We start from the raw sequence: 72,089 nt of genomic DNA, 5'->3' as shown, positions 1-72,089 counted from the left end.
ATGAGAGAGTATGTAATTCCATGAGGAATTCAACGTTTTTTGATGAAAATTGGTTTTGAAATGGCTGAGATATCCAAAACAGAGCGATTCTAATAAAGAGTGGGACCCACCTTTTATTACGATCGCTTTGTTTTACTCTGTTTTTTAATGTTTCAGTCATTCCAAACCCGATTTTCATCAAATAAACTTGAATTCCTCTTAAAATAGTATGCTCTGTACTATCTCATAACTGTTTTCTTGGTATCTCGCAAAAAGTTAAAAGCCCAATTCTCAACCATCCCTTTAATCATTATTGTTATTATCACCGTGACAATACTGATACAATAGCAATAATACTGCTTTTACTTCTACTACTACTACTACTACTACTACTACTACTACTACTAATGATAATGATGATGATGATAATAATAATGATAATCTTCTTTTTCTTCTTCTTCTTCTTCTTCTTCTTCTTCTTCTTATTATTATTATTATTATTATTATTATTATTATTATTATTATTATTATCATTATCATTATTATTATCATCATCATCATTAACAATAATAAGAATAACAATAACAACATAAGGCTGATGGGGAATGCAACAGACTTTTCAAATTCATTTCCTGACCCTGAAAGCTTACAAAGCTGAAGTTCCCATGCGCGTGACTATGTAGGCATATACTTGACAACTCCGAAAGTTCGCCATGAAGGAATAGAGGCGGTCTAGTAAAATATCGATATATTTAAACAAAATGATACAATAAGTAGCTCAAATCGCTGAAGAGACTCGTCTGATCAGAATTTTAACTGTGGAAAAAAATGAAGCTTGCAGATCCTTAGCAGGTGAAGCCTCATCAAAAGGGATTTTGATGAATTTTCACACACATGTAAACAGCTTATTCCGAGAAGTTGGAGAAGAGAAGGTGGACTTCACATTACCACGTTCATTTCGTAACACTCCTACTAGGTCATGTAGTAGAAACAGTTATTTCCCCCCAGTTTGCCTGATTTCGAGGCAAAGTAGGTCCTGCTACGAAATGAGAACCGGCAGAAGCAAGTGAAATGAAAGATGCAACTGTTGGTGATTAGTCCAAAGAGATCACCTACTTTTAGATGAAATTTTGATAATAAGGTCCTCAAGAAAAGTTGCATGAAAACAAAAAAACGATTTGCTGAAGACCTCCAACTTTTCCAGTCATGCTGTGATTTACGTTTTTACGCTTTTCTTCTTCTTTTTAAAGGGGGGGGGGGGGGGGGGAGGGATGTAAAATTTGCCGTCTGATCCCGATCGAATCAAAAGTGTATCAGCTATTTACCAGGACTGCGGCTGGATTCACCCAGGAGCGGTAAACACTCCCTAGTACGGAGGTCAGAATTATTCGCATTAAATTTCCCGGCAGAAGGAAAGCTAATTGCCTTCATTTTCTTGCCTTTTCTGGCTCACTTTATTTCTCTCTGCGGGGGTAATGTTTACAATAACGTGCGGAAAATGGCGTGTAGCAATGGTTGCATCTATAGGGATGATATCTACATGTGGATAGTACGGCTTTGTCGCAAGTACCGTCATCTGTTCTTGTAATATTATTCCCCTAAATTGTTCTCTTCGTCTTATGTCAGTGGATAATCACACGGTGGGTAGTCGAAACTGCTTGGATCTGTACACAATTTGAATTTCGAGTTTTTTCATATTTCCATTTTTGGCATTACAATACAAAGCAAGAATTTGAAATGCGAGCCTTTCCAAATTCTGAAATGTTTGGCTGACGCTAAACGTACGTATCGACGGAAAGCGATTAACCATTATTATTGTGAAGACATCTTACTTGTGCGAATGTAATACATCAACAAAAATCGTCGTTTGTAATTGCCATCGTCATTACCACACTTGTGATTGTGCGAGTATTTCATTCGCAGCAGCAGCAGCTGAAGATTACGTGATTCTTGTCTCTGTCCTTAACAACCTGTTCACATCACGAGCAATAGTCACAACCCAAGCCATCCCAGCGACCATGGAGATCGTCGCCGTTGTGATCAAGTTCCAAATCATCGTCGTCGTCAAGATCATCATAGCCATCGCCTAAAAAATAATAGTAATAATAAAATTGCTCTTGCTACTTCCTTCACCGCGGTTGCTATGACCACCATTATCACCGTCTTCTGACCGTCGTGATGGTCGTCGTAACCATAGTAACTATCATAAACAATCACCTGATCGTCAGTGGTATCATCACAAAACCTACTGGTTGCTCCACAACACTTAATAGACTTACCTGTAAATCTATCCGAAGTCATTTAAAGGCTAATTTCAAGCATATTGCGCGAAATAATCTGCATGCGAAATGTTTCAAAAGCTAAGAGTGCCGTTTGTTGATGCTTCCTACTAGCTTGAAAATGTATTGTAGTAATTCTCAACCTTCCGTCAGCGCCCTTGCACAATAAACAGCAAACTATTGTGATACTGTGTTGTCTTGGTTATTTTTATCATCATCGCCATCATTACAGTAATTATAATTATGATGATAGCAATAACAATCACTACCATCATCATCAATGTAATCTTTATCATCATCATCAACATCATTGCAATCATCATTATTTTCTTATATTTGTAGTAGTAGTAGTAGTAGTAGTAGTAGTAGGTAGTAGTGGCAGTAGTAGTAGTAGTAGTAGTATAGTAGTATAGTAGTATAGTAGTAGTAGTAGTAGTAGCAGTAGTAGTAGTAGTAGTAGTAGTAGTAGTATAGTAGTATAGTAGTAGTAGTAGAAGTAGTAGTAGTAGTAGTAGTAGTAGTAGTAGTATAGTAGTATAGTAGTAGTAGTAGTAGTAGTAGCAGTAGTTGTAGTAGTAGTAGTAGTATAGTAGTATAGTAGTAGTAGTAGAAGTAGTAGTAGTAGTAGTATAGTAGTAGTAGTAGTAGTAGTAGTATAGTAGTATAGTAGTAGTAGTAGTAGCAGTAGTAGTAGTAGTAGTAGTAGTATAGTAGTATAGTAGTAGTAGTAGAAGTAGTAGTAGTAGTAGTAGGTAGTAGTGGCAGTAGTAGTAGTAGTAGTATAGTAGTATAGTAGTAGTAGTAGTAGTAGTAGTAGTAGTAGTGTAGTAGTATAGTAGTAGTAGTAGTAGTAGTAGCAGTAGTAGTAGTAGTAGTAGTATAGTAGTAGTAGTAGAAGTAGTAGTAGTAGTAGTATAGTAGTATAGTAGTAGTAGTAGTAGTAGTAGTATAGTAGTATAGTAGTAGTAGTAGTAGTAGTAGTATAGTAGTATAGTAGTAGTAGTAGTAGTAGCAGTAGTAGTAGTAGTAGTAGTATAGTAGTATAGTAGTAGTAGTAGTAGCAGTAGTAGTATAGTAGTATAGTAGTAGTAGTAGTAGTAGTAGTATAGTAGTATAGTAGTAGTAGTAGTAGTAGTAGTAGTAGTATAGTAGTATAGTAGTAGTAGTAGTAGTAGCAGTAGTAGTAGTAGTAGTAGTAGTAGTATAGTAGTATAGTAGTAGTAGTAGAAGTAGTAGTAGTAGTAGTAGGTAGTAGTGGCAGTAGTAGTAGTAGTAGTATAGTAGTATAGTAGTAGTAGTAGTAGTAGTAGTAGTAGTAGTAGTATAGTAGTATAGTAGTAGTAGTAGTAGTAGTAGTAGTAGTGTAAAACAGTAGTAGTGGTAGTATAACCATCATCGCTTGCTTTCTACCTTGCAGTCATAATGATGGAGAGATAAATTAATTTGAATTGAAATGAATTGAGTAATTAGGAAAATTTAAACTTTGACTTTTACAATATCATGTGAACACATGCAGCTCAAAATTATTATCCCTCTGTTCATCTTCACTATCAGAGACAACCCACCAAAATAAAAACAAAAACAAAACACACACACACATACATGTAATGCTGGATATGGATTGGATTTGAAGGGTTGCATCATTAGCTGTTTATGTGTATGTGTATGTGTTACATCTTGCAGGCTCTCATACGCTGAGAGTGTCGGTAATGATAAATACAGCACATTACAAATATACTTTATCATTATCACTATTTAACAAAAAACTTTCAATGGATGTATAATATCCAACTCAGATATTACCCTGTCATAATTCATCATTAATGACCAAATCTTGTGAATGATATCGTGATAATACAGGCATTGATATTTCAGGTCAAGCATTAATATTAATGGAAAAAAGAACAAAACAAAACATACAAACAAGGAAACAAGGAAAAACAAAAAGAAAACTAAAAGATTATATCCATGTTTAAAAGTACACTGGCTGCAGAAAAGATAGAGGATATACTGTATACACCCTTAAAAAATACAATGGATCCTCTGCAATGATAACTTAAGAACAGTATATCAATCCAAATACAATTTCAGGGTATGAAACTATAACTTGTATTCTTGTATGGGGAAATACATATCAAACACTTTTGGATAAATTACTTCTGCTACAAAAGAAGTCACTGTGTATTGTATGTCACACTGCATTTTTGTCTCATAATGATCTGTTGTCTTTTGAAAATAAAATATTAAAAATTAAAGATTTGTATTTGTTTAATTTAGGACAATTTATGTTTAATCATAATGAAAATAATCTTCCATATGTATTTGAAACAATGTTTGCAAAAAATCAATCCGTTCATAATTATCCTACAAGGCAATCCAATAAATTCCATTTGCCATTTTTTAGGATTTTGCTGGCTCAGCACACCTTCATCTACGAGGAGCCAAAGTATTGGAACTCACTTCCCAATGACACAGTATCAGCACAAACTTTGAATTCTTTGAAGAACAAATTAAAATTATTTCTATTGAAATCTTATGATATACAACCAAATTAGGTTCAGTTTTATTGTCTTAATCAAGTAATCTATTTTACAAGCATTAAGATATCATACAGAAATGGTCTTTTTAAGGAAATAATCTGTCAAACATAAGTTTTCCTCAGATATTACTTTTATTGTACCAGACAACAGTGTGTCTATTCTATTTCTCTTTTTTATATCCGTTCCTATGCATTCATACCAGTATATGCACCCAATCCTTCGTAATATTAACCCAGGGAGCGTTTTATCATTGCACTTATATCATGAAGTCCAGTGTGCTTGTGTCCACGATGGCGTGTGTTGTACCATGGTCTCATTTTCCCCTTTTTTCTTCTTTTTCCTTTTTTTTTTCTTTTTTCCCTTCCTAAGTTAATTTTTTGTCAGTTGACATTGGTTTTTTTGATTTTGCGTATGTATTTTCAGAGGGTCCCATACCCTACAAGCTTTGCTTTTTAGTGGGACCCTCCATTTCCATTCTTATCTTTGTATTATGTATATGTATATACCTTAGAAAGGAATTTCTGTTGTTACTCGTGACCACATGTACGTTTTCTTTGAAATTGTTACAAATATGTTCTGTATATGTATTGTGTATAATTTTCCCTGTTTATTCAATGGAAATGGAAATAAAGTTGGAAGTTGAAAAAAAGTTGAACTTATTACTCAAATCTTACAGAAAACCCCATCCGATTTGCTTCAGTGGTCAAAGAGAAATGAGGATCTTTGCAGAGCATGTCAGGAATCCCTTCCCTCTAAGTTCTGTCCATTGTGTTCACATATTAATGCAGTTCCAAGAGCATCCAAGTGCTAAACTTGGAAAAAACAGACCCATGAAATGCTTTTCAACATTCCACATTTCTCTGTGACCACTTCACCGAATTGAATGGGGTTTTCTGCCAAATATAGGTAAGATGTTACTGTATACGCTATATATTTCGCGGGGGTTTTATTTTCGCGAATTTCGCGAGTCGGGAGCTATTCGCGAAATTAACAACACGCGAAATTATTACCTTCCAAAATGAATCCCTTGCCTTGATGATACGAACATTTCAGTACTAGTATACAAATGTTCACGGCTTACCGAACAGACCATACTGGCTAAGCTTGTTTACGCACGTCCACGTCTACTTACGAATACTGTAGAGAGCCAATCCATTATCGCAAGGGGACCACTCGTCAGAAATCTAGCGCGATGGACTTAACCACTTCAACAAGAGACCCGCGGGTCTAGCGCTCACCTGAGTATCGCAAGTTCACCTTTCACGCAGTCACTAATCTAAATTATTCACAGCTCTACCAAAATTTGACCAGGCATTCTGAAGTAGAAGATGAAAATGTACAATAAGGGCCCAAATTTTTAAAGATTCCTTAATTTGGGGAATTGGAGGCCCCCTGGGGCCCTCTGGGTGGGGCATGGTGCCCATTTTGATAAATTGAGATCCTGACCCCCTAAGGATGCTACCTGCCAAGTTTGACGAAAATCTATCATGAGGTTTTCAGGAAGAAGATGACAATGTACGATTCAGGCCCCCATTTGGACCTTCCTAACCACCCCCCCCCCCCCCCCACCCCTGCCCCCAAGAGGGGCACCCCTGGATCTCCTATGAACAAACTCGAAACTACAGTCATTAATGTACTCACTCATAGTATTATCTTAGCTGTATAACTTCTGATTCTAGAGAAAATTTTTAACGATTCCTTCATTTGGGGGGTTTGGGCCCCCCTGGGGGCCCCCTGGGTGGGGCATGGTGCCCATTTTAACAAATTGAGATCCTAACCCCTTAGGGATGCTACCTGCCAAGTTTGGTGAAAATGGGTCATGGGGTTCTAAAAAAGAAGATAAAAATGTACAATTTAGGCCCCATTAGGACCCCTCCTCACCTCCCTCCCCTGGGTCCCAAGGGGGGCACCCCTGATTCTGCCATGAACAAACTTGAAACTGCAGTCATCAATGTACTAACTCATAGTATTAACTTAGCTCCATCACTTCTGGTTCTAGAGAAGAAGATTTTTAAAGATTCCTTAATTTTGGGGGATTTGGGCCCCCTGGGGGTCCCCTGGGGGCCCCCTGGGTGGGGCATGGTGCCCATTTTAACAAATTGAGTTCCTAACCCCCTAGGGATGCTACCTGCCAAGTTTGGTGAAAATGGGTCATGGGGTTCTCAAGAAGAAGATGAAAATGTACAATTTAGGCCCCATTAGAACCCCTCCCCACCCCCCTCCCCTGGGTCCCAAGGGGGGCATCCCTGATTCTGCCATGAACAAACTTGAAACTACAGTCATCAATGAACTAACTCATAGTATTAACTTAGCTCTATCACTTCTGGTTCTAGAGAAGAAGATTTTTAAAGATTCCTTAATTTTGGGGGGTTTGGGCCCCCCTGGGGGCCCCCTGGGTGGGTCATGGTGCCCATTTTAACAAATTGAGTTCCTAACCCCCTAGGGATGCTACCTGCCAAGTTTGATGAAAATCGGTCTTGGGGTTTTCAAGAAGAAGATGAAAATGTAAAAAGTTTACGCACGACGCACGACGGACGACGGACGACGGACGACGGACGACGGACGACGGATGACAGACGACAGACGACGCACGACGCACGACGCACGACGGACGCCGGACGAAGGGCGATCGCAATAGCTCACTTGAGCCTTTGGCTCAGGTGAGCTAAAAATGTTGAATTCTAACTTACTAGTTCGCAGGGTTTGGTAAGTTTTTTTCATGCAGTGTATAACTAGTATCATTCTTATTTGCTAGTAAGTTGAAAATTCACACTTTCTTTGCCACTTCATATTTTCTCTGGTCCCCCAATCGCGAATTTAACCACTCGCGAAAATGTGTGACAGCGGCAATTCGCGAAAATTTATGTACGCGAAAATTATAGCATATACAGTATATTTTTACACCCTGAAATAGCATTCAGACAGTTTAATCATATTGAAAGTCATCAATGCAGAAATCAGATTGTACATTTTTTGGGGGACATACTGTACAACACAAGAAATCTCAGTCACAAACAATGCAGACATAGTAACACATCAACAAATGGTGATTCTCTGTCTTGGTTTTATTATTATATTCTCCATCTATGTATATTTCAATTCGCCATTGGTCAATTATTCTGCTGCTAAATGTACGTATTACTACATTCCTGTATGTACACGGAGGAAAGTCTGATATTAAGATACACATGTATTTACAAAAGAAAAAATTACAGTCACATTAAACTGTACAGATTCACATGGTACATATTACATTAAGAGACATACTGACATTTCACTATAAGTTCTTGAAATGTTATAAGCAGGAAGCCACTACTTTAAGCAGCTTTGTAATCTTATACATGCATTAATATGTTCTGTGTTGTTGCTGTTCTGATCCCCCCTCCCCTTTCCACAAACACAGACAGCCCCACACAATTTCTCCCTTTCGGTATTACCTGGCTGTGATACCGATATTTCTCAGGAGTCTTTCCATTCATTGCCTTTTTCTTCTTTCCAACCCCGGCATTTGCTCCGTGAAAGGATGAAAATGCATTAAGACTCACGAGGCAGCCGCCGCTCGGCCGCCTGTCTGGCACACAAGGCTGTGCATAAAAGTCTCGCTGTTCAATGAACTTCGGGAGTGAATACAGAAATGATATTGAACCCGCTCCGTGGAAAAGTGCAGCCGGAATATTTGGAAACGTGTAATTGTGAATCAATTCTGCATGGATGCTCTGATAAACCCCTAACCACTGGTGTTCTTTTCCAAGCGGCGGTAGTCAGACAGAGGCTCTTACAAAGGCAAGCAGAAGAAGCCTTACAACTTAAAAATATTTGATATGGTAAATTAATTTTTTAATGATATAGTGGAGTAATTACATAAGAAAATAATGGTATGACGACGCCCAGTAATAAAAGGCAAGAAGGCATCCATAGTCTGCTGTGGAATTTCTACAAAACTGATGACAAAGATAGTATTGGACAGCATGTTTGTGATTATGTAATCATGTGGACGTAATTGTCATCGCGCATCTTTGCATAAGCGGGACAGAAATGTTCAAAGAAAGTGCTTGTTTTAACCTCACGGGTGTGAGAGCTAAGGAGGAAAAACACTCACAGCGTAAAAACTGAGCAGGGGAGCTAAAACTTGGCAAAAATCATGCAGAACAAAAACTTAGGTCTACCGCTTGTAAAGACATACAAAATAATTTTTCAGCAAGGAGATGAGCCTCGAAGAGAGGGAGATTCACAAGAGAAGTTGGAAAGAACTAAGGTTGCATTCTTCTCACAGCAAGCACAGTGTTTAATGGTATCACTTTATTGAACCTTTAGCAACTGAAGATTACATACATAATGGCCCATTGTTCTCTGGAAGGTACATCAATATTATAATGTGCTCTCATTTCGATGACTTTCTACATTATGCAAAATAGATCACTGCACGTTTATTTTTGTCCATTATAAGTTATTCTTATTTGAAAGCCTATTAAGACTTTACCAAGAGACTGGTGTGTCACAGAAGTAATTCTGACATACTTTTGTTAACCTGTTACCTCTTTCAAATTACGTAATTATATAAATGCATTTTATATGAAAACAATAAAAATAGTAAAGCATAAAACTGAAAAAAGCAGAAGGGCGGTTTTAGGGAGTAATCTGGCGCTTTTGGGCTGTTCAGTTTCTAATGGGTTACAGCTTACATAAGCGATACAAACAGGGGAAAGTAGAACTTAGCAGGAATCTTGCTCTTTTTCTGACAATCGGTTGCCATGAGTAGCGGTAGTCTTGTAGCGCAGCACTCGTGTGATCCGCTTTACACAGCTTGCATCCAGTGTAACTCTGGTCTTTTGATACAATTTTTACAGAGATGACACGAGTTGCCACCAGACGTCAAATAATGCCAGCCTTTGAAAATATGCCAGACATTGATATCAAGGCTCAATCCCACTTGTTTCAACTTACACAACAGATCAGGGTGACAGTCACACACAGTGACAATGAACTTGCTGGTTTTATACAAAATGGTGAAATGATTTGTAACTGCTTGTCAAACTTAGCACACAAAATAACCAAAGTACACATTATTCAAAAAGATGACCACAGTACATCATTGCTTTACTGATATGATATCGCGTGGCAATAAGTCTACAGTACGAAACGACTTTCGTTGACCAGATCGTTACCACTCGGAGTTTGAAGAGCCTCTAGAGAAAATGAGATACCAGAGTAATTGCCACCTTTATCACTTTCTCCACATCTTCAAACCTGATGATGGAGTCTGATATCATGACCCTTACCATGTAAATCATTAAATTTCTGTGTTCAATCTTGCAGTCCAAGAAATGAAAAGACATACAAGCACTTCTTGATCTCACACAATCAAATATAAAACTGACCAACCACCCCCATCCCTACCCCCCCCCCCAAAAAAAAAAAAAAATCACAAACCAAACACCCAGGAAGAAAACAATGCTATTTTCTTGTGTTTTCCTTTTTGAACAAGTCATTAGCACTCAAATTATCAATATTCTGGGTAATAACTGCAGGAAGTTGTTTGCGGCTTATTTCATGGAAGGCGTGTCCATTGTCACAGAATAGGGTATCATGATTGAATTCACTTCAGAGTGTAATCACATCGCATCTTGAAGGCAAACATTTTAATAGGACATGCACTATCAAAAAGATGAACCAAAGATATCAATCAGTGGATGGCATTGTAAACATGGTGGGAATTTCGAGGTATGTAACACTTGTCAAGTTTTGAAAGTTTCATACATAGCTGCAAAAAATGATTCATCAGTGCGCTCAGTCCTTAATCTTTTTACCATCTCCACTGAAGTACTTCTAGCTCCTCATTTCATGAATTATTCCCAACTGCTGTAACAAATAAAAGTGGCTGAATGTATATAGCAGACAGAACTTCATATTTTTATGTACTGGTGCAACAATGGCCTTTACAGTGTGCAGTACTAACAAGGCATACCTGTCAGAAGTTCTCTGCAATGTGTAATCATTCTAGGTACATTTCTCAAGGGGGGGGGGTGGGGGGAGAAAGACGTTATGGATGTAAGGAGTTAGTTCTCTACTTTTCTTCCTGGAAACTTTCATCAAGTGCACACAAAGCACCATGACTCAACAAGTCATTCTTAGATCAGTGCCTTGATTATGTTTTATTGATGTAGTAATGTATTGTTTGTTCATGAAAACCCAACATAGATAAAAAATACAATTTAAAACAACAATAACAATTATGATAAAATTATAACAACAACACCACTCCAAAAAAATGATAACAATAAATTTGTTGTTGTTGTGAAGACTGCTGTGACACCCATTGCTTACATTCATTCAACATGTTGCAGAGAAATACAAAATACTATTAATTAGAGCGGTGCACTGCTTTGTAAACTAGAGTGCTTGCTTTACACAGGTTATCCATGCCACTGCCTAACTGTCAGACAGACTTCCAAATATATCATTATCACATCAAGCGAGTTGCTTATCTGCTGATATTCTTGATATGTCTTGGTCTTTGTACACCATACATGATAGAAACAAAGCAAGATATTTAATGGGTCATTTGATATACTCTGACGGTCTAATTTCCAGGAGGAGCACGGTAGGAAGAGTGATTAATGATATTTGTGACAGCATCTAGCATATCATATGCATGCGCAACAACATAAAGACCACTAACTATGTCATATACCATATGTAATATTCTTAAGTTGCTATAATTATTACAGAGCTGCATGTTGCTAGTTACTCCAAACAGTTGTTCTCATCATAACGCATGTAGACAAGGAAATAAGAGGAGTCTTAAGTAACAAAGATTTGACCCACATAGCTTACATAAGGAAAGAGATCAAAACTAAACCCCACTTGCCTTCATGAATTATTGCATGCCCGGGTCTTTTGTGTCTCCTCTAATGACTTGGTATGGATGACGGCTAATGACTTGGTATGGATTACGACTAATGGTATGAGTGTGTTCGCACCATTTTGCATAGCAAATCACACAACAATGTTGCAACCACACTCAATTTCTCTCGACAATGGGGCAATACTAGTATTCTCTCCAAAATCAGCTTCATTGGGGGAAATACAAACATACATTTTGCACTACACAAGTTTTATAATGCATTCCAATGGATACACATTTCACCCTGACCTCAGTCGAAATCTATTTTGTAACCATTACATGCAGCTGAGGTTCTATAGTCTACATCTATTGGAATGCATTTTGGTCTTTTTTTCCTCTCCCTTTCTTGCTATGTTGGGCAAGCCTCCAGCTGGATTTTGGGTTGTCACCTATGACCTCTCTCGCAGAAACATGCATGCAATTTGAATGCATTTTGAAAATTACAAACTGGATACATGGTTAAACTAGTATTGATTACATGTTTTTCATTACAGCATGCAATTTTACCTGAATCCATTGATTTGTCTTCGAGATATTTCAGAAGCCTCACTTGATTAGAAGCCTCTTGTTAGACCATGCTTACACAGCTCTCATTTTTAATAGGGATCAGAAGAAAGCAAAATTCCACATCAAGCTCACATTTGCTTAAAAGATGAGGAGTACTGAAAATCAGATACACAGAATGGGAAGATCTCATCATTACTGGACTTAAAATAAGGCAATTGTGGAATTTTTAGACTTTCGCATGTTTTAGAAAAACAGTGATTTAGGCAACGACAAATTCATCAAATCAAATTAATCAAATCAACATCAAATTAGTGAAGTCTCATAATAAATTTCTTCTCATGACTTGTTTCAAGGAACAGGGTTTGGTTGATCACTTTATGACCAAAAAAGGTAAAAAAACTTTTTTTTTTTTCTGAAATGTTACTTTTGCATACAAACAAATGGGAGTGTAGTAAGGTGATGACTGACATCACTGTGTCATCTAGGTAGCATATGAGGTTGTGACTATATTTAGCAGTGTCTTATAGAAATATGTGAAACTCTAAAATTCCATAACTTTTTTTTTTATCATTTTAGGTCAGATTTTGATGAAATCTGTAGCATTATTTCAACTTTACTTTAAATTCAATTCATTCATTACAGCTGAGTTGAACACAGTGCGGATCCAACTGCACTACAATTCTTACAACACCACTACTCTTAGAATACTATCAAGTATCCTATAGACGCATCATGGCTATTACTAGTGGCGACAGGGGGTAAGCACTGATCTCGTAAACCACAGACAGCAAGAGCCAACCCAATCCTGGCCAATGATATCAGAATGCTTCACCAAGACTGATTGTAGGAAATCTACAAGCCAAAATGACAGCACACAGCCAATCTCTCATCTCATGGCTGTGTAAACACTTAATGAACGAGACACTAGAAATCCCACATCATGTATGGAAGGTCATGCCTTACGATCATGCATCAAACACTTTCTGAGGAGTATTTCTTTATCATAATCTCTTTGTGTATCTATCTACATATCAACAAATGCATACACTCATTTATCTACATATTTACTTATGCATACACTTATTTATCTACATATTTACCTATACATAAACTTATTTATCAATACATGCTTTTTATTTTCAACTTTCTATCAATCTATTGGTTTGGCTTCCCTGCTAGCTTTCGTGGCTCTCGCAGTAAATTGTATGGAATCAAAGATGTCACCCCCCATTGAGAAAGTACGAAGTAGAAGTCAAAGAGAGCCCTTGACCCCTGCAAAGACCGCATAAATGCCAGTAAAGGCTTATTGATTCTATACAACCTTTGGGAGGAGGGAGACTTTCATTCAAAATGCACTTTTGGTCTCCATTTGAAAAAAAAGAGAGAAGATTTTAAAAGGACCTTGAACAACTGCAGGAGTCAAAAGATTCTGACAATTACACTCTGAATACCGCTTGATATTTAGACGCACATTTCTCCGAGAAAATTCGTCGGAGACATCTTGGATTCTTGCATCAAGGAGCAAGCCTGGAGTGAACACAGCACTGTACCCACAACAATGTCACAGCGATAGTGATATACAACATATCTGCTGGTACAGTGATACTTGTAACTGCAGCTATATGCAAGCACCAACATTTTGTCACACAAACCGCTTTAAACTTGACCTAACTCTCTTGAAAGATAGTTCTGAAAGTATGAGTCTACTGTTATAAATATAGAGAGGAAAGTGGGTAGTGGTCTCTTGAATTTCTCCCACATTGCAAATGTTCATGATATTCAATCTACTCTCATGGAAATAAATTCAACCAACTAGCAGATGACATTCTCTCTAATTGATCATTGGAACACACACACTCACACACAAACACACACCCATGCTAAGGGAGCATCTTCCTTTAAAACTGTCCTTGACTCAAGAGGCAGCGATTGGTCACATGTAGGAGGACTTTCAGTAACAAAGAGGCAAGCAAGCTGTAGCTACATTGTATCTTCCACTTTACAAGGATACATAGGCATGTGGTATGGTCATGCCGACAACAAGGGGGGGGGGGGGGGAAGGAGGTACAGTTTACATGGAAACTAATGGAATAGGTTGTACCATAGCACATTTCAATCCATGTGATTTCAATCCACAGTGCCCGACTTCTGTCCTGTTATCTGTTGAGGTGCAGATCGAGTGCCCCTGCCTGGCCCGGCCCCTGGCCCCAACTTCGGTCCTCAGGACTTCTCCACAGACTTGGTCTTTGTGGACTTCTTGAGGTGGTGGTAGTTGGGCAGAATCTTGGTGAGAAAATCCAGCTGCAGAGTCTGCGCCTTGACCAAACAAAAAGTACAGCAACGAAAAATAAACAAAAATACAAAGATAAGGAAGAGAAAAAACAAACAGGGAAGAACTTTAATAAGCTAGTGGTGAAGGCAAATTACATCTTCCAGTTTCATACATGTAGTTACGATATAAATTTGCTTCTTATAAACAGAACAAAACAATTGGACTTGGTTGGCCATATTTGAAGAGTCTTAGACATGACACAGCTTATGGTCCCATCTTTTGGTGTGTGTTTGTGTGGGTGCAGGTGTGGTGTTGTTGGCTACCAACAGACATGAAACAATGTTAGGGTGTACAGATTGTTTTATAATGCACATATATATGCAGATGCACAGTAATACACCACAGCAATTCACTTTGATAATCCTACATTTGAAGTATTTTCACTTCTTCAAGGAAACTTCAAGTACATACATCATGTACTTTCTGGAACTTAGTAGCATGAACACCAACAGTTAGAAGAATTAACTAAGATACAGTTTGGGTGTTTTGTGTGTGTGTGTGCGTGTGTGTGTGTGTGTGTGTGTGTGTGTGTGTGTGTGTGTGTGTGTTCGCTAATGTCTCGAGCATGCATCTCATGTACAGTTTAATGATATATAAAGTGATACTTAATGTACTCCACTTCACAACATGTTGAATGTGATGATATTCCTCCGTTCATTTCCCCTTCAATTCTGTTGTAATCTAGAAGCACTCAGGAGAGGACAAATGTCCACTAAGGCCACGGGGCCACCAACATCAATCAACAGCGCCCACTTCCCTTAAAACAAAAACAAACAAACAAACACACATACACTAAAAAAAAACAAACATCCAGGATCTAGCTCACGAGCAGTATCAGCTCAAAGACTAATCACCTGTACCCTTTTTAATACCACAATGGACGTATGCTTAAAATTTCATCAAAGTTTGTACAATATAAATACCTTTTTGAAAAATATTGCTATCAGACCAACAAACAAGCAAAAAATCAAACCCAGGAAAACATAATCTCCTTGGCACAGGTAATTACACATGCAATGTACCAGTGTATTTCTATAATAATATGGACCATGACTACTTATCTCCCCCCCCCCCCCCCCCCATGCTTTTAAGAACGTTGATTGTGAGTTTCTGGGTTGTGATAAGAGTGTTTCCATCCATGACGGCAATCTGTAAAAGCTGTTATTTTTGCATATTGAAATTTTAGGAAATGTGGTCACAGACATTTTCGCGAATTGTTATCGCGATTTGACACCAAGGCCATCATAATTGTACACCACTGTATTGTACATGGCAACATTTTTGCATGTTCTTCAATTCATGGCCCCATAGTGATTTGTGAAATTTGCGAAGATTAAAACCTCACAAAAAGAACAGCTTCTACAGTAGTATAAAGATTATGCTTCGTTGTTTTAAACAAAATCAAACCTGAACAATCATTATTTCAGTCAGCATTGTCGTACAAAGAAATATGGGCAAAAAGCATTCCCTACAGTCAATTATGCAGCCTTGATCGCATCATGTTCACAAGGTATCAGCTCCTCAAAAATATTGATATGCCGACTGAAGCAAATACCCTAAAATGCCACCACATCGCATTGCTACTGTGGGACGCAGTATCATGGCGGACTAACCACACACACACACATCACACTCTATAGCACAAAATGTATGTGTCTCCTACCGCCCATTAAAGCTCATTCCCTGATCTGCAAATTGATGTGCTAAGTTGCCGCTCACTCAAACACAATGACCATTTCCTTCTCCTAACGTTCATTCCACTGTCACAATGAAATGCACAAGGAATCAACCAGCATTAAGACGCGTACACAAAGGCACGAGCAGGAAAAAAAAAAAGACAAAAAAGGTAGATGCCATTGACAAGAAACCAACAACCAAAAAATAATTGAAGAATCAAGAAAACAAAGAACAGCAGCAAAGCGCAATTAGAGCAGTTAGGACAATAATTGCCCTGTGTGGTGAAATTATCATTATCATCTATTTTTCTTTTCTTATAATGCCACAATTTTATGCAGAGGCTCTACAAGAGACAAGAGCAAAACAAAAACAAGATGGAGATTGAAACCTTTCACTTGGCAGGAGCGTTCCGCTGATGGCTATCTCCTGTTTTCTCTCCATCCCAACTTATGTAACGCCGGACACAAACACTCCAACATGGACGACACGAAGGAAGGAAGCAAGGACAATGCTCATTACAGAGCCGAAGGAATGGCATGGCTTCTTACCGAGCATCGCCGACCTAACGATGTAAACTCTCCCCCTTTTTGTTTTTGTTTTTTTCTTCAAAATATGGCAGACTGGTATGGCTACTTTCTATCCGCTCTCTATTAATACACACAACCAGCTCACCAAGAAAAAAGACAGCACCAAGCAAGAAAACAAGTTTTATGCGACTCATTCCCCCCCCCCCCCCCCCGCATTGGGCTGTGATTTAAAACAGTAAGTTATTATGACAAACATAATAATATCTACATATATAGTGTACATATTTAAAGAACATCAGCCTGAGGTCTTTTAAATCACAGAGCAGCTACCGACATATTAATTCATGAGCATGGCATTTCTCCAGACTTGGACAGTGGTGATGTCTGTTAATGAATGGGAATTTTTGTTTTATTTACTATTTTTTCAACATCTTTTTTTGGCAGCGTATCATCGCTCAGCTGGCACTACTGCATTGATGGCATCTAAATGATGGCCATCTCATGCTTAGTTTGTCTCGTTTGGTGTCTGGAGATCAGAGCAGTATCACTCTTGCAAAACACAGATAATCCACACCACTATTTTTTTTTTTTAACCCCTTGATTACGAGTCCTGAGTATACTCGAGCAAGTGTCTAGGGGAAATGTGTGTTGTAGCAAAATCAGCCTGTCCTCAACAGGTTAAGTTTATGTTTACCAAGAATAGATAATAGATATGCATAGAACTTAGTGTGTTTGAGGGGGGGGGGGAGGGAGAAAGGTATAGCATATTGTTCAGTTGGTTACTAGAGGGAAAAAATGTTGGGGTTTAAGGTCAGGGCGAATATCATAATTGATGAAATGATGCACAATGATGCACAAAAGCAAACGATGCCCTAAAGATGAACATGTAGACAGTAGGGGCATGAAAAACATTTATGGAGATAGGATGTCAGAGGTCAAAGAAAAAATGTGTTAATGTTAGATGATATCATATGTAAAAAGGTTCCAAGTTTTAAAAAATAAATGTCAGAATTAAAATGTCAAATGTGAGGAGGGACAGTAATGACTCTCATTTCACCGATTTGTAACCTATCACTTCACCATGGCTGCCATTTTTACCTCTCACACAAGTACCTTCTGACATTTTCAACTCAGTCGATATAACATTGCTAGCTGTTATTCACAGCTAACAATTTTACATCGACATAACAAGTCCATCTCTATGGTAATTGCCCCACTCCACTCTCTTAAACGCGACCTGAGCTAAGAGGCCCCTGAGTAAACGCTTCTCGGGCAGACGAGCAGGGCAAGAGTAAGACTGCACGGCAAACGACTTGCTGTCCTGAATTTTGAGGCCAATATACACCTGCTTTTTAGGAATATGACATCTTTCGACTTGTTTCAGCCCTACAGTAAAGACCACTTCATTGTCTGCAAACTTTCTCCAGCACTTGTGAACTGTGGTATTGCTCTCAAGTTTCAGATCAACATAAACATGCTATTTACATTCCCGAAATTGCCTTTCACTTCCATTGAAAATTAGAGACACTTTTCTATCATGAGCAAGAGCAGAATTTTTCCTTGTTCCTGGTGAATATCACAGTCATCAATATTCAATCCTATATGTAGTATTGTACAATTATTGTGTCATTCAATTACATCATTTTACAATCTCTTCTCCTTTGGGTAATCAAATATTTAGTCATTATCATTATCATTGATGTTGATCTCTTGATTACTACTATGCCATCAACACTACTACATCTTTAGACTAGATCCCCCCCCCAAAAAAAAAAAAAAAAAAAATGGACAAGCTCAATCTGCAGACTATCAATTGCCTAAATCAACACTAATTTTGGTTGAGAATAGAATATTACAAGTTAAAATATGACACAAACACATACATACACACACACACACACACACACACACATGAACTAAATCCAATCATACACATTTGTCAGAACCACGCTGATGACACATACCACTTCATTCCAAAGTTTAAAATGGTGATATGTTCTGTGTTATGGAATGAAACTAACTTACTTTTATGCAAAAGCTTGATTAATTATGCAAAATTAGAACACACATGCGCAAACCAAAAAAGCATGCTGAAGACGATGTAAGCGGCAACAAACAAAAATAGAATGAAAAGGTTCAGTTGACTTTCATGATAATTTTGCAAAATCCTACCAATACAAAGGGCAAAGTACTGAACAATATCAACTCTGTATCATTTTGACTATGAATGTAAAGCAAAGTTTGGCATTTATGCAGCTGAAGATATTGTGATTTTAAGGTAAAAAAACCAATTAACTTTATGGCTACTGCTAGGTTTACCGGTATATGGGAATCTGGGTTATATTCTGAGTAGACAACTCATGGCTGATGACATGTATAGCCTACTCGATACCTTTCTCAGCTCTGCAGTTACTATACATACATATATGCATCTTAGCCGGTTTATTGAACAGGAAATGGTTTGACAAACCTGTGTATCTTGTACACAAGTTGTGATTTGTTGTGTTAAGACATGTAAGAGTGCAATCAGGGTCTATGGAGGAATGGTAAAAAAATGGGTCTAGGGCAATTACCCCCTGGGCAATTACCCCGGACCCTTCCCCTGGCCCTAATCCTAATCCTAATTATGAACCTAATCTTAACCCTAACCCAAACTCCTAACCCTAAACCTAACCCTAACCCTATTCTTTACTCTAACCTTACCACTTACCAGTATTTAGCTGGGGGGGGGGGGGGGGGGGGGGGAGGGGGGGTTAATTGCCCTCTGGGGGTAATTGCCCGGATATGGTAAAAAATGTATCTCAGTACCAACTCAGGACACAACAAATATACTTTCCTGATTGGCCTGGGGAACAAACACCAAAAGAAGAGAATAAATCTCAGTTACTGATGTCAGGGACGCGATATGTAAGAATAAGAATGATCATGTGGTATACTTGTGCAGAGGTTTTGATTAGGTAAATGATATTACATATGAATCAAATGATTGATTATCACAACGAAGGAATGTAATGATGCTGATAAAAAATGTAGGATGCATAGAAACTATAGGTGCAGACGTATAACACAGGCGAGTTGGAGGAGCATATGACAATGACATTGACGAGTTTTGCAGAAGCAGAGTGAGGAGAAAAAAAAAGTTTGGTAAAATTCTCTTTTCCCTCATTTCACTTTTTCTTTTTCTTTTTCTTTTTTTTTTTTTTTTTGGGGGGGGGGGAGGGGGGTGGTAGTCCTTTGTCTGACTTTTACAGACACGAGTTTAGTCACCTACATTACCAGATAGGCATGTGGAAGAGATGATGCTTCTATGCGGCAACCCCTTTAATGTATGATTTATCTGTTTCTGAACTTCATGGGACACTCTGTGGAGCTTGCACAATCGACGACGGTTGATAAGTGGTATCATGTCCCTCTTTATGGATACTTTTCTCTACGACAGAAAGTGAAACAAATTATGGTGGGGAGACAACTTTCACGCACCCCAACCATGCTTGCTTCTTTGACAAAGACATCTAGACATTTATACAAGCCTATACATTACAAACACAGACCATTGCAGCTATATAGGTTACTTCATTTCACTTAGATAAATTGGAACCTTACAAACTTTTTTTTTCCCACTGTGCGGATGCATATATATTTTTTTTTTCCATGAGGAAAATAATATTTACATATCATACACTTGTGTTTCTTGACACACTGTCATTATGTCATAATGATATATGATAATAATATTTGGGAGTGTCCATAGGAGTTGTGGTTCTGAGGGTGGATACCTTCCTCACTTCTGCTGTCTGGTTTTATCACGTGCTAAAAAATCTATGTTGGGCTGAAACTTTATTATTTTTTTTTTTATTTCCAATACGGCCAAATTATTATAAATGAGGTATATTCAACTTTTCCCTGCGGCTTACTTTCAAGAGATGGCATGTTGCAAACTGCATATTTAAAGCAAGTTTCAACTAAATGTTTATGTTTGTTAATAACAATGAGAGAATGTACAAGTCATTAGCTTGCTCCCACAGATACTGTACATCGTAGCTACACTGCATTTGACGCTGACCAAAGTGTAAAATATCATGTGGTTAAAATTCCTATTCGTAAATCATGTGCACACACATGTGGGGAAAACAATACAGATGGACAAGATAGACAGTTGATGGAAGACACACAGCTAGGAGAACTGTGAGAAACTGAGTGCCTGGCCTGCAATCACACACATGCACCAAGATTAATCAGATCACAAAGAAAAAGCCCCTACATTAACGGTATGTGTACTTTATTGACGAGCTCTGTTAATCAGCTCAGTGGTCAATGCCATTCCCAGATAATCATCCTACATTTGTGCTTCAATGGGAAAACACACTTGCGCTGTGACTTCCATCCATGAGATCATAATTATGGGCAGAGGAAGCTGAATTCTTGTATTCTTCCCGGTCTCCTAAAACATTTTCCTTCATTTCTTCTGAAGATTCTCTCGTGGCCTGGGATTCTGAAGGTCAATTTGTACTTGGCCATTTCTACAAGCAGGCATGAACAGGCATGTTGTAATGTGCAAGCAAGCCAAGTTCCTGAATAGTATGTGCTTGCATCATCGGTGATAGGCTTGACATTTGTTTGTGCTTCTCCTGCAAAGCTGGGTGATTCACTGCTTGCTGTTCTTCCAGTTTAGACAGTCTGTCTCCATAACTACTTCACACCAAATTGTGGTTCAGTGGTTAAGACCACTCCCTCTACATCAGAAGGTCCCTGGTTCTAGTCTGCCGGCAGTACTAGCAAGTTGTGCCCCTATAGGAAAGGCACTGTATCCTCATTGCCTAATCCTTCACCTGCAGACTTAACGATGTTGGTCCAATGGTAGCTTGCTCATAAGCATGTTAGTGCTTCCATGGCTATAGCAGGCACTTTGAATAAATCCAGACACACTTTTGATTGCCTTTGCTATAATAATGCCAACAACAACATGAACAGGGGCGGGGGGGGGGGGGGGGGGGAGGGGGGGAGAGACAGATTCTTTTGTGGATGTGCAGAGGAAGATCTTGTTCAATTTACTCACTTTTGGGCCTTAGGGGCCTTGCTTCTGAGCCCCATGTTGGCCACAGGAACTATTTGGACAATTCTGTATCCCCCTCATCCCTACGAATGATTCCCAAGTTTGGTAAGCAGCTTTGAAAAAGCAATTTAAAGGAGAGAATGATTAAATCAATTCTATCCCCTGGGTCGCACCTCAACATGTGTGATATCCTCCTTGGGTGCCCTTGGGCCAGCCCTGTAGCTGCTGCAAACAACCCATTGGTATACGCTTTACATATATCTCATGGTATAAAAATGCAATGTGACAGGGTTGCATCCACTCAAGACACAACGGAGAAGAAGATTATTGAAATCTATTCATAATTGGTGTTTGGGAGCCCACAGTGGGCCCCACAGGAACTCAAAACCATTCAACAACTTTGAATCCCTTACCCTTTAATACTAATGAGGCCTTCAATGGTTGGTTAAAATCAGATCATGATGTGTGAAGAAAACGACAAAAAATGTTCAAACTTTACTGACATCACACAACAGACAATGCATGACTGACAAAAAGCAAACGCATGAGCACACGTGGGCCCTTGGCTCAGGTGAGTTAAAAATCTGTTGCTTTTGAATGTCACTTCCATATATACAGTTTCTGAAGGGGAGAATTGTATGACACCTCCTTGGTAAAAAAAAAATCCTGCTGGCATGCATGCATAATTCCTTGACAAATATAGCAATATAGCAATATAGCAGTCTCAGTTAGGCATTGTGTGGACAGAACTTGTTGATAGGAACTTAAAGTAGATCAAGCACGGTTACATGGGACAGTGAGCCGATCCTTGAGGATAGCTAGCCTCGAGGATAATCTTCGTCGTGTGAACACACGTCGTAGTTAGGGGGACAGAGCGTATCCTCAAAGATAGCTATCCTAGAGGTTACTTTAGGGCTCACTGTCTGAACGTAATATTGTATCCTAGTCGAGATTGGTGAATGAACTCAGGTGTAAAAACACCTGTTATGATAGTGGTAACCTCTCAATCAGTACATTGGTGCTGGACACAGAAACAAGCAACAAAGGAACCATGGCTCACATCAGTGACAAGAGAAAAGGTGGGGAAATAACACAAAACAGAGCAACATGGAGGCAACTTCATCGATGCTGTAGGGATGCAGTGATAAATGGCAGCATCACCAAACGATTCTTGCTCACATTGCCAATGTGCAGGTAGCGAAGCCCATGACTGTGCAGACACAAATCCAGCAGTGCAGTAATTATTGCACATAAAATTTCTGCCGCGGATGAGACCCTATAAGATTGTCAGTTTCACAAACATTGCTGCATGTAAAACTGTTGGTGTGGTGACATGTGGTCTTACCACAGACAAGGGCTTTTCAATTTGCATGTTCTCACAGCGGACTGCTTTAGGATTGCCAGGATTAACTCTTTCAGTCTCGTCTGCCCAGCGTTTAGACATAAAGGTCAATACGATTGTACGCTGGTGGTCCTGGGAGGGCACACTGAACATTATGACAGTGTAGAACATATCTACAGAGGGCCTTATGTTCACCTCTGCTCTAGGATAAGCTTCCCTAGGTATAAAAAAAAACCAAAACCCAACCAAACAAACAAACAAACAAACTCCAGTCTCGAGGTGGCGCCATGATGTCATGGTGTACACGTCGTGAAGCGAAGATCTAAACAATTTCACACCAGGCAGACAAGATGAGAGGATAACAACCATTTAGCACAATGAGATAACTTCAACAGCATCAACGTGCACACAACAGAAAAGCCCTTCATGTTGCACATTCAGAAAATAGCAGCAAGAGAAATAGAGCATGGGTGAATCCTTACTCCCTGAGGAATGAGCCAAAAACAAAGTAAAACAAAACAACGACACAAATATCAACTGCAAATACCTTATCCAACGACACACATCTAGCATGGCAAAGCAACATGTCATAGAGAGAGAAAATTGAAAAAAAAAAAGATTGATATCAAGCCAGAAGAAAGAAAAAAATAATGATGGCACAATTTTTCTCATGAATAAATCAGATTAGTTTCAGGAGAAGTTGCAGGATGAAGAGATGAGATTTTTCCATCCAAAAGCTCTAGTGAGGATTAGAATCGGAGATGACTTGCCTTTAGACCCTGCTGTATCGAAGGTTTGGGTTTTTTCCCCCACGTAGGAAGGTGCGTGCATGAATTTATAGAGTTTTGTTTTGACAAGCAAGTGGAGAGAGAGAGAGAGAGAGAGAGAGAGAGTGGGGAAAGAGAACAAGATGTTGTTTAGAGTCTGTGTGGAAACTGACAATATCACTGGATCAAATGCGAAATATCCTGCAAATACAAAGTAGCATCTTTGCAACAATTATCTTGTCATACAAGATTCTGTGTAAAATGAGTAAAAAAAATATACACATATTGCTCTACGGTCTCTAGCAAAGCACTCTGAAAGTTGTCGCACGTTAATTTGTTACAAGAATGTATTGGCAAACACACTTTTGTGTGATGGTAATTGCATATATTCCTATCGCTAGAAAGAGAAATCTTTTTCCATGAAGGTATTTTCATCTAAGCTGATGAATTTGGAAGTTTTAAAATGATATGTGACACTATATAACATATCTTTAAGCAATGATACAAACCTTACACACTACATTCTGATTCAGAAAATCTAAAAAAAAAAGAAAGAGGTAACAATGATAACAACAGCAAGTGATTCCTATATACAGTACCCCCATGCACACTATGTGTGGGTGGGGGTATAATATCCCAGCATAAACAGGTGACTTAAATATTGCTAATGGTATTAGATTCAAGCAGTTCCTCAGAAGAGCAATCTCACTTATTTTAAGGAAAAGATACATACTGTATACATCCTTTCGTATAAACTGCACACTTATACACATCTTATTCACAATTAGAAAAGCAAATCCAAAACAGCCTAACTCCCAGTACACAAATCTGATGTCACAGAGACGACTTGACATCTATTATGATTGTGTAATATATTGTTAAGCAAGTAATACAGTGAAAGTACATGTACACTAAAAATCCAAGAACTGATCTTTTAACCTCTAACATTTTCAGCTTGAAAATTCCTCAAGTAATCACTCTGTAGGAGAACTGTGACAATCTGAACACTAAATCTGCAGTCAGTGGGTGAGCAAAGACTGTCAGCAAACCCACATGTGTACCGAAATAAAATGGGATTACTGAGGTAACATCCTGAACTGAATTTATAAAATGAATTATTATTGGTGTGAAATTGTGAGTGGTACACTTTGCCATAATGAATAGATGTCAGTTCCTTGGGCTAGTCTGTTCACAAAGTACATGCACTCTCTGTAGCCACTAGCATGGTTATAGTAGGTTTTTTTTTTCTCTTATACAAATCTCTGCATATTTCATCATCAAATCCCCCTTAATGCTTCCCAAATGAACTGAAAAGTCGGAGGATTTGATTTCGACAAACATAACTCTGTCAAAGTTACAAACTAAATACAGCCATACCCTGAGGGATAAATATGTTATAAAAAAAGATAGAAACAGAATATATTTTTTCCAGATTTCCACCACAAAATAATTAAGAAAAAGTTTTGCAAGGTATATGGAAGAAAAAGGGAGTGGGTACTGTTAAAAGAAGGAACAACAGCCATGTTATGTTAGGAATAGGAGGTGGGAGATTGTGAAGGAATGTCATTTATATATATTCATTGTATTCATAGGTTTAAATTTACTTGTATTTCATCTGCAGAATAGTTATATTGCTGGATAATGTCAATGACAGATTCCAGATTTGCATTTCAGCTGGGGGGCCTTCAATGCAGTTTTGAGAAGCAAGGAAAAAGAAAGCTAATTTCTGAAGAAAATGATAATTACCAAAACTTTATGTGACTTAAAACTTAATCCAAGCTTTGATATTGTAATGAATGTATTATGTGAGGGTTTTCCCCTATAACTGTGCATTGTCATTAAAAGAAATCCTCTTTTTGAATATTCTCTTTTTCATCTATGGAGATACAGAACTGCAATTTTATCATGATTAACAATTCGTAACATCTCCTGACAATATTGTCAATAGTAAACACAACATACAAAGACACACATATACCCATCACATACACACACACAAACATTGTACCAATTGTACGCATACACAAACTTGGGTTACTAGAGACATCAGAATCAGGTTCAGTCAACCTTTTCCTTTCTGTGTGTTTAGGACTGCCTGACAAAGAAATAAAATAACTGGATTAAAGGCAAAACAAAGCTCTCAGAAGGGCTCAAATTCATCTTCCACCATTTGGAATTTCCTCGCAATACATCGAAAGGGTCTACCAAGGAACTTGTCTGGCTGACGAGATTAGCCAGGAGAATGAGTTGTTTCAGAGTATTTCTAGAACACAAGTGTAAACTAGTTTGATCATATGCTTTACCAATACAACTATTATTCCTAAATTCCCTCCTCAATCAGTAGTGGGTTGGTAGAATGTTACATGATGATCACTCATGCCCTATCAATGATATTTCCCAACAAGCTGCATGCGATTCACTCTCACATGGAAGATCGATGGATACTGCTATGGCCGGATTTGTTGTTTATCGCATATCGCTTATCAAAAAATTACATAGCAACCCCAATGTTCTCAATGTTCTCAGATTGTAATACTGTCAGCCTGCCTATTTGGCTAATGTTTTGCACTTCCATCATTACCCATATGAAATTGTGTTACCTAAGCATTACTTCACAAATTTCTCATGCATGTTAATATATGTACATGTTAGAGCAAAGATCAACAGTTTCCTGTAGGCTTTGGATATTCCCTTTTAAGGTCTTGATCACTCCCTTCCCTTCCATCAATGATGTAAAATGGACAAACTGTGCACAATGAAAGGAATGCTTTTGCTTTATGGCGATTGTTTTTCACTAAAGAAAGGTGGATCTCTGCAATCAATGAAACAGCTATGTAGCAATAACGCAGTGAGCAAACTGCTTGTAGTAATATGCTTTTAATTTCATGAATGCAGAACATGATAATTTTGTTTTAAAAAAAAAATCTTTGAAGACTTCTTAATCACAAGTCTCATAAAAGAATGCTTGCCACACAGCAATTGACAAGAGCTAAAAAAGATAGGCAAATAAAGATATCAGGCCAATGACGTGTAAAAATAAAATAATCTTTCTTCCCCCTTTCCAAAATTCTTGTAAGTTCATGGAAAAGAGAATGGCAACACCTTGCCTGGAGACATGTACCAGACTCAGAGAGAAATGTAGAGGTACTTAAAAGGAAAAAAACACAAGATAATGCTTGCTGAGATTTAAGCAATAAATGATTACATGGATGGATTAACTTGTAAATAAAAGAACAAACAAACAAACAAACAACTAACTAACTAATTAACTAAATAAATAGTCAGATAAATATATTAATATATAAAATTAAAATACCTAAATACATACATGAACAAATAAGTAATTATTTAAATGAATAAATAAATAAATTTATCAATCTGATCTTTCTAAACAAATATTTTGGCATATATATAACATTACCCTGAGACAGGTATAGGAGAAAATTTGAATAAGACTGAAGAAATATGGAACCATATTTCATCCATGTCAGTCCTCTGAGGTTGACAAATTTCAATTTCAATAAATCCTTTGTCCCCATGCATTATTGTAGCAATGAGCTATGAAATGCAATGTCTGTACTTTTCCATGAAATAATTGATGTTCTTTTTCATCATGGTGTCTACAAGTTAATCATTCTGTCATGTGGTTTAATTGTCCTGTCAAGCCAAGTGATTACATCAGTAAGAGCACAACTTCTGGGGAAAAAAATCTGTATTTTTGAGGGTGGGGAGTCCTCCAAGATGATGTGGTATATGCATGGCATCCCCTTCAAAATACCTCTTTAGTGGGTTCACATCCAATGATGTTGTGTACAGTCAAGCTTAAATGCACATAATAAGGATTTAGAAGTTTGCTTGTGCTCATGTACATGCTGATTTCATTCATTGTTTTTTGTTTCATGCAGGTTAAAGAAGTGTGATTCACAACACTGCTCTCACAACTGGATAATAACAAAAATCATTGTTGGGGTGACAAAACCTTGGATCTCAAAATTATCAAATGTTCAAAAGAGCGAAAAAATATGGTAGCCACAATACTATGTCAAATGGGATTGCTTTTCCTCTGGCATGTTGTGGTGGCTTCATTTTTGGGGTAAGACGGCTAGAATTTGGACAGGACATCACTTATAGTGATTATTTCACAATCAATCAAAAGACGTGATTTTCACCCAAATTTGAGATACACGGTCTTGTTACCCCACTGACGGAATGACAATGCCACATGCTGAACAAATTTCAGAAATTAAAATATCTAAAATTGAATCATCTTGGTATTTGAGATTGGCCAGCCATTTTCGCAAGTGAGATAATGGATTCTTGCCCAGTCATCGTTGTGACATGAAAGTGCTAATGACTGGTCACTAAACTTTACTAATGACTGGTCATAAGCAAAATTATGTGATAGGCAAAATAAATGCCTGGTCACATGTATGCTCTCATTCAATCATCTGATTAGGATTTGCCCCTTCATTATATGAATAATACTAATGATCTCTTGAAATAGTAAACCTTGGAATTTTAACATTTATATTCCAAACAGCAATAGTCACTATCTGCTATGTTGTATGGGTTAATCATAGTACTTTTGAGAATACACAGCTTCGACTTGAAAATTTCCATTGTAGTCAATATCACAGCATCACCACTATAAAGGCGTTTGGCTGAAAACCCTGGATAAACTCGGAGAGATTCTAATGAATTAACACTGTCAGACACTTTATAACCCAAAAGCGAAGGCTGTGGAGACTTACAAATACTTAAGTTAAAAATTAAATGTAATGAACATAGCTTTTTTTAAAATTACTTTGTATTCTCCACTTTACCTCATCTAAAGCTATCGTTCCTTAACTTCTTTCCTTCCAATTTCCACACTATCTAATTCTTTCCGAATCTGTGTGCTTGGCTTGCATGTCTGTACGATCTCTTAATTTATTCATAATTTGTTAGATCATTCAAATTCATGAAATTCTTCCGTCGAGATGTTTTTCTTTGCAACTGATTGACAAATTGCCCTACATCGACATAAATAAGCACTGAATTGATCAGTGTTTTAGTAGTAGCCATGATGAAAAATCATGGGCGTACATACTCGAGCAGGATTCGAACCTACGACCTCCTGATCACCGGACAGGCGTCATCTCCACTAGACCACCGAGCTTTCGCCCGACAGCAAGTGTTGGTTCTAATCCTTATAGGATGCAGCGGGTACTGCTAAGCAGTATAAAGCAGTATAACAAAGCAGTACCCGCTGCATCCTATAAGGATTAGAACCAACACTTGCTGTCGGGCGAAAGCTCGGTGGTCTAGTGGAGATGACGCCTGTCCGGTGATCAGGAGGTCGTAGGTTTGAATCCTGCTCGAGTATGTACGCCCATGATTTTTTATCATGGCTACTACTAAAACACTGATCAATTCAGTGCTTATTTATGTCGATGTAGGGCAATTTGTCAATCAGTTGCAAAAAAAAAAAAAAAATTGTTAGATTGTATATAATAATTTGCTTTAGTGGTAACAAAGGCCCCTTTCATAAGCAGATTTGCTTGTCATGGGTTTCTCACCACGTAGCTATTTGTCATGATTATGTATTCTGTTGTTTGTTTGTCTATATGAGTGTTTTTTTTTCTAATGGTCAAATAAACATAACTCAACTCAACCAATAACTTTATCTGGCTTTTGTGATGATGACAGGTCATGTAAAACATTGAAGTATGCATTAGTGTCAACAGGAATAATGATTTCTACAATTCAGCCTAAAACTAGTCCTTCAGTTTTGCTGGTTTGGGGGAAAGTCAAGTTTTATCATGTTCGTTCAAAAAATAAGCAGGATCTGTCTAATGAATCTCACTGCCTTCGCCCTGTAGTGTGCCTTGATGATAACATTGCAAAAAGCTTGCCTTGTCTCTACTGTACACTGGGCTCACATTCAGCTGGGCACGCATGTCTACAGACATCAGTCTTTGCAAGCATGGGAGACTTCAGGCGCGCAGGTTTTGCAGCATGGCATGGCATGTTTAGCTGACTTCGGCTGTGAATGACCTCAACTCCTTGCACCATGAGAAGTTAAAATGTTGTTTCCTCTCGGTCTCCCCACATAATGGCCAACGACATTGGCCCCCTATTCCAATGTCAGTTAAAAAGAACCTCCCTTTTGATATCCGTTTCTCCATCTCTCTTCTTTCTTTCTTTTTTCATTCTCTCCCTCTCTCTTTTCTTTCCTCTTTTCTTTCTTCCCCAACTTCTCCTTCCACCAAAATCCACTTATGGATTATGTACGCTGACTGAGCCCCTGATACTCTCAAGCCTGACTGGGCGTAAATGACACGCAGGAATCTAATGAAAGACTCGTCACTTTCTCAGATGTTGTTGAATTTCTCCCTTTGTCAGGAAATATATCAAGAGAAATAATTTGGACCCAAAATGACATCTTTGGCGAATAAACAAAGCCGGCAGCATCAATTTGGTTGCGTTAGACATTCACAAACTACGGAATTTCACTTCCGTGGCAGTACTACTAGCAGTAAATGCTTTGTAGACAGCACTTTGGGATATTAATTTTTTTTTTTTTTTTTTTTTTTTTGGGGGGGGGGGGAGTGAGTTTGGCTTTTCATTCTTGAGGCATATGCTCATGGAAAGTACACATGTTACTACTAAAAAAATAATAATAATAATAATAATAATCAGTGAATTTCTTTGCAAGGCACCCAAAAGACAAACAATAAGAAATCAAAAATTCTATTGTACAAACGTATATTGTCTATGCTGACACTATCTAAGGCAGAATGATTTAACAGACCACTTTCACTATCGGGTGTCATAATTAACAATGCCCTTGTTGCTATCACAGCACCACTAGAAACAAGATCATTACTATGTTCTTGCCCTGCAAAGGGAAGACAGTGATATAAGCATGTCAGTATCATAATGCACTATACACCTCACAGTGTAATTTGTTTGTGAGAGAATGCTGCATTTATACGCTGTGATAGATAATGCAAGAAATGAGAGTGGCACGCAAAGGTCATACATACAGTGTGTAACATTATGCACTGGACTGCAAATTCTTCATACAAGAGGTTTATTGATATATTACTGAAATGCACATATTTATAGGCATTGTGTCTACCTATTGTTTCTGGTAGCCTTCTGTGGAAAACAAAACAAAAACAAAAACAAAGATATCAAAAATGATTGAACAAATGCAAAATGATCATTATGAATGATTGTGCCTCATTTCTCTCTTAAAGACCAGCATCTCAACATGACACTGATTTTTTAATGCACCATGCTTGCTGAAGGTGAGGATATCTAGCGAACTTGCCTAGCTATGACTGACAGCAATGTACAGTGTACGAGAAAACTGAAAAAAGAAATCAACAACATGCTCATTGTCACTTCAATTCCCCAAAATGAAATTACCACTCTTCTGTAAAAAAAAACTAAAACAAAAACAAAACAAAAAAATAAAAACTGTTCCATCCAACTACTGTAAGTTTTAGCTCAAATTCTAGTCTGCACATATTTTCATTTCTAGCTTCACTGCAATATTGATAGATCTCAAAATATCAAATCACTGTAAGGAATCGTATGAGAGCTATCATGGCATAGAGAAAGATGGATAATTTGTTTAATGTGCATAACTGCATGTAAACTGGACATAACACTTAAATTGCAATGTGCACAGAGCATGGTACCGATCATTTCTACATGAGTGGCAGAATCATTTGTACTCTTGCATTTTTTCAGGAATATGTATGTAAGACGTTTTTATGCGGACTACCTCCTGGTGTATGTTTGAACAGTCTTTAAATACATTTTCTTGATTGAAGTTGCAGCATGTTGCCTTCTTGCTGCATGTACAATGTACAAGCACCCAGATAAATGGGAAGAGTGGTGTCACACTTTGTCATGAAGGTATATCTGTCCACCTCCCCTTACATCAGATGACTAATGGTTTCAAAAAATGGCACAAAACTGAGGCTGAGACACTTTTTACAATGCTTCTAGATCTTCTCATGTAAAAATAGGCAAGAACTTTTGGAATATTTATGTTGCATCTCTGATCCCAGACACCTCTCCCTCCTTACTTCCCCCTCCCTCACTCCCCCAACCCCACCCCAACCCTACATTACAAAAAGTCTACACGCGAACGGTGAAAAACAGATGATGAGCTATGACGTACATCCGTCATTTGCATACCACCTATCAGAGTGCGTTGAGTGGTAAAGAATAATACATATTCATGATGCAATCACGTGCCGCAAATGCTACGTTAAGCTAATGTATTAATGAAATCTAAATAGTAATAAAGATGCGCGCACCTATTGTCACGTCATGAATTTGCATACGTGCTACATCACGATCACGCATTGACCTGATGCAACCTCGTAAGGCCAATGACATTTAGCCAATCAGCATAGCGTATTCAAGTGAGAAGCATGCAGGGACGTGCAATTGCTTAAGTGTATGAACATATTGGTGGGTTTTTCACTCAGGGCTAAACTGACATGGCTTATGAATATTGAAAAGGTACCAATGGTGAAGTTTCACGAAATTCCTCCAAACTCAGTATGAATACACGTGAGTATTTGCTGCAACTCACTAGGCAGGTGCACTGTACAAATAAAACAGGTATGGCAGTAAGATAACACTCCCAAAATGGCCTTCAGGCTCACAGTTGGCACACCGTGCCGTCAATGTAAAATTGCGTGTTGTCGTAGAGCTGATTGCGTTTGAGTGAGAAATGACACCTAATTTTCAACTCGAAAGGTACCGATGTAAAATTTTCACAAAACTCTACAAATGAGGTATGTAGAGCAAGCTTGAAATCTAGATTTTCATAAAAACCAGGTGCATTTAAGCAAAAAGACATATTCTGGGAGGTATGAGTTCGAAAGTCGAGAGTCTGTGTAAATGTCCTATACCTGATTGTGCGCTCTGTGCAGTGCATTTAAAAATGCTTGTTTCCTATGGAGGATGTCACCGCACTTTTTGTAATGAACTAAAAGACGATATCAGTCTACAACAATGGCAAGCCAAATCGCAACTGACAAAAACAATGTTGCGTGCGAGTGTCAGGGCTGTTGGATCATCTCTCAGTGGCTCACCCTGCCAGAAAGACAAAAAACCAAACACAACTGACAAAACAAAACAAATAAATCTTCACTAGTGCTTTTGAAGATGAAAAGAGGGAGGGCATTCACAGCATTAAACTTGATACATGGGCACTTGTTAAATTATTTGCTTCACAGAAACTGAAAGACAGGGCTTCTTTCCAAGAGTTACTAATGGCATTGAATTATTATCTGTATCACTTGAAGGTGACACTTCAGCTATGTTTAATGTTTTTGTTTATTTCCCCTCATCATATTTTATTCAAGATACATCCATGGTCCTGTAAAAAGTGAAAGCCATGTCACTGTATGATAACCACTCAAGTGGGTGAATGCAAAACACAGTACCATGCCAACATCATGCTTCAATAGACTGTACAGCATTAATTGTGGCAATATGTTTACCACACAAACTAAGTTACAATGATCACAACATTGTTCAAATATGTGTGACCGGTCATACAGTAAAATACACCATGAAAACTTGATAAAATTTGCCTAAACATTTGATTCATCAAATCTCAGGGTCTCTAATCATGATCTTGTCAAACATGAAACATCAGACTATGCATTAGAATGTTGCATGGTGGCGCCATACTTAATACATGTAGTAAGCGTGTACTTGCATACCGCTCTATGGCAGACTGAACTGTGGTGTGCAGCTCTTATCGCATATATGTGTGACAGTTGCCATAATAGTAATCAAAGTGCCAGCAAGTGACTATGAAAGCAAGTTGAAGTGTTCACATGTAAGAACACTTTTTCAAGAAGAAACACGGGTGGTGATGCATATAAGCAAGTTCATGGTTCATCGTTGAACAGATGAAAGACAAAATATACAAAGTACAGCAACACAAATGTCTAAATGCAGAGCTTTAGTAATTAATTACACATCTTATATGCCTTCTTTCTTTTCTTTTCTTTTTAAGAGAGAAAGAGAGCAAAACTAACGTAGTTTGGATCTCAGATTGCATACAGGGTGGTCTCAGTATCAGAACTACTGGTGATGGGTACATAAGTTAGACTTTGATTTCAGGGGAATTTATGATCCAGTTTATCATCAGCCAGGGTTACTGTGCACTGGCATTAGTACATTGTTGCGTACATCTGTTCACAAATCATTTCATGTCGTGCACTGTTTCTGCGTGATACACATCAATATCAATCACCTTTACTCCTAGTAGTTAATCTAACAGTAAAAAGAATGAAAGAAAACTTGATGTGCTATTCAAACATCACATCAACTGACGAATCTTCAAATTATGTGAGCTGAAAGTAAAAGCAAGAGATGTACATGTTGTATAGTCATATGATGACTATGTCTTCGATATATCTTCTGTTTGTGTTCTGATTAAATTCAGCTGAGTATTTAGTCAAACTAGGAAGAAATAGTCTGTACATGGTGACAGTCATCTTCTGACTTATAAAAAATGAGTCGTTTGCTGGATTTACGATTAGTGTTTAGGTGTAAGACTGAAATGGATTTAATTTATGAAACATATTTGATGGATAAAGATATATATTATGTGAATATTCAGTATTATGTTATGAATGGGAGAGGGTAATCGTTTAGCTTTTTTGTACTTTCTTGCATTTAAGACTGAAATGGAGTTTAAAATAATTCATGAAACATATTTGATGGATAAAGATATATATTATGTGAATATTCAGTATTATGTTTTGAATGGACAGGGGGATGGGAAAGGGTAAACGTTCGGCTTTTTTGTACTTTCTTGTATTTTTGTATTTTTTGTTATTTTAATAAATGTATTGTATTTTTGTTTTGTTTGATTGATGTGCTTGTTATTATACAATGTATGATGATGTATGTGATTTTATCAGGCACGGACAAGCTGAAGAACAGCCATTGGCTGAAGCAGGTTTCCATGCTAAAATAAAATAAACTGAACTGAACTGAACTGAACTTTTCATTGGAGGATATGGAACTCGAAACAAAACCTCTCAATAAAGGGTGGTAATAAAATGGATGTGAGACGGACAGAGCACCTTACCTATAACATTTTGAGTATAGAATACATCATGGCAACCTAAAATATGCATATATTATCTTAAGTTCTGCAAGGCAAAGCAGTGTTAAACGGATCTTATGATTCTTCTTTGAATTGATAGAAGTGCAATTGTCCTCTGGTCATAGACACTGACAGCACTATTGGCAGAGCAGTGGACTAGAATGATACACGATACCACAGGTCCCTGGATGACACAAACTAGCTGGAAGGAGATGAAGCAAAAGCAATACTTCAGCATGGCCGCCATTTTTTTCTTTTTCTCTCCTTGTGGCAGCCGGTGATCAACGTCAGCAATAAAACTTATTTGCAAACATGGAGTCTGCACAAAACAAAACTGAATTCTCAAGGGGGAAGCCATGTGACAAAAAAAAGAGAAAAGGCTTGATAACAAATGCACACTACTCTAGCAGCCTCTGATGAACAAGGAAAAGGAGTTTGGGGCTTTGGGAGGAGGCCCGTATTGTAGCAGTTAGGGAGCACAAATTCCTCTGAAGGATTAGGAACTGCGCATCTCTCCGGCAAAGGAGAACAGACCGAATACTATTCATCACCGCCTTGCATAATTACCCAGCTCTCTGCCTCTCGCAGAGCGCCACGTCAAAGAGATGTCCTCCCCTGCCCCATCCCTGGCGGATCATTACAGTAGCCATAGAATCCTTCTTTAAGGTCTTTCCACAGAGGATCTCGCAGATCTTACTAATGATGGGGAGACTTTTCCAAAGCGATGCATTTATTCCAGCCATGATATTATACACACATATGGCACACAAAGACGTCCCTGTCTGCATTTTAAGTCTGTTTCCCATGTCTACCAACACTATGCTAAACTTCACTTCATGCATATATATCATATCCAGCAGTAATAAAAGATTTATATATCTTGCATTCTTAAACTATTGCCTCTTACGTATTGCAATTTCCCATACAGTGAATGCATGGCTCACATGGTTCCAGTATACATACAAAGGATGAACACAAAGACACACAAATATATACATATACACACATACACACACACTCACATACAAACATCTCCACTTCAAATATAAAACACATTTGTTAAAAACAAATGAACGCATCAAATGAAAGTACAGAATATAAAACACTGTTCAAAGGTGTGTTACGATCCCTGAAAACATGAATGGGAGGTGTATAAAAATAATTATTTAGCCATTTCAACATGAATCACAAAGTTGGAGCCAGATCAGAATCCAACAATGCTGTTCACATGTGAAATTATATAGCAGGCTCACAATGGTTCTCTTGTGAAGGTCCAAAAGAAAAGCTGAACTTAAAGGGATGGTACAGTATTGGTGGAGATGAGAATCTAATTATGCTTTTAACTTTTTGCGAGATACCAAGAAAACACTTATGAAATAGTACAGAGCATACCATTTTAAGAGGAATTCAAAGTTTATTTGATGAAAATTGGGTTTGGAATGACTGAAACATCCAAAAACAAAGTAAAACAAAGCAATCGTAGTAAAATGTGGGTCCCACACTTTATTAGAATCGCTCTGTTTTCGATATCAGCCATTTCAAAACCAAGTTTCATCAAATAAATGTTGAATTCCTCATGGAATTACATGCCCTTTCATATTTCATAAAAGGTTTCTCATTATCTCACCAAAAAATGTAAGAAACCTGAAATTAGGTCTCAACCAAAATTATACGATCCCTTTAATATCTTACTTGACTCAGTCATGTTAGAGGGCACTATTCATCGTTGAACATTCAGTCTTTATTGCAGTTTCATGATCACTTTGGCCTTTTATATCTACATCTGTCAAAAAATCACATGAAATGCAGAATATTATGATCACTTTGGCCTTTTATATCTACATCTGTCAAAAAATCACATGAAATGCAGAATATCATCTCAATTAGTGAGAATATAGACAGTTGATTTTGATGGAAAATATCAATCATATCATATACTTCTGTGGCTATGGAAAACATCCACTTTAGCACAACTACCAGCCTATCAACACATGCCACAATTCTCTAAATAATACCAAGTTTCCATCCATGAATATTCTACACGTACATTCATTACATTGATTCATGTTTTGTTGTGTACACTGCATTTAAAAATTCTCTGGATAAATATGACCTCTTCCCAAGCAAATTTGAGTCTTTGAGAAAGAAGAAGGGAGACTACAACTCCAGTGACCACTTTGAATTCCATCGATACTGACTCTCAGCAAGACTCATGCAGAGAGAATATCAGCTGGGCAATGCCAACTGACCATGAGCGCCTGTGGTGTTCAGAAGACTGACAACTTGAACAACCCAATGCTTGGCATATTGGCGTGTAGTTCTCGGTATCCACCCTCAGATATCAATTCAATGGCAAAATCATACCAACATGTGGCTACATTTTTGTATTTTGCAGTCGCTCGCTTGTCATGTTGCAAGATCAAGTAAGCTTTGTCGATTGACAATGTGAACCTCCTACGTCGTTGCTCATACAGCTTCGCCCCGTAAATTTCAAAATTTGGAGATGGAAGCGAAATGATTTGTGTGTTTTATGAAATCAACCACAATGTGCCTTTCATTTGCTGAATAAATTCACAAACTTTCAGGAAGTTTTTCTTGCAAATCGTCTGGAATGTTCTTTAAATGTTGTAACTGCATAACACAGAATAGGAACTAAAGGTATTGTTTACCACTGGGAGTAGTGATTCAATTCTCTTTTTTTAGTTATCTTACTTGATGCATATGTGTAGGTCAGTTGTATCACAAAACATCCATCCATGTGAAAGTTTTGCAATACAGCCTTAAATATAAGGAGATATCACTATTTTTCTCACTTAATCATAACTATTGATGGTTTAGTCTATAAGGAGATATCACTATTTTTCTCACTAAATCATAACTATTGATGGTTTAGTCTAGAAACAATCATAACTATTCTTCACATTTGTATATTTAACAATACTTAACATTGATCATAATGACTAAAATGTTTACATGCTTTTTATCCCTAACTCACATTTAAGAATCATTTTGAAGCACTAAAGCTGGGTTTTTGTTTCACTTGCAAATCGTAAATAATGCCTTAAGATATCAACAGGATATACACATAAACATGTAAATTAATAAATGCAATTGACTGAAAATAAAACAAAACTCAGATCTAACCACTTTGCAATGCAAAAGCTTGGATGAGGTCCAAGAACCTATGAAAATATCACTTTCAAAAGTAGATTAATTTGATATTTTTAACTTGTTACTTTGGTATCTCTCATTTTTCCTTTCCTTTTCTTTCTCTCCCCCTTTTTCTGGTGCTTAGAAACAATGTATTAACCATGTTACAAATAAAATGTATTATTATTATCATTGTGATGATGGCAATGATGTTTATTATTAATCTGTCCTACGATTTGGTGCAGAGTATAACATAGCTACCACATAACGTGGAGAGATAAGGGTCATTTACAACACAGCTACTGTATCATTAGGAGTGAATTGAAGTAGTATTGGAGGTATTGGTACCAGCAGTAGTCATAATATCACTGGCGATAAAATTAAATAACCAGGCTACTAATCATTGTCATTGATATGTCTTTGCAATATTAAGAATGCATATTTTCACAAGCTTAAATAATGGTAACATTACTGAACACATATATGCCACAGTAGGAAGCTATATTTTTGTCTTAATGGCAAATAAATTTGAACTTGAGAACCAGAATGACAATAATTATGTAATCTTTGTAATGCCTTTTTGTCTCTTAATTAACAACACTGAATCCTGTTGGATTCAGTCACCACTCAAACTAAACAAAAAACAAGAAATATATGACAACAGCAAAAAAAAATTTCCCCTTATCACTATGTGAAAGCCTTTATTTTTCTATCACCATATCACAATACTGACATTTACAAAGGGATACTTGGCAAATTATCATGACTGTTAGATGAAAGTCATGCTCTGAGCCCCTTTGCACAACAAAAATATAATATTCTACTTTGTTACAACTTTTCTGTCTCTGTACCCACGATTAAAATACGTGCTAAAGAGTGGGGTCTTGCTCAAAAGCCCCACGCTTTTTATGTCTAATACTCCTGATGATAAATCATAAAGAAATTTAATATTGGATTCAAAACTTGGGGCACTGCCAGTAGCCAAGCAAGATATGCCACAACTTGTTTTTGACTTTCGCATACTTTTATTCTTTCTTCTGATGAATGTAAGCAGAGATGTGTGGCAAAATTACTAAAGAAGAAGAGAGATCAAAGAAGAAGGGGAGAAGATAGAGATGAATAGAAAGTGTGGTCAGAGGAAATGACTGAATAGATTGTGCACGCCGCCATTGCTCTGAAAACTGAAGCTTCATGCATACTTCATATCTCCACATTCTATTTCCTGCTGCTTGAGAACACAGTCATACTTTTAAGAATTGTCTGGGAATGTTCACAAGAGGGCAGCATAACAGAATGCTCACTTCATGGTTCATGGTGGGGGGGGGGGGGGGGGGGGGGGGGGGGGGAACCATGATCCTATGTTAACCCAAATGCATGGAAATGCTCTCTCAGTTATTGATTTCTTTGGTGAGGGTTGTTACTCATTACTGGGAGTAATATAGAAAAAACTAGAGAGGGGCCGTCAAAGGCGGCAGACCCACGCCTTGTACAAAGTCGGGGTAAACATACTGTGCATTCGGTCATCTACCAGAATTCGGTCACTTAATTGCCAGTGTCCTTTATCACCAGCCAGTGCGTTCTACCAAAGATCGTACACTGAAGTGTACGATCTTTGGTTCTACAGTCACATCACACGCAAATCACATCATTTCACATACGGTAACACTCATTCACCACAGGAAAGTCCTTTAGTCTCCTCCAAAAATCCATTGAAAATCCCAAATTCCACCGTCAAAAGTGCAGATTCGGAACTTTTCCAAGTGCGCGCGAATTAAGTCCAGTTTTAAGAGTATTGTCTACGCGACGGGTCGCCGAAAAAGCGCTAAAAATCGAGAAATACGCCGTTTTCTTGCTGGATATTTTGCTTATAGCAAGCCGAGAGTGTGTTGATATCAAAGGTCGTATGAGTGTACGATCTTTGATGGTATCCACAAAAGCGCAAAAGAAAAACAAAATTTACGTACCCCCTAGGCAATTACCCCTATGATTAGTGTCTACGGGAATTATTCAATGCAAGGGTTAAATGCAAATGTCTACTGCACCAGTATTCGGTCACCAACGAGCGCCGCAACGTCCCCGATGCTATTTTGCACCAACAGGGTAGAGCGCGATGCATTTTCAGCGGCCTTGCACACGCATTGACATTGAGCGCGCATATCGTGCAGTGTGACTGTGACCGAGCAAATGCTCCTCCAACGAAAAAAACAATCAATTTTAATTTGAAAAATCATCAAAATACGGGCCAGTTTGTGACGACGGAGAACGAACTTTCATAAATCCAGAAGGACATAGTCCTTCAAATAGGCCTAAACGTAAATTTCGGAATTCTTACGAACATTTGAGCAGCAAAGTCCGATCGTTTGGGAGTTTATGTTTTCGTATGGTAGCGGAAAATCGCAAAGTGAGAAACGGGAAATTTTCGGAGTGGTCACTATACCATGGGGTCAAAACTTAAAGGTCGCACAGAATTTGCAAGGGTCAACCGATTATCACCAAAATCTAATCGATTCTTTCCTGTCATTATCCAGACATCCCCTGAACATTTCGTGCAAATCCGTTTACCCGTTCTCTTGTTATCTTGTACACAAACAAACAAACAAACAAACAAACAAACAAACAAACAAACACACAAACAAACAAACAAACAAACAAACAAACAAACAAAAAACAAAAAACAAACAAACAAACATACGGAACCCTTTACATAACCCCCTGCCGATTTTCATCGGCGTGGGTAAAAATCTTACGCTACTCTAAAAATAGCATGTAAACACAAATTTCTGTCTTATCCACTTCAGGTGTAGAAAATTCTTGGTTAATCAATATATGGACAGATAGACAGATAAAGAGATAATAGATAGAGGGAAAAATAAATGTGACAGATAGGTAGATAGATTAAAAATGAAGAGATAGCTAAAAGACAGATATTAAATAGATAAATAGCTAGTTTTTTTATTGCAGTGCAGCAGAGGGCATGTATATAGAGCAGCTGTACTATAGCTGTGGTGTAAAGCACTATGAAACAACTTTTACATGCAGTTAGTTTGTAAGAGCGCTATATGAACATAATCATTGTATTGTATAGTAATAGATGGATAGATAGATAAATAGACAAATAGATAGATGATATAAAATAGATTTATGAATCAAACTGAAATTGAAACTGATAAATAGAAATATGATAAATCACATTGTACTTAATTCAACCGTTCATGCAATTGCACAATAGTTCTTCTACCGACCTCATTATGGGCTCATTCCTCTTTGAATACAAAACTCTTGTTTTCCTCTTTCTGCATAACATGTTTTTCATCCCTTTAGGTTTTAGTTAATTCATCAAGTGCAGTGGGTATCAAAAAACAAACAAACAATCACACAAACAAACAAACAAACCATACAAAACCTATTCATTCAAATGTCAAAGATGCCATTTGGAAACTATAAACTGCCCTATTCTTTCCAGATATCTCAAGGAAGAAAATAAGATTCTTAGTAAATTTTGTAAGCAGTCCCATGACACTGTCCTTGTTTGGTTTACGAAGTGATTAGAAGTTGCAAAGTTTGTACACATGGAGTGAAAGGGCTCAGTTCCAGTGCACGTAAACATGCAAGTACTGGTGGCCTGCATTACAAATACCAAGTCTGCTAGGAGATATTTTCAGGGCAAATGCTACATTGCAATGCCCCCCCCCCCCTGCAAAAAAAAAAGAATAAAAATGAGTGAAATCCATGAAAATTCATTACTTCCATTGTATGCATTGTCGATAAATCAATCTCTCTACCCACCCCAGATTTGCACACTGAGAATTGGCAGATATTTTTCGAAAAGATTACTTACAAATTCAATGCTAAGGAAGGCTACTTAGCTGCAAACGTCAGCATAACTGAAAAAAAAAAAACCCCAGCAGAGTTTCCTTCAGAACTTCTACTTTCAATAGAAAAAAATAAAACATGACATTTGTGTTGCACACTGGAAGATCAATCATGATATTTGAAGCACACCACTCTCTTAGAGTAGCAGCCACTGTTCACAAAGTATCATGCTTTGGGTGGGGGATCACTTCAGCAGAAGAGCAGTTATTTCATAGGGAAACAGCAACAACAGAGAAATGAAAATAAATGTCAAAAGTGAATTTAAAACACTAATTGTAACCATCAGCGATCTTTGATCTTTGATGACAAAATAGCATGCGTGAAACTGTGCTGTTAATCATACAAGGGTCTATTAAACAGTCATTTCCTTCATTACTTTCTGAATGTTTTAAAGTTGTTTTAAAGTTGCTACAGAAAAAAAAAGTTTCAAATTTCCCATGATCATTATATAACAGACGAAGCATGTAACATGCAGCGCACTGCTAGTGATACAATCGACTCCTTTCCAAGTGAGACTGCCTACAACATCCTGCCAATGACGGTAACTACCTCAGCCACTCTAAAATGTCAAAAGAGTTTAGAATTCACATCATGGTGTACATGGAACCTTATGTCCTCTGGCTGTTGAGTGAAATAGGGGAGTGGCATTTCAGCCCATAATAAGACATTATAGAACAAACTGAAAATAGGGGTTTCTGATAGGCAGAAGCAAGTTACCTCCGGTGTTTTGCCAAGAGGTCCCAAGAGACAAATAGCCTTTAAAGCACATCTATGACTTCCCTTGCCCAACGCACACACTGCACAGCGGCCTTACTGATACCTTATGACTAGAAAATATCACAGAATGTTGTTTTCTTTAAGGACATCACAACAGCTCCTTTTCCCACTCACTCTATCCTATGTATAAGGTGAACAGATCTGCACTTTTAAAAAACAATAACATTAAGAAATTACACAACATATTTCTTCACCAAATACCCATCTGTCAGACAAGCAGAGTTCACTGAAAAATATTCCCAAGCAGCAGAGATGATAAAAGAAAAAACAAAACAAGAAAACAAAAGAATCGTATAATATCACACAGCAGACAGGGAACACAAAAAGCAGAATCCACTATCCAATCTATTGTACCTTGGCATGCTGTTCAACCCTTATCGTGCCCAGGCACTAGAAAGCTACAGCTTGCCAAGCTTTTTCATTAGCATTCTGTTCAATTTCAATTTCAATTCAATTTGATTTTATTTCCATCAAACAAAAAGTAATACATAATGCAAAGTATACATTTGACAACTCATATTGTTGTGCAATAAAAAAAAAAAATGTTGTATCCGTTGAATCTAGATAAGTTCAGTTAAAGGGACTATACAGTACTGGTTGATGTAGGGATTCATGTTTTGAACATTCCTAAGAGAGATAATGAGAAGCCTCTTATGAAATATGAAAGAGCATGTAATTTTAAGAAAGATTCAACGTTTATTTGATGAAAATTGGTTTTCAAATGGCTGAGATATCCCAAAAAGTGCTAATAATAAAAGGCGACATGCCACAACTTTATTAGGATCTCTTTATTTCACCTTGTTTTGGGATATCTCAGCCATTTCAAAACTGATTTTCATCGAATAAACTTTTGATACCCCTTAGAACTGCATGCTCTTTGACATCTCATAGAGTGGTTTCTGAATATCTCGCAAAACGTTAAAAGCTAAATCTACACCTCGACCAGAACTGTACACACCCTTTAAGTTAGATAGTCCAATCAGGTACAATAACACCTTATTAGTCCAGCAGGAAGGCCGTGATAAAACTAGAGGGATTATGAGGATTAGGTAATCTGTATTCATTTATAGTTAATTTCCACACATCTGTGCCAATTGGTGAAGGAAGCCCTTCAATATATATGTGCTGGTAGGAAAGCTGATGCCCACCAGTCAAGAAAACTGGCAACAGGTACAAAACAAACAAACAAACAAACATGTGGATTTACACCTGTCCATTTAGCTGCTATAATTCCTGCTTTGATTTTTGAAAGTATTCATTGAGCATGAGGAGCGTTCTTTTCACACACATGCACATGATAGGTTCTTCATTACAAACACACTTTATGGCCCGAATTCACGAAGGTGGTACAAATGAAACCATGGTTTAAACCATGGAGCGCCATGTGTCGCACGGAATATTTCTTTACGAAATTGGTCATTTCTTCGACAAAGTGACTGTTTCGTTAACGAAATGTTCATTAAGTTACAAAATGTTGTCATTTCATTACAAAATAATCATTTCATCAATGAAATTACTGATTTCTTAACGAAATATTCCATGCGACACTTGGCGCTCCATGGTTTTTGTCCATGGTTTAAACCATGGTTTCATTTGTACCACCTTTGTGAATTCGGGCCTATGTGTGTGTGTGTGTGTGTGTGTGTGTATAATCTGATATGATTTACATATGTACATATATTAAGTTTTGTATTCCCATCTTTTTAAAGTGAATTTGATGTGGTGGTACTGGAAGTTGTCACATATGGAAATTTCAATGGAATATACTTCTCAACACATTTTCATCAGAATATGAGTGACAAAAGGTTTGGCAGGAATCTGGCAATGCCTAATTTCACGCTCTGTGGTGTCAATCATCGACTGGCTGACATTACCACTGCTACATGGCCTGTGCTGATTTTCCTTTTTCTATCCCACATATATCAAGGTGATATTTGCAGAATATCTTTCTTACAATGCAAAGAGAAAAACACCCCAAAAGAAAAGTCACAGGTTATCTGCAATATGAGAGAAAAGCGACTAATTTGTAATCTGAAACATGTGGTGGAAATGTGTCATGTTTAAAATGACTGTCATCATCAATATCATCAATTACTGAAGGGAATACGATTGAATAAGTCCATGTATCAGTTCTTAATCCCCTACCTATCAGATGAAATCAGCTGAATCAAAAATTGCCGTTAAAAAAAAAATATATAGAAGTTATGTCAAAACTTTGCATTAATGGATGAGGAATACAGGATGCAAAGCCGTGGTATGCCAGGGTACAATGTATGACCTTTATTGTGCATGTAGGTCACATGAGCTAAAATGATATTGCATGAAAGCTTAGTATACATGAATATAATGTAGTAGCCCTCAGTTCTACACAGAATTAGATCCAGAGAGCCCCAAAGCACAGGGACTTTTATCTTATTTTATTTTATTTTTTTTTTTTTGTGGAAATACGAACACTGTGAGAGATATTGGGAGAAGCAACAAATGCATCAAGACAAAGGCTATTGCTTGGAATGTGGTCTCCTTGCATGATACTGCTTTCACATTAGAAGATCATTGGAATGGAGAAACCCATTCATTTCTATCAATGTTTTGGTGAATAATTCACCTCTGTGAGAACTACTTAATCTATTCTTTTTGAAGCTATTGTGGAAAAAGAAAACTTCTGAACAGGCACCTATTTGAGCTTGTTTCACACTCAGATATGAGAGTGTGGTGTGGACTTTTATGTGCATGCATAATTTTTTGCTTCTGCTTTGTTGAACTGTTTTGTAGAAAACTGTAGCTAAAAACAAAATGTTGGTCTCACAAGCAACAGCTCTATCATAAAAATCAGCATGAATACAGAAGAACATCACACTATATAAGTAGACATTCTAGAAATCTTGAATGCAACAGCACACAATGTATACCATTATATTTCAAATGAATACACTTCATGCAATACAAGTTTGTATTTTGCACATATCTAATACTGCTTTGAATTTCATGCATGCATCAAGGCAGCAAAATTCATATCAGTATGGCATACACCGAAACAGTAAATAGATAGATAGACAGATAATAAAGATTGCTGGGACTTTGCTGTTGCTACGGTTACCTGTGGTTTGTCAGCCTGTAATCTCCTCCTGCAGTTATCACCAAAGATGACGGAGTTCTCGGGGAGGGTCTCATGACTAGTAATGTTGCAGAATGCTCCAATCACGCAGCCGCTGCTCAGCTCTGTCTCCCGGCCAATGGAAGCTGGAGGGGTGAAATGAGGGAAATTCGAGTGATGGTGCTAAGAGGACAGTATGTTTGCCAAGAACCCAGCATTGGCTTGGTCAATCTGTAAGTGTTCCAACAAATTAATAACACAAATGCAAACACACACACACACACTCACACACACACACAAGTAACTTTATGTTTACGATAGTATGAAAACCTCCTTAAATAGCACTTTCATCCTTGAGGCTAGAACATTCTATTTACATACTCAACAATGTAAGTCATTATCTCTCATAACTAGAGGAACTTTTGTAGCCAATGGGATAAGACCGCTGTAAGACCACTGGAGAAATTTCAAATGGTCCACTACTGGGGCATCCATTACCTGACTGGTATTAGACCGAGTCACAAAATATTACCTTTCATTAAACAATTATATCTCATGGCATATAACACTATAAACAGAGTACTTGTAACAAGTGCACAGGGTGCAGGGTTCCCACCACATGATAACATCAAGGAATCAGAGCACCTAATGCCATTCTCACAAGTGACACAAGTTTATGCTCATGGCTGAGCAACTTTTATGGAAAGTCTTGAATCACACAATATAGGTTTACATCCAGATGAACATTTTTAGCAATGAAAATTACACACACACAAAAAGACTTTCTTTCTCTAAGTATTAAAAGGCATGCAACACATGGTTTACTATCCAGTATAAAGAATGCTACTCTATCAAAAAAGAAAAGAAAAAAGAACAAATACCTGTCGCTGAAGCACTTTCCTTTAAATACAGACATTAATACTATTGCATAAAATCACAGGGCAGTGCAAAATTAATTGTTTGCACATTGGAGGGTTGCGACTCCTGTTTTTGCTTTATACACTGTACTACAGACACTTCACTCACCTTTTGACTCTACGATGTTGTTGTTGCCCACACGTATAGCCTCACATCCTGTTTGAATAGCTTGTCAAGAAAAAAATCTTACTGAGCATAACCCCCTGAGAGTATTTTGCTTTTAAAATGATTGTTCGCACTGCATCACTGTGAAACTGTATAGAATCGGATATCAACCATGCCCTAAAGTCCTTTACATCAAACACTGATGATAGACATCTAGCAATGAAGAAAGACTTGATATTAGTATGTGGGAAATCTATGGCTTGTTTCTCACTATGGACTCATCTGCTCTCAAGGGATCTGTCAGGGTCATGAAGATGGTTCACACACATTATAACAGAAAGACTCAACAATCCTTTAGTTTTGAGCTAAAATTTAAGCAAGCATTCACCTGAAATGACAAGAAAATCACATACAGATAAAATATTTACTTCATGTAACAAGATCCATACAATGCATATCACTACAACCCTTTGATTCCACCTGTCCTTATTCTCCACTCAAATTCATGACTATGAGCAACATAGTGTAGCAGTCTGAAACTGAACTGCACTATTGCACTAAACCATTTTAATATTGATTCTTTAATGCATTCAAATCATTAATGCAAATCTTTTAAACTATGGTTGCTCCAAACAATCAGAGAGCTTGCCCAAGTTTTGCCCAGCATACCAATGAGAACTGCATGCAAACTGAATTCCAAGTTCTACAAGGCATGAGGGAAGGGACATGTGCAGTGCCAGGTCTTACAGAGAAAAAAAAAACACTGTGTATTTGAATACATAAATAAATTTGATTTATGGACTCAAATAAACATTTTGTAATTCATAAAGGGAATACCCTCACTGAAATAATTGAGTTTATTGCCCTTTAAAAAGTGTATTTTAACTTACCCCAATCTGAGTGGATTTCCACACATGTATCATGAAAGACAAAAAAATATCTGACTGCACAAATTTATCATTGTAGCCTATGATCCATCTTGACAAAGGTAGATTTGTGTCTTGACGAACAGAACATTCTGCACTGGTGAGTGTCTACAAAAATATAAAAATTTGTGATGATATCAGATGTATTTTGCAATAATTGCTCCCACTCACACCATGCAAATAGAAATAGAATGAGAAGTCATCTTCTCCAACTTTTCATGGAAGCAGAGAGTCAGCTCATTCAACAGAATGCACAACACAGTTCAAGGATACGGGAACCCACTTCAAAGACATTATTTGTTCCTATCGTCATGGCGACTGGTGTGTCTTGGCCAGGAAGTTTTCTGAAGAAAGAAGGAGCAAAATAAGAAACAGTTTTACCAGGTATGCAACCACAAAAGTGACAAATGGGCACTTCCAATATCCTTTCATAGGTTTTCTTCTTAAGTGATGAGGAGTGTGAACAGGCTATCCCTCATAGTAGAGAAAACAAAAACAGAGGATCGGTATGTTTTTGCCAAATCACTGTGATAATTACTGACATTGTTGTCACAGGATGCATATAACAATTACACTGTTTCCTCTTTGGTTGTTGAGACTTTCACAGTTTGTGAGCTAAAGAACATTTTCCATGTATAGTACGTATACTCATGACACCTGGAGTGATAACTAACTGGCTTGCACAGGTTATCTAAATCTATACAACACCTATTTAGAATGTAGCTATCCGATTGGTCGATTGCCCATCACGTGACATTTAGTGAAAGGTTCTATTGCACAGAGTGTGTCTCAGCGTGCAATTTTGGTTTGACCAAAATGTTCTATTGCACGCGCTCTGATGTCACAATAAACAAACATGTGCCGCGCGCACTCAACAATTACAAGCGCGCTTACAAGCTCGTACTTTTGTCACTCATTTTTGTGAACAACTTCGTTTCGCATACGTACGTACTCACATACATACACGGTGACTACGACTGTGAGGCTACTCATTCGTCTTTCACAGAAAATGGTTGCCATTTCTGTGCTAAATTCAAGAATCTGTGAGTGCCAAATCTGTAAACGTTCGAGGTGTTGTATAAAACAAATAGTGTATGGTCTTTACTCGTGCAATGGAACCAGATTTCGCACTCGGTGAAAGATGAGGCACACTATTCAACTCCGCTTTGCCTCGTTGAATAGAGCGCCTCTATCTTTCACCTCATGCAAAATCTTGTACCATTGCACTCGTGACCATTCACTATTTGTATACATTTTATCAAACTGTACTTGTTTTTCTTTTATTCATTTTGCTTTCATTGAAGATGCTGACCAGTAGCGTTTCAGTACATCTCATCAGTGGAGAATGGATCTTTCCATTCAGCTTGTGGAGGAAGACCAAGAGAATGGTACAGAAGGAACCACAGATGTTTTGGTTAATACTATGGGTTGTAAAAAGACAATGAATGCAGGTAAAGGTAATCTACATGCTTATTCCTTTCAAGCTTACACAAGTGTGCATGCACCTATCTCAAGACTTTTGCTGAGATCAACCACCAGTGAATAATCTAGAGACAAGGAAGACCAAACTCACTAAATCTAGGGATGACTTAATTATCCATATATATCTTTATCTGTAGGCAGTGATGGAGCATCTATAGACACTGGGCTTCACTGTCTGCTATTTGAACCATGATCACAGTGATATCAACAAATGCATAAACTACAGTCAACCTTGCTTAAGTCGACCTTGCATAAGTCGAATAATCGCCTATAAATCAAAGCACTTTTTAAGTCCTCTTCTCTTTATAATCATGTTCTATTATCAATTTTAATCCCTCATAAGTGGAATTTTCTCTAGTCGAAGCTATTTCTTCAGTCCAAATAGATTCGACTTAAGCAAGGTTGACCGTTCTAGTACTCAACAATATTGATGGAGGCATCTGAAAGAGACATGATTTCATTTCTTGTATCTTTCTTGTCAACTTGTCATCATTCCTACAGGGAAATTAATGGATAAAGTTTCTCTTTACTATTAACTATTAATCAAGCTCATCTTCACTGGGAGCCTACAACACATCTACTGACATACCTGTTGTGAAGGACCACCTGTTCTTCGATAAGGTTACTCTCCCCAATGATTATCGGACCTCCTTCCGCTAGGACCTTTGCTCTTGGGTGTATCACGGTCCTTGGACCTACACATGTCCAAGAAAGGAATCCACATGACAGAAATATTCCACTATATTTCAGGTGGCCACTGGCCTTGAAAAGAGCTGAGAGCATGAATTTAACTGGCTGGGCACATAAATACCTGGATGGGAGCACCGTTTTTGTTTAAATCTAGGTAAGTCATCACTTTCTAGTACACATTTGCCAATAATATGTACGAGGTGCAAAACTGTGCATTGCAGTTTGAGTTGGTGCACTGTGACAGAAGAACTTTTAGTGTCGCAAGCCACACATACCATGTGGTCTGCACAAAGTACCTGTTCATTCCTACATTACTGTATTCAAATAGTGTGTATGAACCAGCCAGTGTTCCGAATGCAGGAATAGTTGCAAAAGTACCAATGGGTGAGCTTCTGTGAGTGTTTACGAAAAATGACATGTTATTTTCATGTTTGGCTCCCAGTACTTTGGTGTGGAACTTGGTCATAGGTGCTCTTGTATTACTGTAGCATTGCATACTGTATGCTGGGCCAAGATGCCAAGGATGACTGCTGTGGGTTTGCTGGAAAATCTTCACTTACAAACTGTGATGGCACTGGCTAATGAAACTGGAATAATGAGAAACACTGCAAGAAGCACTCTCTCAACCCTTACTACATGGCAAACTTTAGTCTGTTAAAAAACCACAGTGTGGTATTACTGCAACTCAAGGTAGAAAAGTGTACAGTACGGATATCTGTCTTTAACTCACAGGAGCATTAAGCATGAAATTTACATAAACAGATTATTGAATATGAAAGTTGGTAATTTAATGATTTGGCACACCGTTTCATGGGTGTTTACAATTAACATAATATTGGTTATGTGTCTTCATCCATACAGAACTGCTGTCCATTTAATAATGATTATATCTGAAGCTCACAAAGCATAACATAACCGAACTGTAGGCCTAACCCATGCACTTCACAACCATAAGTTACTAACATTTTACAGTATACAAGCATTTCCAGCTCTAGCTCTTAAAAATGATGAAGAAACACGTACCTATCGTGATATCTCCTCTGAGTTCAGCCTCAACACAGACAACAGCTCCAGCACCAATCTTGACGCTAAAATCAAAATCAAAATAAATCAACATTTGGTAAATCACAGAATATGCAGCTTTGCATATTGTTTTACTGTTTAGTTCCATCTTCATCCATAATTTGATGAAACTTATGCCAAAGGTAAGACATGCTCACGCAGAAATCACAATGCATTGTCACCACTGAATCCTGTGCTATGTATGTTCAGTTAAAGTTGGGGGGGGGGGGGAGCTACTGCTGATTATGCATCATACATTGCTGCCGACCTGTTACTTAGGTCTTGTACTGTAGTGGCATTAAAATTTGACCAAGTGGTTACAGCACCACTGATGATGTCACTGATCTGGGCCAGAGGGCAATTCGTCAGTGGCCAGGTCTGGCTTCTCTGTTACAGAAATTTCCCCTTATAATGCTCACTCAAAACTTCTAACTTCATTTCCTATTTAAAAAAGCAAATTTCTCCACCAATATAGGTACAGACAATGATAAGGAAGTGCAAACCACATTATTTGACGCAAATCAAGAATGAATTACTAGTACCTTAGATATATTGTATGCATTTTGATAAGCCTTGTGTGGTCATGTTTTTCTAGACTACTGCCAATATGCCTAAAAGTTGTAATATGGTGCATAGAACATCTCTTGCAATAGAGCTCTTGCAATATACCAGTACATACTGGTATGACACTGCAAAACCAACATTTTTTTTTTTTTAATACCTCTAGAATGACCTTGTAAGGACACTAACAGACAATGAAGTTGACTGATGGCAACATGATCGCATGGTTGCATCTACAGCCACTTTGTCCATAGATGTTAAGCAAGTCATTTGAGAAATCTTGTAAAGTAAAGGCCCACACATCAAAGGATTCTGCATTGAAATAATCACACTCTTTTACATACATTATGTATGGTCTGTCAGATAGTTTGACCAAGAGTCCCTCTTAGTACAGTAAACCCCTTCTAGCTCAACTAATTTGTCCACTTTTCGTTTAAAGCTAAGAGATACTGGTTGCAATTTTGAAAGTTGTTCTGGTAACTAATTGATTTCAAAACTTAAGTTGAAATATGAGTTGATTTTAAAAAAATTATGTTCAAACTTTGTGACATAAGGATACGTGTATCCTGTACGCTGCACCTAAAGAGTACTGTACAACTACAAGCAAGTGCTACAGAATATACGTGGCTACATTATCTTCAGAGAATATGCACACACTTTGATTGTGTTTGATATGCACACATTCTTGTTTATGCATTGTAAGTAGTTAAAAGCTGAAATCCTTATCGATCTGAATGAAATCTAAATGTGTAATATGCAAGAAGACTGGTACATGACATTATAGCATTGCAATTGATCTAGTTATCAATCACAAGTCCCAAAATCAAATAAAATTTGCTATTGATTTTAAATCCATCTTATAAAACAAAGATGGGCGAAAGTAGAGTGAAAAATGTGTAAAGCAAGCCAAGCATAATTCGAACATATAAAATGCCGTCCCAAATTTGACCGCTGGATACATGTGAAACCTATAGAGGTTCTATGCTTCTGCGCACGACCAGATTTTGGTATTGGAGGTCGAATCTTGGTACTGGTTTTTTTACTATTAGTAGGAAAATAAACATAGACTAGAGTATCCAAGTGCAAAGTAGGTACCTATGGTATAGGTTATCTTATTTGCTTCACAAGGTGGTGTGTGATGTCGTGACTCACAGGACTCGTACATTGGCATATTTTGATTGATAAGGTTACAAATATACACCTACAGCCTGCATTCAGTCTCTCCTCCGTGTGTATGGAATCAGGCTATACACGCATGTGTGTAGCTATATCCAGCTCCAGCCGCTCAGACCATGGAAAGAACCACATGTGCGTGGCTGGATGGTAAAGACACATGCGTGTGGCTGTAAAATTAAACCATGCACGGCCATGCCAGTCCTTTCAATCCTGGGTTTTAGGGGTCTAAATTATTTTAGGCTTCTAACTTCAGCACAGCCATAGAATTCCATGTACCGGTAATTCCAATTTAGAAATACTCTACCCACACTAAAATTGAGAGAAAAAGAATAAGTGATACAAGAAAACTGATATGTATCACAAAGTTAGACAGAAAGATCCGTCTGTCCGGAGGAGTCTTTTATTTTTTTTTTAACGTTATTGCTCTCCTCTGGAGACAGATAGAAACTTGTCATATACCTCGCTGTATTGAAGCTCTTAACCACGGTCTCTATAGCTCTTAACCACGGTCTCTATGGAGAATTAGGTGAGGTACCTCACCCTTCTCGACTGCATCTAATTTACAGCCCTAAATCGGCAAATTTAAACTTGCATAGCAAAATCAACATTTCAAGATTGCATTGCAATCACCAGATTAATGAATCATCCAACATTTTGGTAGAATTTTCATGACAAAAGACACAACTACCAGCCCGTCGATACGGTCGTAACAGCTCTTCAATGTATGAATCCATTAGCCAATCACATGCGAAGTAGATTTCTACGTGCTTTTTATTAAAACACGTACCTCGCATGTGATTGGCTAACAGATTCAAAATGGCGACTTACAGCTAGCGAACGGTAATGTTGCGATATGGATACAAATTTCTGCGATCTACCCTAGTTACTGTAAGTATTTCGATTGCACAAAGTGAGAAAATTACCCAAAATATTGCTGCATAATGTGTCATGTCATGTCAAACTTGTTTGAATGTGAAATACCGGTATGAAATTAGGTTTATTGTGACATTTGGTCTGTGCACAACCGCTGGCAGAGCATTAATACAGGAGCTAGTATGACAGCCTTCGGTTTGTATAGCCTATAGGAGGGGATCCATGAAGCCAGACGCAGTCTCCGCGGAACATATCCCCGACGACCATGATATACAGATGATGATCGATCTTTCGGTCAATCACAAAGTGTGTGTAGGGACCTAGATTCTACTAGTACTACACATTACAAGCTCTGCTTTTTAGTAGGTCCCCCACATTTCATATTTGTAAAATTGTCTTCTCTTGTATTCTTTGTAATTATGACGCTATGTCCTGTCTTATGTTCAATCGATTGTATCATGTTACTTGTGTTTGAGATGTGGAACAATAAAATCAAAATCAAATAAAAAAATCAAAGTAGAATATCTCTAGAGTAACTGCGTCAGTAAGCGGCCGTGCAGCCGTTCGCGGCAGGTACAACATACACGGTAATATACCGCTAAACACAGCATTGCACTGTTACATGCACACTACACATATACTAACACATTAGCAATCAACAAAAACCAACCGATAAAATGGGCACGATCTCTGATGAAAGTGAAATTTTTTCACCTAAATGACAACATATCGCATCCAAAATAAAATTTTCGGTACTTCTTAACATAACAATTAACAAATAATGGTCCAAGAAACTTGATTATTTGTCGTTTTCCCGATGCTCATGGATTTTGAAAACATATCCTCACATAAAATAGAACTTTCGCGAGCCGATGTGGGCCGCCATTTTTGTTCGGAAAGTGGATGTTACCATCGAAAAAAATCAGAAAAACACGAGAAAGACATCAACAACACCGCCAGAATTGCAATCTTGTTTGCGGCCAATGCATGTGCGCCCGCTATTTTCACGTGCTTTCGCAATGGGAATTGGCGCTTACGCAATGTTCGCGAGACATGTGAAGGCGTTCAGCTAAAGATCGCGGAGCACGCGTGTATTGCATAGGGATTGTACATCGTGCCGCAAGCAGAAATACTACGTCGCATATCGCCGTTATCGGCGAAAATTGTGCCGGGTTTTGCCCTGGTAAATCATGAAAACTGCGTTGGTCAATGGTAAATTTCTTTTATGAAAACAATTGCGTGAATGAATAATCTTGTATATGATATATGAAATGGTTGAAAATAATTTGCCTGATTTGTTTACAAGTTGGAAAAACCCTTAACAATGCTTAAACTGCCGCAAACGGGATATTTTACTCTAGATTAGGCTCTAATACGATTACATTTTACATTTAGGTGACTTTATGGATTAATATGGTTCGAGACAATAGAGTTAGGGTTAGGGTTCGGACAGGGGCTGTGCTTAAGTTAGAAGCCTAAAATAATCTAGCCTCCTAAAACCCAGGATAGCCCTCATCAGCTGACAACACAATATCACAGCTACAGACATTATTGCCTACTTCGTTTTCAATACATGGGACTGTAATGCCAAACTTTCAATATTGGGGATAATTTTCAGCATTTATTCTAGAAATGTTCTCATGTGAAGGTAAGACAAGATACACCCGAAACTTGGCCACATGATGCTCACATATTATGACAAATGAAATGGAATACTTACCTCGGTCTGTGCGTGGTTCCACTAACTGTCGACATGTTGTTAGGAGGGATGGGCGGCCACGGGTGATGTACAAGACAATCAGAATGATCGCTCCGATCGCACGTCGAGTACGGGCCGGGTGGACGTGTGTGTAGCGCCGATGTCAACCTATCACTATTGTATTGATTACCTAGTACATGTACTAGTATATCAGATATCAGCCTGCCGTCTGCTGTACGTTCTCTTGATCTCATCCAGAATAACTATCAGTATACACTCTCTACAGAAACATGTGAGAGTGTATAATTCATCTACCTACCTACCTATCTATCTATCTATCTATTGATCTATCTATCTCTATCTATCTATCTATCTATCTATCTATCTATCTATCTATCTATCTATCTATCTATACCGATCTATTTCTTTATTTTATCTATCTGTCTATCTATTTATTTATTTACTATCTCTCTGTCTATACCTATTTATTTTTTATTTTTTCTATCTATCATTGTCGCTGGTAACACAGTGTATACTTGCTCCGTACTACTTTAGTATGTGTTTTCTCTGTTCATCTTTTTTTTTATGGTTAAATTACTAAATTACCCTTTTTGAATCGATATAAAGACGGGGGGATTTAGGGAATAATTAACCAGACGAAGAATAAACTTGCGTAGACTAGGTGACCAGAATGGTCCATTAATTAACTCTAGGGGAAGTATCCATTTCATTATTTTCATTCCCATCGATATAATATACATATAACATATCATATATACATATATACATATAACATATCATATATATATATATATATATATATATGTCTGATATGTCCGATATATATTTTTTCTATCAATATTGCCTAATAAAGGTTTCATATCAGGTTCATGTGCTGGTAAACACCAATTTAAAGGATCACGTTATGATAATCATTATATCACAGAATCTGATGTTGATCTCAGTGAATTAAAAAAAAATAAGAGAAAACATGCCCGTTGGTACAAATGACTTTCTTGCTGTTCAGGCGCAAGATGAAACTCCAAACCGGGCTTATCAGTTCAATTTATTTTTTGGACAGGGTTCAAAAGATTGCAATCCACACTCAGTGCACTCGTTGTATAGAAGTTTACAAATTGTTTGAATACTTCGTCTTATTTTCATATGTTAGATATAACAGTATAGGATTTCCGTTGTACAGAATAACATGCAAATACTCTACAAAGAATATGCCTTTCAGTCATAATACGATATAATTTCTTGAATTGTCATCAAGTGTTCATATTTTTCAAAGGAAATTCAGAAATATAGCAAAACAAAAACAAGTCCGGAACATAATCCAGTGAATGTGCTGTGACAAAAAAAAAAAAAAAAAAGGACAAGCCTTGTGTCTGCGCCTGAGTGCAGACCAAAATATGTCACAAGGTTCTTTATGCACGAATCAGAGTGATTGGTTCAGTTCCTAATTCAACCTTACATACTGTTTTAAAAAAAAAAATAATACGTGGCACTCATTCTAAGTATTTTAGACATCTTCCAATAAGAAGTGGGCCCTATCTGGGTCGCATTTAGGCATAAAAATGTGCCCATCGGTTTTTTTTCTGTTTCTTTTGTTTTTTTACTGTTGTACCCACGTGTTGTCTTCCCACCGGACGTTTTCCGTCAGGGACCATCAAATTACTCATTGAATAGAATAATAACTTTCAGGGGAAAATCAAAGTATAGGGAAGACAATTAGTAATTTTAGTAAGGATATGGGCACAAAAAAGGGCACTTTTAACTCAGATCAAGGAAGTTAATTGTAATGTTTATTTTTTGTCTTTTGTGGGGGAGGATGAATTGCTCCAGGTCCTTCACCAAGGTTCCACCGCTCTTTCCAGAACGCATGTATTAAAACATGATATATATGTTGATTTGATTATTATTTTTTTTTTACACAGGACTGTGACCGAAAGAGAAGAACTGCTGTGCTGCTCTTTCAACATAAGCACAATATCAAATATACAAAGTGTTACGACGCCCTCTACCATTTGCTCTATTTTGCGCTGCACTCCCACTGTTCGAGGGGTAACGTCTCAAACATGCAATTAATGACTGACAGCTTGCTACAAATGAAAAGTTAACGCGAAATATGAATATACATTAAAGTAAATTAATGACTTAAATGCCTTATCTACATTCTTCCGGAAAGCGTGCAATAAGAATAGTCTGCGACGTAAGCCCTTTCGAGCACACTGCAACATTATTCAAGAAAATGAAAGTTTTAAAAATTGATCAAAATAATAGTGCAATTACAAGTGGCCATATCTATGTTTTCGTATTTTAAAGGCATTTTACCAGTAACCTTCGATAAGTCATTCATCCAAAATAGTGCAGTTCATAGTTATAACACCAGATGTGCTAATAACATATGTTTACCCTTTTACCAAGATAAGTTTTCAAAGACTACAATTAGATATATTGGAGCTAAGTGCTGGAATGAGTTACCTGCTATTATCAAAGAATGTCCTACACTCTCATCTTTTAAACGTAAATATAAAACGTTTTTAATCCAAAGTGCAGCTGAATAATTCTTGGGATAGTTGCCTTTTTGTTTTGTTTTATTTTGTTTTGTTTTGTTATCTCTTACTTGCAATTTTGTGTATAATTTCTAATGGTGTAGATTTACTTTTAAAATGTATATTTTTGATTGCAATTTATAGCTTCTTCCCTGTAAGGGAATCGGCCTTGATAAGTCCTATATATTATGGTCTTTTTTTTTTTAATTCCCACACATGCTAAGTATACCTTTTGCATTATTTCCTTTTGTTTCCTTTGTAAACGTAATGTACAATATGTTATGTCCATGTATGCGTGCTTTTATGCTTTTTAGCATGTGGAATGAATGAAATTGAATTGATTTGAATTGAACCCTTTGGCCCTTTGATAAGATGAAAAAAACAACAACCGAGAACTCACAAGACTCTGTTTTGCGTTGTATACCACACTATACCTTACAATAAATTTCATTGGTGTTAATTTGTTGAGGCAAACTAAATGCAAACCCTTGTGAAGCAAATCTCCACATGGTCTAGAGAGAGGTACATTTATTTCAGAAATTAACGATATCTACTTACAAAGAGATAGATATGAGAAACCGAAATCATTTTACCTTCACTGTAGGCCTATACTCATGCAGATCGCTGATGAATCGAGAAAATAAAATTGGCTGTTTACCTCATCTACAAGTCATCGATTTTATCCACCATCTGTTGATATGCTTGCAATGAATGTCAAAAGACAGAATGATGTACATTTCATATTTTTCTTGCGATAATCTATATTTCGGAAAGTGATGTCATTGCGGGTGAGCATAGTGCCGTGTGTATCTAGAATAGTATTTTTCACGTTCACGGTTATGTTAGCAAAGATAGCGATCTGAAGTTGGAAGCTATTTTGCATCAAAACAGAGTGAGAAAGAGAGAGGGGAAGAAAGCAAGAGACGGAGGGAAGGACTAGAGGGGGAGGAGAGAAAGACGAGATGTGTATAATATAGTTGTATATATATATTATATGTATATATATACATTATATATATAATTATTTACATATATTATACATATATATGTATTATATATGTATATATATATATATATTATACATATATATGTATTATGTATAGGTGAGAGTAAGGAAGAGGCGGTAGACGTATAGCTTTTGAATCCTCCCAATTTGATTTTAATTCTCGAGCTTTCGGGCCCTGCCCTTTATCAAGACTGAGGATTAAAGAAATTGGACAAAATACAGAACATGATATAGATATTGTATACACAAAATAATAACGATGATCAAGACAATAGTGAAAATAATAACGACAATGATAGAGGCAGAGACAGCAGAAAATAACAAAACTATAATAGGAGCGCATATGCGTCAATCTTACATAATATAACATACATACATACAATCACAAACAAGCATACATATGAACACGTACAAACACGTATAACTAAACATCTGCGCACACACGTGTACATATAGATACTTGCAAATCTCCACACACATATGAAGACAGGCAACCATATACTAGTAAACAATAACGGCAATTGATTAATAAAAATCATAAGAGCGGATACTGTATGATAGTGTTGGCCAGACTACTTTCTGCGAAAATAAAGTTCCTATATCTGTCATCCGTAATGAATTTGACTATTTAGAGCCTTAATTCATTCGGGAAAATGAATCACATTTTTCTCATTTTCTTCCTTACATGAAATTTAAGATTTTTTCTTCTTCTTCAAGCAATATGAGCTTTAAAACCATGGGATTTAAGGAATTGGTCTGGCAATTTTTATATTATACAAATGATGCACAGGACCCCTTCGCCTCGTGCATGTTTCACAATTGTAAATACCCTCGAGTGCGCTACATCTCCACTAACGCCACGAAGTAATCCTGTGCATCATTTGTTTTATGAAATGGGTCGAAAACTAACAGCATTTTTCAGGTACCTTTGTGGGTCAATACCAGTCAGCTACATGTAGCACTTGCTCAAGAATCGATGTCCGAAGATGTTCGTCCCAAACATTTACGCACGTCACACTCGGAAATCCCGCACATATAAGTACTGTACGTATAAGAGTTTACGTACGCCACACACGTTATGCACACAAGAAAGGCCGGCCGGCAGCACGAACCAGAAGTTGTTTACAGGATTGACAGCGCGTATAGTAGCGCGCGACGCACTTGTAACAACTGATTGAGTGCGCACTGCTAGTGTAAACATTGTGACGTCAGGCCGTGCATGTTAGTGAGAAATTAATACACGCACACGTGACTCATTTCAGCGCTACCAATTGGCTACATTCTTGAACCCATTTTATAAAGTGTTATAACAATGCAATGTCAGAAGACGAAACAGAAATGCTTAATTCATTTTGATCTTTACAAAACATTTTTTTTTCGAATATTAAGGAATATCAAGGAATGTATAAATTCGGTGTATTTCTGAATGGTTGATAGTCTTCATTACCTTTTTATAAGTAGATTTGTCAATCTAATGGATTTGTTTTGTTATTTTTGTCATGAAAACATTTCATCACGTGTATGTTCCATATCATGTCGAAACATTCAAAGAAAACCAAATTTACTTTTCTGTGGAGCATGTTGTTGGAACGGGATCGCATTATCTTTTTGTTCTCGAAATTCCCAAGCGCGCGTGATGACCTTTGTGATGTTGACGTCGATCAGCTGTTTGATGCTGAGTAGTACAGCTCGAGGTTCAGATTGCGCAAGTCAGGTTGATCCATTGGTTAGTGGGGGTGGAGATCATCATATTCCACAATCAATAATAAGGAAGTGCATGTATAACAATAATTATCAACATTACTTTAACTATAGATATTATGCTTATTCCACCGCTCTCGAAATGAGATATCCATATTGTAGATTATCTTTACATTCTGTGCATATCCAAGACCTATGCAGTATGCAGATTACCTCCTCTACCAATACTGTCATGTAATAGATTTTTGTTGACTCTTGACTTTACGATTACTAATCCAGAATCATCCAGTTCCATAGCCAGTCATAGTGCACAGATCTCAGCGCTAAGTAGCCGATCGTTTGCGTGCGTGCGTACGTACGTACGCACGATTACTAAGTACATGTATAGGGTGTCTTTTTAGCTACGACTCCGACGAGACTGCGCAGGGATATTTATCTTTTACACGTACACTAGCTAGCTAGACAAGTAACACGTCTGTTTGGCTGTGCTGCGCCTTGCTTTGTCGTCCTCTCGGTGTTGTTCCTCCAAAAAGATCGAGAGAATCCTACCTTGAAGCGTACCAAGTTTCCCAACGAAGTGTACAGGAAATCAATATTGATGGTTTTATCAATAGACAAAACGTCCAAGTTGGATCTGAATTTCAGTAGAAATGAGGAAAAAACGTCGCAAAGTAGCCACCTATTTGGTGCAATCAACCCCATCGACCAATGCATCGACAAGATGTCCGCTGACCGAGCAGCCATGTTGTAAGTTCTGGGCCCTGTTTCATAAAGCTGCTCGTAAAGTTACGAACAACTTACGAGCGGCAGGTGATCAGTTCTGATTTGCTATACTTATCAGAATTTCCATAATTCAGCACAAGAACTGATCACCTGTCGCTCGTAAGTCACTTGTAACTTTACGAGCAGCTTTATGAAACACCCTCCTGAAGTTGGTGCTGTGTTGAGTTATGGGTGACGACTGGGTCTATGTCATGTTCATGATGTTATTATTACTATCAGTCGTCGTCGACAAATTGTTCTGCCTTCTAGTATTAACTTTCTTTGGCGCCTGGCCTCGTCTCTCAAAAAATCCACAAAACTGCTGTTTCAATATCAATCAAGATTGTCATAAATTTAAACTTTCATAGGCAGCAGAAAAGTTTTCCATGGCGGGGATCATTTGGGCATTTTAAATACCGATATGACAACTATTTTACGGGTAAATTTTATTGAACATGCATGTGCACGAGTGTTATGCACAGCCATGCACAGGCACATAGAAATTAGAATTTCTACCATTGATCATGATGACAGGATCAGGAGGGGGTTGCTCTCCATGTGACTTGCAGTGTAGGCCTATCCACATTTATGTATAAAAAAAAAAGCATCAAAAAGATTTTATTGAAGACATGTTTGTATGGTGCAGGTGTCATTTAGTGTCAATGTTTTTCCCAGAGAAGGATTTTTTTTTCTTTCTATCTCCATTTAAAGGGGCTATATTGCCCAGAACATAATGGTGAAACTCTGAAAGGACTCTCATTTGAACTTTGGCCGTAGATACATTGTAATGGAATTATACCAATAAATATTACAGACCAAGTGCATGTAAAAGCAACAAATAGCAGTTCTGCTTGGTATCAATTTACCCATGATGGGTTGTTACAAGTGTATGTTTTGCTTGAAGGTTGTGTTATTAAGGTTTACAAGGTTTGTGTTTGTGGGTTTTGAAATCAATGTTTTTTTTTTCTCTCTCTCCCTCTCTTGTCTCTCCAAAAAAAGAGGGTGAAGGAGAGAACAAATCATAATTCACCGAGAGAAAATGCTCCAATTTTCTTACAATAGTTCAGTTCCAGGAGCTTTGTAGATGCCAGCATATCTTGACAATAACATTGACTGGCTAATTTCAGTAGATAATGCCCATGTACTACAGTGACGATTGCAGCTAGAAGAGTCTGATGAGTTCAATGTAGGGTTGGTATTTTGCCAATTATACACGTAGTTGATGATCCCAATTTGGCCTAGATGCTGACTAATTCCATGCTTCAATCCTTGCCACATTCTTGCTGACAAGTGATTTTCTCTTCCTGCCTGAATGCAGGGAGTCCGGAAAGAACTACATCTTCACGCTTGGAAGGGCGCCTCAGCAGTGCTCCTGATGTTCCTTCGGGATCAGAGGATGGTCTTATCCTTCAAAGTGTCACTGAGGAAGATGAAAAGTCGGGCATATTGGCCTCAAAGTTCTTCAAGGTATCCAGAGAGCAGTATCCATTACTTTCTTACCAAAGACGCTGTTTTGTTGATGCCAGATGTTTTATAGTCTGATGACCTATAATTCATTTCTGTGAATTTTATTTTATGAGAAAAATATTTGAATTCTCAGTTATAACATGCCAAGATGACTTTCTTTTTCTTTTAAGTGGAGCCAGTGGTAACATAACTTACATTGAGTCGTGTATTTTGTTGTAATCTATAACTTCAAGGACCTTAAACAAAAGATAGGCATCAATCACATTGGCAAACAAACCTGTGTCTTTTTGAAAGTTAATGCCCTGGTTTTAATGGCAAGCTTGAAAGCAGGCCATACCAGTGTCACCAAATGGAGAAATTCTATTATGACAGAATAGGTTTGTGAAATAAGCATGAAGATCATGATTTAGTGAATGGACGAAAAGGAGAAGAAGAAATAAAGAGTTATATTGTGTGAAAGCCCTTAAAAGAATGGATCAGAATGTTTAGTAATTGTAATGTTGTAATGTTTAGTAATCGGAACCCTGTTGATGGGTTGGTATCATGCACGGTGTGGAGAAATGCAAATTGATCCCATCTCTTCTTCTCTGTCATGTTTTATGAACAGAACTTGTCGACTGCAGGAGGCCCCAGTGACACAAGCTACCTGCGCTTCCTGCATCATTTGACGGACAACTTGCTGGTAAAGTGGGAGAGTGTCCTACACAACTCGCGTCTCTATGTCCAGTTGCCAACGGACAGCCTACACCAAGGGAGTAGAGACAGGTGAGCCATCCTAACAGCAGCATACATGTAGATCAAGGAATCCTGAATATAATAGTCAAAGTAGAGAAACAGGATTCTTTTTTCCATGTAGCAACTTGTGACCATGTGTATCATTCAGAAATAGTTGGACCATGACTGATGATGTGACTGATAGTGTAAAAAGTGTAATGAAATAAAGATGATTTTCAAAAGGACTCTTGAACAAAGAGTAAATAATGATGGAAAAAACAACAACTACAGTTTGTAATTTGTTTGTCTTATGCTTATTCTGATTGCACCATATTGCAGATTTTTTATTATTATTATTTAGTCATGTTTGCCATTTCCGAGGCACCTGTATGCCTCATACAATAAGTGTGGATAAGATAAGGTGGTATTTCAATCTGTACATGAGAAGATGCTATCTCATTTTGTTGGCAGCCTTGTGGAGTTGTTGGACATTGCTGAGGAGCAGTTGGAATGCAAGCAAGTCATCATCATGTTCAGCAGGAACAGGCAGGATGTTGGTAAGTCACCATTTATTCACAGCATGCCATGCAAAGTTGATTTTACATTTGGTTCAAAGGATATGAGATGTTAAGAATGCTTTTCCTTGTTTCTCTAGAGAGTTGTCTGTGTCGTAATGTCAATCTTAATGCCGATCACTTTCTGTGCAATTACCCTTTTGTTTGAATCAATTAGACATACCTTTAGAGGAAGCACTTAAGTGTGTAGCAATAAAAAATATAGGACAAAGTCTTCAGAGAGAGTCAAAAGTGGGAGAGCTCACATGAATTACACATCTTTATGAATGTTTTTCTCCAAATCGGGGCTTGATTTCTGGTGTTGCTTTTAATCATGAAAGGATGCAATGAATACTGCTGCTTGCATGCATGCTCTATGCCAGAAGCTTTTGATTCATAGGTTGGGATTCACTGTATTTTATTAGCTGCTGTTAACACAAACACTGCATACTTGTGTGCAGTGAAGTAAAAGATGTACAGGTGATGATTTTCGGACCTGGATTAGTTCATTGTAATGAGAATTTTGTTATAACCATGTTCGTTATAACGGGAGTACACTAGAATGTTTACTTTACCGAAGCGAATCAACTAATGCAGATTACTGTTTGCACATTGGCATATTTAAAATTTTTGGAGGAGTTCAGGCAGATCCTGTCAAAACAGTGTTTTTATTTGAACATTATGATCCCATGGGCACTGGAGTCACACTCTCTAATCATTACTTTCTCCCTTTCTGTCTGTCTGTCTTGCTGTCTCCAGCCGCGCTGATGCGAACCTTCAAGTTCATGGGGTTCGAGACTATGCCGCCTGGACACGAGTTGCTGCCTCAGAGCAGTGATCATTTCTTCATGGCATACAACATCTAATCCTAGACTTGCATTGCCAAGTCATGGGCAGGGCCAGCCATGAGAAGAATAGAAAGAGCTCTGCAGTGTGTACATAGTGTTTCTCAAACCACTGCTTCAAATTAAGGGTTGCTCAAAAGACCCCACATTTGCTGTGGCTTGAATGTCCTGTTTTTCTTTGTTACTGGTAATGTTTTAACATACATATTGTGGTCATTAGCATGTTTTGTTAAACTCTGGTGAATTGGTCAAAGCGACTTGAAGTATATGCATCTCATCTTCGTCAAGCTTACAGTTTTGTAAATGAGTTAGAGATAATTTATTGGAACCGTAATATATTTCTGAGTCACTTTTCGTCTACACTTACTTTGTTGCGTGCAAACAGCATAACAGATTTACATTTTGTTTTATGTATCACAGGAATAGAGAACAATAAAATAATCTCTATGGGATAGTGAAGAAATGGATAAATAGTTTTTATCTTATGCTCGACATAAAACTATACAGTGACTTGATAAAGAAATGCAAGGTGGAGATTGGTTTACATAAGAAAAAAGAGCATACAAATTATTCTTTTGAATTGCTGTATGTGATCTTTTGGCAGTTTTGCACAGCTTGTATACATAAAGTTATGTAAGTAAAATAAAATTGTTCGTAAGCAGTGATGCTTTTGTTGATCATAGTGTGTCATTCATTGATGCTTATTATTGAAGTAAGGAATTCGCCTGTGTGATGTGTAGTATATTTGAACTGTGAAATGTAGTCTGTCATAAAATGGTGATGGGGATCCAAATCAAATCACTGAGAGCTGTCACATGACCAGTCTGTGATTTTGCCTTATGGCCCATATTTACTTTTCACTGTGGGTCTAACTATCTGTATATTGATCGGTATGAATGACCGCTTGACTGTGTTCTGCTGCATTGCAATTCTTTGTGTGTATGGTCTGGCTAGCTTTGAGCTGGTGTTGGTCTGGGAATCTTGCAAAAATGGCTGCCACTGAATTTAAATTCTGTCACCATTTTAAAGAGCGAATAATGGACATCACTTGTCGGAAGTTAGTAAAAATATCCACCGGCAGGAACTTTTTATCAATCCAAGGTTACTACAGCTGTATCGGGTGGACTAATTCTTACTCGTGCTCTGTGTAATGTGACTGTGTTATTTTCATATTTGACAATGCCATTGCAGCCCGTAGACTTTGCCTTTCTCTTTTTGCTTTTTTTACCCAGCAGTAAATCTCTTACATGCTTATGTGCGCGAGTGATGCCTGCATGTGTGTGTGTGTCTGTGTGTGTGTCTGTGTGTGTGTGTGTGTGTGTGTGTGTGTGTTTGTGATTGTGTTTATAGAAAGTGAAGTTAAAATTTGGGTTTGTGTTTTTGCCGAGGGTATTATTTATCAATTTTTAGAGAAGCAGGAGACACAAATCACACAAGAATTGAAGTGACAATATTTACCGGTAATTTAGTTTTTGAAACTCAATACACGTAACTATGGTTAATATATAATGTACAAGAGGGAGTGCTACAATTCAGCCCCCCATTCACTTTGTCATCTCACTTTTTGATCAGATAATGCATGGACTCCAAATGCAGAACTTATACAACAACTGAAAGTAGTCCCTTGTATACAACATGCATTGACTTACCAAAATACCTTGGGGGTCCAGAAGGTAAAATGTTTTTTTAATCAAAGAAAACAAAAAAGAACACAGGAAACTGAACATGTGGCCAATGTCGCCAAAATTTTAATATGGTCTGACTAACTGAGACACAATGACTTGGGTGTACAGTCCCCGGTGTGGCAAGTACAGTTGTACTACACAATACAGACATGATCATTCTGTAGATCTGAATCTGATTTTAGATTTTTTTTTCCTCAAGTCTATACACATTTTGCTTCTTCCATGTATCAAAATCACCTGAAAATGTTGATTTCCGATTTTTCAACAAACCTCAATATCATCCCTGGTAATATCATGATGTGTGCAGTGAAAGGTTAGTGATAAAAAATGACATTGAGCAAACACTCGGATGATAAGCATGTTTAACATAATTATGGACAGCCACAGTCATGTTATCCACGTACCACACGTCAGTCCCCTCATGTACTACCAGTAACATGTTTCCAGCACGTGAAGAAAATCGCCCATGGAAAATGGCTGCTGTAGCGGTCGAATGACGTCATGGAAGCCGTAATCTTATCTAGTGAAACCATTCTGATGTTGGCATTGTGTGCTTGACTACATTGTATCAGGGAGGTGGAAGACCACCTCCCTGATTGTATCAAGTATGCTCGTTCTCATAGGCATTGTACATGTATACCCTAATCCGAGCTTAAGCTAAAGGGTTTACTTGCTTAAATTGTGGGCTCACAATGTGGGCGGATTTTATGAAGTGGTTCCAAACACGTTTAAGCCGGTCGTATAGTCAGACTATGAACTTTGGCAAGGTATTTACTCTGGGCCACCGAAGCATGGACCTACTGTGTATATATTAAACCACATTGCACAGGGTGGCACGAGTGTCCTTGCACTCGTGCATGTACATTGTACTCGACGATATACTAGTACACTGTACTCGTAATGATGGCCCCAATGTATATTGCTTTCGGACCCCCTCGATGCCAGCCACTTTGCTTGCGGTATCGATATAAATACATGGTTTTTTGGGAGTGTAGTAGGATCATGATCAAAGTTGATCAGAATATGCCCATTGTAGCAATGCGAGTTGGACCGACATGGCCTTGACGGTAAAAAACCGTGGCCTAGCCCGAGACAACGCAGATACGCACGCCCACACACACACAGCAACTACTAGTATACACAACGACAGTATAATCTATCTATCTATCTATCTATCTATCTATCTATCTATTTATCTATGTATGTATGTATGTATGTATGTATGTATGTATGTATGTATGTATGTATGTATGTATCTATCTATCTATCTATCTATCTATCTCTATCTATCTATCTCTACCCTGGATGACATACCTATATGATATAATTATGTATGTGTATGTGTGTGCGTAATAATGTAGGCTATGTAGGCTACATTAGTGCATGCATACATTCATTGACACTCATGGGTTTGATGCGCATCTATGATCTAATCAAATTAAGGCGAAATTTCGTTTGTACACAATCAGAGAAAACTATTTACCTTGCCTGAGCTTTCGCTTACTGTCTGTGGGCTTCATCAGACTGGCTTCAAGATTTCGCCTTAATTAGAGAATTACCAATCAGATGAACCTCTTCCAAGATATGATCTAATCATTTTCGTTGTTCATAGCAAAATATTACATATCAGTGCAGCTTTAGAAGGAGAAGATAAACGTAGTGAAAATCACACCATTGATATTTGCAGTCGGTCAATGGGGAGGAGGGATACAGAGTACGGGCGAGGGGCGGCGCCGATTTTATGTCACACTACAGTGTCTTTAGTTTTCAGGGATCCACCACCACAGGTCCTGTCACAAAGGCGTAAAAACGATACGGGCAGTTTCGAGCAGGGCTTCAGCTCGACTGGTACCATAAAAGAGCGTTAAAAAAAAAAAAAAACACGTAAAAAAAAAAACCAGAAAAAGGGGCGGATCGGATCCAGGAATTCCGAAAAGGGGAGGGGAAGCCAAATATATTTCTGGTTCCACTTCAGGGTTTCATCGGCTGACAAGAAAAAAAAAATGATTTTTTTTTTTCTTTTTATTTAGTTTGTTCGAGAAAAAAAAATAAGGGGGAGGCGCCTGGGGCACTCCTCTCTGGACCCGCTAATGAGAAACAAGGCTGCATGTCAATTCACCCAAACAACTTGCTTCGCCAAGGCGGGCGGGCGCGCAACTTCATGGACTTTAACCTTGCGATTGAACCAGCAGCGTGACAAAGCTACCGGCATGTTAATCTCATAACACGTCATTGTCTAGTGTCGTCCTACTTGACTTCTCTTTACACGGGCGACACAAAGCACATGATGCATGAGAACGTGCAATCGCCTGATATTGTCACAGTCCTCATATCTTGACACGTGCTTCAAAATTAATAGCGATTACGTGACAGAAAATGGGTGTCGAATATGTTATGACGACGCTTTGAAAGTGACTGCATTTTTATTGTAAAGATAATGCCCACGAAAATGGTGTAGAAGGGCCTACTGTTAGACTTTGAGAGGGCAAAGTTTGTTGGATGCACCTTTATACAGCTTTTGAACTGACATCAGATTGAACCAGGGATCAAGTGAGGTGAGGTTCCTCTCACCTACCTGATTGAACTGAGTTGAACAAAATAAGACTATGCGTGTTCAGTTCCTAGGATACAGTTCATATTCACTCGAACAGTTTTACAAATAGGGCTAAATTTTACTACTCCCTCGATGGAAATAATTGTACCATTGCGTCTTCCACATTTTATTAGATTCCTACACACAATGCACGCACAATGATTGAAGACGAAACGCATTTTCAGTGAGAGCCTTCTAAATATCTATAACGCGCCACATTTCACTGAAGACATAAGCCTACACTAATGGTCCAAACACTGAAAGGTTAACTCGAGAGATTAAAATATTTCTTGTTCTATGTTTTACAGAATTTCATTGAAAGCTATTGAGATATGAAAGGGACACTTTCTGAAATAAATTTGCCTCGATTTGCTAATTTTCAGTAAATGTTCTCTGCAGGCAAAAGTTTTCTGCAGACATGAGGAGTTTATAGTTATATCAATCACATCTATTATCATGACACCTCCAGACAAATGGAATTGATCCTTTCATGTAAACTCAGATTTTATGTTTCAAGTCACGCGATACAATCGTAAACTAACTTTCAACTGTTGACATGCGCTCTCAGAAACACAACTTGCCAACATAACTATAGTACATTTTCATGACATCAACAATTCTTCTCCGCCATCCTACAAAGGAAATGAAACTGTTAACACATACGCACACAAGTACTGTAATATTTTTTTAATCACTCAACACAGTACCTTCATGACCTTTGGTACTATGTAAAGATATTGCAGGTGAACCTATTTCAATTGCTATTTTCGTGAACATTTCTTTCGGCATTGATTTTGTTAAATTCGTGAACGTTGTACGCAAAACAAAAAGTGTGAATGATATATATCTTATGACGTCATACAAACATAATTTTCCCAATTGAACCCACTACAGTTTTCGAGAACCCAGGTGGGCATGTAAAGTGAAAGCGATGCAATGAACAACTTCCCTAAAACTCTGCCAAATACCGTGCATGCCGGTTGGGCACAAGTCACGGGTGCACCCCAACTCATGCATTACCTGTTTTTTTTTCTCTCTCTCTATCTTTATCATGAATCGTCGCAGAAAAAAGAGAAAAAATATCAAACTCCAAAATGGCATGTGGTCATCAAATCAAAATGAACAATGAAAACTCTTCATTTCAATGGGGTATAGTAGAGAAGTCGATAGAGATATGCATTTTGTTCAGTTTACCCATATATTTACAGGTATTGAGGTTTGCTTGAAATATCTAAGAATATCTATTTCCCAAAGTATGTCTTAATACCTTCCAAAGAATGCGACAAACAAATAACTATTGTCGGGATAAAGATCTCACTTAAGGTAAGTACAATTTTTTTTTAATGGTGTTATGTTTTATGTTTCACATCTAATAAGCGCGGTATATAAAAGTTACATATTAGCGTGAGTATAATAGGTTTTCAGTTTATACTCGCATCACTTGTGCTGTAGGGGGTAGGCCCTATCAGTCGTAATAATAATGTTTGGAATATATGCAGGCAGGGGTATTTTATTACCAAATATCGATAATGATCCTCTGTTTTGTCTCAACATAATTATGGTATAACCCCCTCCTCTCACTCTCTTCCTTTCTTATTGAAGAAAAAAAAACTGCTGGTAGTGCATTCCCATAATGTAAGACATGCACACACACACACACACACATACACACACACACATACACACACGCGCGCCATAGACACACAGGTAGAATATTGCATTTAGGCCTACACGGTCATGTGTTTTCAACCGCTCCGTATAATAGTGAATTCAAATCAAGTAGTGTAAAACCTATCTAACAAAAAAAGCATTGGAGAACAATTTCAATTTTATTGGGCGTAAATGACGCAATGGACAATACATGACGCAGTGGACTTTAATACATGTACATAGCGTTAAAATATACTGCAAATCATAGCATGCACATTAGATGAGGCACTTTTATGTCATGCCTTGACAGTCAAGGTTTCTTCTGACCAATCATGGATCTTCACAACATTTTTCATCGCTTTTCAATAAAATGAAAGATAATAAGATAACATATAGTAAGTTGGGGTGGGGGCTGTGGCATATTGGATAAGACTCCCGACTCTCGATCGGAGGACCCGAGTTCGAATCCCGCCCATCGTGCTTACGTCATTGGACAAGATGTTTTAACCCACTATCCAATGTCCCTCTCGACCCAGGTGAAAGGTACCTGGCAACGCTAGGGCAGTAATGATAGCAGCTTAGCAGGGCCCTCTGGTAGAGCAATGGCAACACTGAAGAGGGTACCCCGGGTAAATAAAACCTTATTATTTCTCTTATTATATTATATTCTAAAAATATATATTATATTATCATAAAAAGCCCTACCATACTTATATAACGTGATTTTTTTAACAGTGTTTACTTTCGAGAAAGAAAGATAAGGAGGGGCATGTCTGTGAAATCAACGGCCATCCTGTTTTATACGTATCTATGTACGAAACAATATAACATGTGACGCGATTACATCATTACCTTGATTGCATAAATAATTGCAACCGATATGATTTCTCCGTGAAATCACGTGACTATTTAGAATAACTCTTTAATTTCATGTATGTTTCTCATTAACTATATAGCATTAACAATCCGTGCATTATAGATTTCACTCGATCTATAATTGGAGTTATAATGGAGCTGCTTTACACTAATTTTACTGTAGCTCTGTGATTATCTACGTTCTTGACAAGGGTTTGCGTTATTAAAGAATGAATAGTGTTTGTGTCTTTGTGGCTAACGCCGGC

General features: G+C 37.7%; 2 protein-coding genes across 2 annotated transcripts; one reads left to right on the top strand and one right to left on the bottom strand.

Annotated features, from left to right (window-relative positions):
* Window positions 1-14,355: 14,355 nt before the first annotated feature.
* Window positions 14,356-55,516, bottom strand: LOC139744605 (dynactin subunit 6-like). Its single transcript, XM_071655035.1, has 7 exons — window positions 55,455-55,516; window positions 51,086-51,150; window positions 49,962-50,067; window positions 48,164-48,234; window positions 46,968-47,015; window positions 45,945-46,087; window positions 14,356-14,525 (listed from the first exon to the last, which is right to left on the bottom strand). The coding sequence occupies exons 1-7, from the start codon at window positions 55,487-55,489 to the stop codon at window positions 14,430-14,432; spliced, it is 564 nt and encodes a 187-aa protein (XP_071511136.1). The 5' UTR covers window positions 55,490-55,516; the 3' UTR covers window positions 14,356-14,429.
* Window positions 55,517-61,070: 5,554 nt separating this feature from the next.
* Window positions 61,071-65,569, top strand: LOC139744604 (ornithine decarboxylase antizyme 1-like). Its single transcript, XM_071655034.1, has 5 exons — window positions 61,071-61,445; window positions 62,779-62,927; window positions 63,535-63,692; window positions 64,113-64,198; window positions 64,955-65,569. Exons 1-5 carry the CDS (start codon window positions 61,349-61,351, stop codon window positions 65,059-65,061), a joined length of 597 nt encoding a protein of 198 aa, XP_071511135.1. The 5' UTR covers window positions 61,071-61,348; the 3' UTR covers window positions 65,062-65,569.
* Window positions 65,570-72,089: the final 6,520 nt, after the last annotated feature.

The sequence above is a fragment of the Diadema antillarum genome, unplaced genomic scaffold (genome assembly GCF_040938485.1).
Source record: "Diadema antillarum isolate AM-2024a unplaced genomic scaffold, OU_Dant_1.0 seq00001194_RagTag, whole genome shotgun sequence".
In the NCBI taxonomy this organism is placed as follows: domain Eukaryota; kingdom Metazoa; phylum Echinodermata; class Echinoidea; order Diadematoida; family Diadematidae; genus Diadema; species Diadema antillarum.
The sequence above is the reverse complement of the archived record's forward strand: the minus strand, read 5'-3'. Positions and strand labels throughout refer to the sequence as shown.

Coding starts and splice junctions, on each gene's coding strand:
- LOC139744605 (XM_071655035.1), bottom strand. CDS start 55,489: ATGTCGACAGTTAGTGGAACCACGCACAGACCGAG. Junction 51,151..55,454: donor GGAACCACGCACAGACCGAG/GTAAGTATTCCA, acceptor TTTTGATTTTAG/CGTCAAGATTGGTGCTGGAG. Junction 46,088..46,967: donor CAACATCGTAGAGTCAAAAG/GTGAGTGAAGTG, acceptor TCACCCCTCCAG/CTTCCATTGGCCGGGAGACA.
- LOC139744604 (XM_071655034.1), top strand. CDS start 61,349: ATGAGGAAAAAACGTCGCAAAGTAGCCACCTATTTGGTGCAATCAACC. Junction 63,693..64,112: donor CACCAAGGGAGTAGAGACAG/GTGAGCCATCCT, acceptor TTTTGTTGGCAG/CCTTGTGGAGTTGTTGGACA. Junction 64,199..64,954: donor CAGGAACAGGCAGGATGTTG/GTAAGTCACCAT, acceptor TGCTGTCTCCAG/CCGCGCTGATGCGAACCTTC.